The sequence below is a fragment of the Notolepis coatsorum genome (assembly GCF_963971535.1).
Source record: "Notolepis coatsorum genome assembly, chromosome: 10".
NCBI lineage: Eukaryota > Metazoa > Chordata > Actinopteri > Aulopiformes > Paralepididae > Notolepis > Notolepis coatsorum.
The window spans coordinates 46,160,938-46,228,694 of NC_140174.1; the positions used below are offsets into that span (position 1 = coordinate 46,160,938).

Consider the following 67,757-nt stretch of genomic DNA (forward strand, 5'->3'; position numbering starts at 1 on the left):
ACAATTAAAGTCACCTCCCATAATCAGTTGGTTAGAGTTCAGGTCGGGGAGTGAAGAGATAAGTTTATTGATGAAATGCGTGTCACCAAAATTGGGAACATATACGTTGACTAGGACTACCTTTGTGGAATAGAGAGTTCCTGAAACTATAATAAATCTGCCATTAGGGTCAGAGATCACAGCAGATGGAGTAAATGGTGTGTTTTTGTTGATCAGAATGGCTGTTCCTCTGGCTTTGCTCTGAAAACCAGAGTGGAACACTTGACCTACCCAAGCTCTGTGTATTCGACGGTGATCTACTCGCCGAAGGTGAGTTTCTTGCAGAAAAGCGATGCCAACCCCAAGCTGCTGTAAGTGAGTAAGGATCCTAGTACGTTTCAAGGGGTTATTTACACCCTTCACATTCCAACTAATTATGTTAGTATTGCCCCCTGACCCCCTATTAGGATTAAACACTGGCATAAGAAAGTGAAAAAATATTCATGACATTTGAGATTCCATATCTTTTTAGATCTTTTCTTCCTTCTTTTACGCAGATTGGGCCGAAGCAATCTATCCCGGTGTAGGTGAAAGGTGGAGTTGCTTCCATCCGATCTTGAGGTAGGTCGCCCATTCTCTTCGTGGGGTCGTCTATACATTCGGCACTTGACACATCTGTAGAGGTGCGACGAGACAGCGCTGCTGCATCCCATAATCCACCATCCATTAGCTCTGAGTGCGTTTGTGGTCATTCCACGCCCTTGGTGTTGGATCTTTTCGTGGTAGTGTTTGACAATTAGGGATGATATGTGGCTTTTCTGTGGAAGTATCGCCGGATGTTTTATGTGTGGGTGTAGCTCTGCTTGGCCTAAACGCCCTCCCACCCTGAGGATCCCGTTTTCGTCCAGGAAGGGGCTTAGCCTTTGTAGCTTACTTCCCTTTGTCGTGACAAGTTCCTGCTTTTGCTTGAGTTCTTTTATCTCAGCCAGGAAGACCTCTTCTTGAGCAAGCTTAATGATAGCAAGCTCAGCTTCTTTTCTTTCTTCGATACTCGTATTTTCGTTGGTGCGTTCTTTCAGACCTTTATGTTCTTTGGCCATTTGCTTTAACCTTGCCACTGCCTTTACAGCTCTTGTCCAGTCAGAGAACTTCTTCAGGTTGTCTAGTAAAGATCTCTCTTCCTTTGTCTCAGTGTTACACACGAGAGCCTTGCGAAGTTCTGGGTCATCTTCGTTGACCTCTCCCTTCTTGCATTCTCTGAGGAGTGGACCCTTTTGCCAAAGAAACTTTGGTCCGGTGAACCAGTTTGAGGACTTAAGTTGATCTGCAGTCAAACCTCAAGAAGCGTGATCCGCGGGGTTGTCCTCAGAAGCAACATAGAACCACTGTTCAGGTTTTGTACTTGACTTAATCCTTTCGGTGCGGTTGGCTACGAAGGTTTGAAATCTTCTAGCATCGTTGTTTATGTAGCCAAGAACAACTTGGGAATCCGTCCAGAAGGATTCTTGTAGATCTTGGATTTCGAGCTCATTCCGGAGCATGTCGCTGGTTCGAACGGCAACAACTGCTGCAGCGAGTTCGAGTCTTGGTATTGTCGTAACTTTCGTTGGAGTAACTCTTGCCTTTCCCATTACTAGACAGCAATGGACTTCATCAGACTCGTTGATTGTTCGAAGGTAGGAACATCCGCCGTATCCTGTGACGCTTGCATCTGCAAAGTGGTGAAGTTCGTAGCCTTTGACATCGCCGAAATCTGGAGATAGGTAGCATCTTTGTACGTGTGTCTCGGACAAGTTGGGGAGGTCTCTGAGCATGACTCCCACTGAGGTCTTAGGGCTTCTGGTAGTTCATCATCCCAGTCGACTTTGTCTCTGCACATCTGCTGGAGAACTTGCTTCCCGAGGAGGACGAAGGGTGCCACGAACCCCAAGGGGTCATATATGGAGGCTACGGTAGAGAGCACGCCTCGTCTTGTCAGTGGATGGGGCTTTCCTTGGACTCTGAACTGGAAGGTGTCGGATGTAACACACCATTCTACTCCAAGAGCTCTTTCCACATGTAGTTCTCCTAAGTCCATGTCTTGTTCCTTAACTACAGCACATTCTTCTTCTGGGATGCTTGCCATGATGTTTTTGTTGTTAGAGACAAACTTGTGCAGTCTCAACCTCCCAGTGCTGCAGAGTTCTCTTGACTCTTGGACAAGTCTTATAGCCTTGTCTTCATGTTCCACGCTTGCCAGACCATCGTCCGCATAGAAATCCCTTTGGATAAAGCGTCTGGTTTCCTTGTTGAACTGGCCTTTTCCATGCGCTGCCAGATGTTTTAGGCCGAAGTTGGCACAGCCTGGGGACGAGGCTGCCCCAAACAGGTGGACCTTCATTCTGTAGACTGATGGTGCTGTATCCATTTTGCCATTCTCCCACCATAAGAAGCGTAGATAATCTTGATCCTCTTTTCTTACTTGAAACTGGTGGAAAATTTTTCTGACTGCGACAGAGCCCTTTCGGAAGTGGCACAAGACACCAACCAGCGCATTTGTTAGGTCGGGACCAGTGAGCAAATGGTCGTTGAGGGAAGTCTCTCAGAAGCGAGTAGAACAGTCAAATACGACGCATATTTGTCCTGGTTTCTGCGGATGATACACCCCGTGATGAGGTATGTACCAGGCCGGGCTGTTGTCTATCTCTTCCTCATGGACTCTTTCTGCGTCACCACAGGAGATGATATTCTCCATAAAGGTACAGTAGTCCTTGTAATAGTTTCCATCTTTGTTCAGTCTTCTTTCGAGACCTTTCAGGCGGTGGATAGCGCTGATCTTGTTGTTAGGTAACTCTGGTCGTTCTTTTTTGAACGGCAAGGGCATCTCAAAGTGACCGTTTTCCTTATGTGTGATGTTCTCTTTCAGCTTTGATAAGAACTTCAGGTCATCTTGTGAGATGGGATTATCTTCTTTGAACCTTTCTGAGAAGTCGGACTCTAGGGCCTTTAGTATTTCTGTAGGAGTCACTTCTTTCACTTTGAGCCGATTTACATAATGTACTTCTGTTCGAAGGTTGATTGAAGACTCAACATCCGGTGTCACTTGTTTTACTTCTATATGATGACTCGTTCCGATGGCATCTCCGAAATCAACACAGGGACTTCCACATCCCACGATGCTCCATCCTAGGTCCGTCCGTTGTGCGTAGGGCTGGTTCGATTTGCCGGATACAACTTCCCTTGGTAGAAGCGCTTGGGAGCAGTTATACCCGATGAGCAGGCCTACTTCGCAGTCCAACAGAGGTGCTATGTCTTTCTGAAGGTGCTCCAGGTGGGACCAGGACTTTGCTTTTTCTCTCGTTGGAATGTGAGCTCTGTTGACTAGGATGAACTCTCTTGTATAGGCTGGTGGCAGGGATATCGTCTTGCCTGTATTGTAGCCACGTACTTGTAGATTACTCACTTTTAGAGAGTTTACTGTAGAGGTTGCAGTCATCGTGGCGAGTCGTAACTTGATCTGGTCTTTGTTGGCTTTCAACGTGTCAGCGACTTCCCTTAAAATGAAGGTTGAGTCGCTCTGGGAGTCCAGCAGCGCGTACACAAGGACTTCTTCTGCTGGGCAGGTTGTTGATGATAGCCAGACTGGGATGATTGCAGAGGTGATTGCGCCAACATTACCAACGATGGCTCTGTGAGTCGTAGCCGCTGTAATGGGTATTTCAGGAGGCGTCGATTTAGTTTCCTCTTTATCTTGGTACTCCCTTTCTCTGACGTGTGTAGGTTTCCTGTATTCCTTGGCTCTATCCGAGTGCAGTGATGTAGGGTGCCGCTTGTGGCACACATCGCATTCACTCTTTTTGTTACAATCCTTTGAGAGATGGCCAGGCTTAAGGCAACCGAAACACAGCCTGTTCTCTTTAATGAAAGAGGTTTTTTCTTGTTCTCCTTCTTTCATGAACCTTCTGCATTTGAGCAAGGTATGTCCATCCCTCTTGCAGAAGATACATGTCATGACCGTCTTCTCGTTGGAGCTTGTAGCCAGTACCTTTGCTCCGACGGTCCTATTTCTTCTGTCCTTTGGGTGCTCTGCTTCGCCTTGTTTGATTGAATGCATGGAGGTAATTGGGTGACAGGCGATCCTTACTTCGTAATTCAGGAACGCGATGAACTGGCTGAAAGTTGGGAAATGGCCATGCCGATCTTCCATTTCAACAGACTTTCTACTCCACCTGGCCATCAACCAGTCTGGAAGCTTGGAGATAATCTTCCTATTCTCAGTCGTTCAGGATCGTTCAGTCATTCAGGATTTCCAGGGCCTTTATGTGAATCATAGCCGCCTCACAACTGCGGAGAAAATCAACGAAGCTTCTGAGCTCGAGGCTGTCTTTGTGTCCGATCTTGGGCCACTCATTGAGCTTTTCTCTATAGGACTGTGCGATAGTGAATGGGTTTCCATATCTTTCGTTCAAAAGCTTCCACGCTGCAACATAAGCGTTCTCTGTGCCGAGTAGGAAATAGCCATTGATCGCTTTTCTTGCATCTCCATCTACATACTTGCGGAGATAGTAGATCTTTTCATTTTCCTTGATGTTCTTCTGATCTATCAGAGTTTGAAATGATAGTTTCCAGTCACTGTATAGTAATGGATCCCCTTTGAATACTACAGGTTCGGGAATGGGGATTCTGTTTGAACTCACTGCATCAGCTAGGATCCTGACGAGCTCTGAAGTACTTTCACCCAGGAGGGGGGCTACAGTTCTTGGTGCAGAGAGCACATACAGGGAAGGAGGAGTTGTAGGAGCAGGTATTTGGTTGATTGCTCTCCTCTCGCTATCCACTTCGATGCTTAGCTTCTCTTCTTCTTCTTCTTCTTCTGTAGTCGCCACTTCGTCGTACACTTGGATTCTTGCTTGGGCTGCATTTAGACTTTTCCTTTCCTCCAATTGCTGTACCCTTCTTCTCCTTTCCTCCAGGGCTGTATGCTGCGATACCAATTAAGCTTTGATTGTAGCTTCCTCTTCCTCCAGCCGCTGTATTTCTCTTTGTTCTTGGTCTTGCTCTTCTGTTAGCTTGAGAACAGCTTGGCCTGCAGCGACATCGGCAGCAGCTTCTTGACGTCTTACTGCGGACCCATTTGAACGTACAGAGGTCTTCTTTGAGTTAGAGAAGAGAGAGTGGTTGCTTCCTGTGAATAGAGAACTGTCTTCAGGATAGTCATCTTCTTCTTCAGGTGTATGTCCATGCAGTCGGCTTGAGGCTCTGTTGAAGATGAACGGGTTTCCTGATCTGGCGTGTCAACTCGTCGTAATTCTTCATATGCGCGCTGGACGTCAGCGGAAAAACCACGGATTTCAGTAATGACTGTTTCGAGTTCCTCAGTTACTGTCTCAGTTTGCAATAGTATCTCCTTGGCGCTTCTCACATTTATTTTCCATCTCTTATATACGAATTGGAATCTTCGCTGGAGTCCTATAATTTTCTCCTCTTGCATCTCTCTGCCCTTCTCTGTCAGAGTTATGATTCTTCCACTTTTTCTTGTATTCCTTTCAGCAGTGTCGCCGTCTTTACACCTTTCGGGCTGCTCTTGGGACTCTTCTGTGCCTCTAGGTTCCTCTTCAACCTGTTCGATGATCTGTTCCTTTGGAGCTATTGTGTCATCTTTTTGTTCTAGCTCAGTAATCTCTCCTTTACGTGACATGTTGAAGACTATGTGTAAATGTCGAGTTAATATGCAAGACTAATAAGTGCCTTGTTATTATTACTTGAAGTGTGATTACTTAATTGATTGCTTAGTTATAAATGTAGACTTAAATTAACCAAGCTACTTTACTTGTTTAACTAGGCTGGTTGACTTATTTTATACCAGGCCAATTTACTTGTTTAACTAGGCTGGTTGACTTATTTTATACCAGGCTAATTACTTGTTTAACTAGGCTGGTTGACTTATTTTATACCAGGCTAATTACTTGTTTAACTAGGCTGGTTGACTTATTTTATACCAGGCGAATTACTTGTTAAACTAGGCTGGTTGACTTATTTTATACCAGGCTAATTACTTGTTTAACTAGGCTGGTTGACTTATTTTATACCAGGTAACGTGTATTTTCAATAGATTCTATGTAGCTATAAGTCTCAAGTTGTATAGTGGATAGCTACCTTTACTCTGCTGTGATATTCACACGTTTCAAAAGTTCATTCAAAGGATTGGAGACGGAGCCAGCGCTACCGGTGCAAAACAGTCTGACTGTTTTTTATTGTAATATAACAGAGTTCACAGCTTCAATTATTTCTATCTATAAACCGCTCGTCAGAAGAGTCTCCTCGTTTGGTAGCGTCTCTGTTCTCGTTCAGTGTTGGAGTGTTTCAGGTCCGAGTCTCAAGCTGCTTTTCGCCTCCGTCTCCTCTGGTTTAGTTTTCGTCTCAGCGCTCCTCCTTCACCAATGTCCCATATCTGTGTTATATAGGACTCAAAACCCATCCCCCCGTAATCGAGTCTTTGGAATGTGATGTCACATTTCAAAGACTCCAGCATTCGCCTGATTGGCTAACGCCCTGTGCTGGCTGTCTCTGTATGTAAGGAGACAGCCTATTTTTGGCCTGGGTCGTTTTCTGAATAGAAATCAAACTTAGTTTGATTATAACCTTTTCTGGCAGCACAGTTCAACATTTTCACTTTCTATAACATGAAGCATTTTCATACATAGAATACAGTATGCTATCTATACATTTTCAGCTTTGTAACCACATTACTACTGTTAGGTTGATAGAATGATGTCTCAAGAGAAAACAATAGTGTTTTATTTAATAAGCAATGCATCAGGAGAAAGGCAATACTGTTGTTTAATATACCAACTAATTAAGTATGGTTGTTTAGTTCACTTTGCTTTAGAGTTTTATTACCAATTTGTTTTATATCATTAATGATACTTTTTGCCTTTATCAGTGTCCAATTTGTCTCATTCTTGGTACTATATTGCTTGCGTTTTCTTGCTGTTTTCCCTACATTATATTTTAATTAATAATTCTTTTTAGTTTGGAGTTTAGCTTTTTGCTCAGTTGTGTAAGGCATAATATGTTTTGACCAGCTGCCTTTTCTCTATCTCCTCCTAGGGCCTAGTTTAGCTGACAAGTTTCAACAGCCCCCTGACTTCAAACTGTATTCTAATTTTTATGATTGGAGCCGGTTCCTGTTTCTTTAACAACCTTATCTCCTTCCTGACAGAAGGTTGTTTGAAAAAGGGGGGCTTTCTCACAATGGTCAACTTGCTGTCTTACCCTAAAATACACACAACCTCCTGTTTGATCATCAGCATATAGTCTGGAGGGATCAGTTTTATGACCTTAGCAACCCACTTTGTTGGGTGTCACGAGAATGTCCGCTACTCATCCAAGGTCTATTATTGACGAGCCAGGGTATTTACTGCTTACAAGCTGTGACCTATCTTCTTTGAGATCCTGTTTCTTAAATTCATTACTTAGCACTAGATTATAAATTTTGATTTAATTAATTTACGACACAGGCTAATTACTTGTTTAACCAGGCTGGTTGACTTATTTTATACCAGGATAATTACTTGTTTAACTAGGCTGGTTGACTTATTTTATACGAGGCTAATTACTTGTTTAACTAGGCTGGTTGACTTATTTTATACCAGGCTAATTACTTGTTTAACTAGGCTGGTTGACTTATTTTATACCAGGCTAATTACTTTACTAATGTAGGCTGAATTCCCCTTTACTCTAAGTGTATCAAATAAGGTTGAACAATGAAATTGCACGTTTAACCTCAAGGCTCTTATTTTCAATACATGCATTAATGGGGATCTAAACTACAGAAGAATACGTGTTTCAAAATGTTACAAATCAAACACATGGAAAAGAGGCGACACCTTGTAGCTGTGACTCACTCCTATCACCCTTCTAATACGTTTACAAAATTACCCTTTGTGGAATCACTTCTTCTTGAGTGTCCAACCTTATGGCTTTTGCAAATATATAGCTCTGTGCAACTGTTTGCCTTGTTAGTACATCTACAATATTACCCTTTGTGGATCACTTCTTCTTGAGTGTCCAACCTTATGGCTTTTCTTGCAAATATAACTCTTGATGCAACGTTGCCTTTTTGGTGATGAAAGCGAGTTGAAACTTTACGCGGATGGCGTCATTCCTTGGTGCTGTTGTTGATAAACGTTGTCTTGAACACCGGCGCCATCTTGTGGTTTACACCGTCACCGTGGTCCATCCCACGCACTGCTTCATGACGAGCGATGAGACGAACACCGGCGGCACCATCTTGCTTCCAACTTGACTTAACGTGCAGTTAAGATTTTACTGTGACATCCTCGGGCACGACGCAAAACACAAGTTGATTTCTTGAACTGATTTTAATGAAGAAGCATCCAAAACTTCATCCAAACCTTCTTCCAAACCGTAAAATCTGTATGAGTACAAATACATACAAAAGATACCATTACTATCACAAGTCCATTACCAATGGTTGGAAAGTCACTATACATATACCACAATTGTTATCTCTGCATATGGCTCGCCGACAACAAACTATCATTACACATGGGCAAAACAGAGTCCATTCTCTTCGGTTCAAATAACAAACTCAGCAAGACTGACGACTTCTCGGTTACAGTGGGTGACAATATTGTCACAAGGAAAGATGAAATTACCTACCTGGGTTCCATCCTAGAGGCTAATCTTTCCTGTGACAAAATGGCATCCAATGTAATAAAAAAAGTCAACCAACGAACGCGATTCTTGTACCGGATCTCCTCTCTGGTAAACAAGAATACCCTGAAGACTCTAGCAGGAGCACTCATTCAAGGGTACTACGACTATGCTTGCACCTCATGGTACCAAAGCACCTCAAAGGCACTAAAAAACAAATTACAAACATCTCAAAACAAGCTAGTCAGACTACTACTTGACCTGACTCCTAGAACCCACCTCACCCCTGCCCACTTTGACAACCTAGGATGGCTTAGAGTAGACGACAGAGTACAGCAACTTGCAATGGGCCTGGTCTACAAGATACACTACGCGACCAAGGTACCCATGTACATGTCAAAATACTTCCCAAAGGTCAGTGAATACCACGATCACAACACCAGAGGGAGCTCCACAAATCATGTAAAACCCAGATTCGGCTCAAACAAGGGACTAAACACGTTTCGCAATTATGCCACATCAATGTGGAACGCCCTGCCTAAAGCTGTAAAGGAATGTGAATCACTACCCACCTTCAAAAACACTCTCAAAAAACACCTACGTGAGACTGCAATTCGAAACTGGCCCCTACAAATGTCCTAACCTAGTTGTACAGTAAATGACCAAGTAAGGCTTTGTCAACATTCCAATGTACAGTGTAAAATGTGTGTGTGTCCCCTACCCAACCCCCCCCCCCCCCCCCCCCCCCCCCCCCACCTCCAATGTACAGCCCTCACCCAACCCACCCAACCCCACCCCACCAACCTCCTCCAATGTACAGTTTCTACGCCAAATGTATATACACTCCTTTTCTGGACACTTTTGTATCACAAACAGTACTGTATTTGCAAATCTGATATGTCATAAATGTATAGATGTAGCAGTACTGTCTATCTGTATGTCATGTATGTCATATATGTTATGATGAATTGAAAATGGGGGACCCTGGTGGAAACAAGACGAAAGTCTTTCTCTGGTCTGCATCCCCTTAACAATTGTATGTATTGAGATGTACTGTACTGTACCCATTCTGCAATCTGTTAATAAACTTTTCAATCAATCAATCAATCAATCTATCAATCAATACCTTATTGGCTGCGTGCCAGTAGGCCTACATGAGAACATCGATGCTTTACTGTAGTGTGTCTTCTGTCAGTTTCTTAGAAGATTGTCTTGATACGTTGGCTTGATGGCTTGTTCTTTAGTTATTAGAATGGCAGGTAATTTTATTACCACTCAAGTTCATGGTTCCAACGCAAGAGAGAAGGCGGAAACACGTCACCGGATACCAGGGGTGTCAACTCTCGTGAGATGTGGTAATTGCACAAATAAAATAGAAAAAACAGTGCGCCACTAATATATATCTTATATAAAACAAATAAGAAATACATTGAAAAGCAATTGAGTGTATACTATTATACAAAATAAGCATATAAATTGTAAACATAAATAACTATATTAAACAACTGTTAACCATAGCTGCAGTTACATTAATGACTACACGGAGACAGTGCTGGACTTTGTTTGTACTTTGGTGGAAGAAACAATCCCCACTACCACAATTAGAGTTTACCCAAACCAAAAGCCCTGGGTAGACAAATCCGTCCGTGAGGCTCTGAAAGTGCGCACCTCAGCATACAACGCTGGGCTTGTGGCAGGCAACATGAATGACCACAAGGTGGCGAGATACAACGTCAGGAGAGTAGTAATAGAAGCAAAAAGGCGCTACAGGAATAAAATTGAACTCCAATATGAACAGGCTGACTCTAGAGCCATAGATATCTATAGAACACTAGATAGCTTAAGGCGGAGTCACCAGCGTCACTGAACCGCCGCCATCTTGCCAGGGGCAGCCTTGAGTGAGAGTGAGTGAGCTGCACAGACAAAAATACTCATAACTCGCTGAAATATTGACGGATTTACAAACGGGTTGGTTTGCTATAAACATCAAAGATGTAGTTATGATACTGCATACTTATAAAAAAAAAATTAACAATGTTTTTTTTTTACAAACCGCTTGAATCATAGCCACGTTAATAATGCTTGTAATAAACCAAACCGTTTGTAAATCTGTCAATATTTCAGCGAGTTGTGAGTATTTTTGTCTGTGCAGCTCACTCACTCTCACTCAAGGCTGCCCCTGGCAAGATGGCGGCGGTTCAGTGACGTCGCTCTCCATTGGCCAGCAGCGCGGGCAAGCTATCTAGTGTTCTATAGATATCTATGTCTAGAGCTATGTGGCAGGGCCTCAGAACGATGACAGATTACAAAGGCACCTCCCTCAAGCTGAACAGTGACATCTCCTTAGCAAATGATCTCAATACCTTCTATGCAAGGTTTGAGGCTGGGAATAACAACACCAGCCGACAAGCCACTGCAATGGAGGGGGGGGGCTGCTGATGGAGACTCAGTGTTCAGGGTAACAGAACATGAGGTGAGGAGGACCTTCAAGAAAGTGAATATCAGGAAGGCAGCAGGACCGGACGGTATCCCTGGCCGCGTCCTAAAAGTCTGTGCCGACCAACTGGCCCCGGTATTGACTGACATATTTAACCTGTCCTTGGAACAGGCTGTCATCCCCACCTGTCTGAAGAAGTCCACTATTATCCCTGTACCCAAAAAATCCAAGCCTGCTTGCCTCAACGACTACCGCCCTGTAGCTCTCACCTCCATAGCCATGAAGTGCTTTGAGAAGCTAGTAAAGGGCTACATCTGCTCCTCCCTCCCCATCAACCTGGACCCCCTGCAATTTGCATACCGCCCCAACAGGTCCACAGAGGACGCCATAGCCCATGTGCTGCACACAGCAGCATCACACCTGGACAAGAGGCAGGGTAACTATGTGAGAATGCTGTTCATCGACTACAGCTCAGCATTCAATACCATAGTCCCCTCCAAACTCATAGCCAAGCTCAGGGACCTGGGCTTGACCTATGACCTCTGCCAGTGGGTCTTGGACTTTCTGACGGGCAGACCCCAGGTGGTGAGAGCAGGCAACTGCACCTCCTCATCCATCACTCTCAACATAGGGGCCCCCCAGGGCTGTGTTCTGAGTCCCCTCCTCTACTCCCTGTACACACATGACTGTGTGGCACAGCGGAACAACAACACAATCATCAAATTTGCTGACGACACAGTAGTGTTGGGCCTGATCTCTGCAAACGACGAGAGGGCCTACCTGGAAGAGGTCAAGGTCCTAGCGGGATGGTGTCAAGAGAACAGCCTCTCCTTGAACGTCAGCAAAACAAAGGAGATGATTGTGGACTTTAGGAGGTCAGGGGTCAGGGACTACAGCCCCCTCAGCATCGACGGGGCATCGGTTGAGAGAGTGAACAGTTTTAAGTACCTCGGAGTCCACATATCCGAGGACTTGACATGGACCACACACATTCAAGTCAAGTCAAGTCAGTTTTATTTGTATAGCACATTTCCAGGCAGCGGCAGCTGACACCAAAGTGCTTCACAAGCAAGTTGATAAAAACAAATGAGTGTGAGGCAAGGTATAAGATTAAAAGAAAGAAAAAAAAAACATAGCAAAGCAATGAAAGCAACAAAACAAACAATATGGTGCAAGATATAGGATTAAAAACATAATAAAGCAATGAAAGTAATAAAAACTGGTAGGACACAGTAAACAAAGAGGATAGAAGGGCCAGGGGTCTAGTGGTGGTTAAGTAGGGGGGAAGGCCAAGGAGAACAGGTAGGTTTTCAAGAGTGATTTAAAAGCCTGTACGGTCTGGGCAGTCCGTACGCTGAGGGGGAGGCTGTTCCACAGTCTAGGCGCTGCGGTGGAGAAAGCTCTGTCTCCCCTAGTTTTGAGCCTGGTTCTGGGTACCACCAATAGCATCTGGTCAGCTGATCTGAGGGATCGGTGGGGGGTGTGGCGGTGCAGGAGCTCGGACAGATAGGAGGGAGCCGTGCCATTTAATGATTTAAAAACATTTAGTGCTAATTTAAAATCGATCCTGAAGCTAATAGGCAGCCAGTGGAGCGAGGCCAAAACTGGGCTGATGTGTTCGTATTTTCTTGTTTTGGTGAGGAGGCGCGCGGCTGCGTTCTGCACCAGTTGTAGGCGGCGGAGGAGGGACTTGTCAATGCCCGTGTACAGAGCATTGCAGTAGTCGATGCGGGTGGTGACAAAGGCATGTATCACCGTCTCTAGGTTACTTTGGGAGAGGTATGCCTTTGTCTTCGCCAGGAGTCTAAGGTGGTAAAAGCTATTTTTCACTACGGCGCTGACCTGTCTATCGAATTTAAAATTACTGTCAAAGATGACCCCGAGGTTCCTGACAGAGGTGGAGAGGTTTGGGCCCAGGGGACCAAGTGCGTCAATGAGAGGGGGCGGGGGGGCACTATTAAAAACAATGACCTCGGTTTTCCCTTCGTTCAATGTCAGGGAGTTTTCGGACATCCAGCACTTGATTTCTGCCAGGCAGTCAAGCAGTGGTTCTATTGATGTCTTCCCTTGGGTGGGCTTTAAGGGGAGGTAAACCTGCACGTCATCGGCGAAGCAGTGGAATGAGATATTGTGTTTTGCCAAGATCTGGCCTAGGGGGAGTATGTATAGGAGGAAAAGAGTGGGACCCAATATCGAGCCCTGGGGCACCCCGCAGGTGAGGGGGGCCACAGAGGAAGTGAGATCACCGAGTTGGACAGAGAAGGTCCTATTACTCAGGTAGGACCGGAACCAGTCTAAGACGGGGCCCCTAAGGCCTACGTAATGCTCGAGGCGAGCTATAAGGATGTGGTGGTCTACCGTGTCAAAGGCGGCTGAGAGGTCAAGGAGTAATAGTAGGGATGAGTTTCCTGCATCAGCAGCTGTAATCAGGTCATTTAAGACACGGAGGAGGGCCGTTTCAGTGCTGTGTCGTGGTTTAAAGCCAGATTGGAATTTGTCATGGATGTTGTTGTGTTCAAGGAATGATTGTAACTGTATGTAGACTATGCGCTCCAGGATTTTTGATAAAAATGGTAGTTGTGAGATGGGTCTAAAATTGGCGAAGACAGAGGGATCGAGGTTGGGCTTCTTTATCCGGGGCTGGACCACAGCGTGCTTAAAGGCAGCCGGGACGCATCCAGTGCTGAGGCAAGCGTTTAGTAGTGGTAGTAATGTGAGGAGGACAGGGTCAGGTACTTCCTTTAGAATGCGTGAGGGGAGTGCGTCTGAGGGGCAATTTGTCTGTGACTAAGTTGGAAATGTAAGCTGTTTTTGCAGTTTTGACAGCCGTTTGGTAGATGGACAGAGCGCTGTGTAGGATTTGGAGGGATACATGCAACCTGTCCTTCCTCCACTTCCTCTCGGCACGTCTACATACACATCTGAGAGTACGCGTGGATTCATTTAGCCAGGGTTTGGGGAGGGGTTTTATGCGTTTAGTTTTAAAAGGTGCTACAGTATTTAAAATATCGGTGCATGACTCATTGAACATGGAGCGATAGTCATCGATATTTGGGACACTGTTTGCATTTAGGACACAAATTGGGGAGCTGGAGAAGGCTTCAGAAAAGTGGGCAGTAGTATTAGAGGTAAACGTGCAGGATTGTTTTGTAGGTACATGAGGGGAAATAGCAGAGCAGGGGATTTTAATGGAGAAAACAATAGGTGAGTGGTCAGAGAAAGCAGCAGCACATATGTCAATTATATTGACAGATAGCCCAAATGACAGAACGAGATCAAGTGTGTGTCCTTTTTCATGCGTTGGTACTGTGACAGATTGGGTGAGGTTGAGAGAGTCAATGAGATTTAGGAAATCTTGCGACAGGGGATGTGATTCGCAACACACATGGATATTAAAATCGCCGCATAGGAGAATGTGATCGTATCTAACCATCAGTCCGGAGAGGAAGTCCATGAAGTCATTTAAAAAGTCCTTGTTGTATTTAGGCGGGCGGTATATGACGGCGCAGAACACGACGGATGACAAGTTTAGTTCAAAAGATTGAACTTCGAAACGAGTGTACTTCGCTGCCGGCTGTGACAGGCGGTAGTGGAACGTGGATTTGAACACCGAGGCTATTCCACCCCCTCTGCCCGAGGGGCGAGGAGTGTTGAAGAAAGTGCATTCGGGGGGGAGAAGTTCAGAGAGCGGCATTAGCTCGCCAACTTGGAGCCACGTCTCGGTAATGAACATGAAGTCCAGGCCACGGGAGGTGAAGAAGTAATTTATAATGAACGTTTTGTTGGCTATCGACCTAGCATTCAACAGGGCTAAGTGGAAGTTTAGCTCTGGGCTAGCCGGCGGTGGGGCGCGCTCCAGCCGCCGAAGGACATCAAAACACACACCACCGCTCGGCCTGCGGGCCCATGGAATACAGCGCTGATGCGGGGGGTCCCGCGTCAGCCCAAGGGGAGCAGGGCCAGGCGAGGGGGTGACGGCAGACAGTGACAGTGTTGTGAAGAAGGCACGGCAACGCCTCTACTTCCTCAGGCGCCTAAGGAAGTTCCAAGTCAGTCAGAAGATCCTTAAGAACTTCTACTCATGTACAATAGAGAGCATCCCGACTGGCAATATCACCTCCTGGTTTGGGAATAGCACCGCACAAGACCGTAGCAGACTACAGCGAGTGGCCCGTTCAGCCGAACGCACAATTGGAGGGGGGCTTCCCACTCTCCAGAACATTTACAATAAGCGTTGCATGGGTAAGGCTAAGATAATTATCAAAGACTCCAGCCACCCAAACAACTGCCTCTTTGAACTGCTGCGGTCAGGCAAGCGATACCGGAGTCTAATGGCAAGCACAGAAAGACTCAGAAGAAGCTTCTATCCCCAGGCCATCAGGATGCTCAACAAACAATAACACTATGTAACAACCATCAAATGCACTCACAGCACACACATCCACACGCACACACTCACTTTAAACAAACAACTCACTGCAGCACCCACTTTACACACTTTAGAACACCTAAACACACTTTATATTTATTGGTAAAGAATTTGCACTACAACCCATACCTCATTACACCTTACTGTAAATTGTACCTCAATTGTACCTCATCCCATTTCTGCTTTGCACTATATAGTATATTGTATATTAGTATATTGTATAGTATATTGTATGGTAACTCAGTTACTTCATTGAACATTGTACATATGTACATACTGAACACTTGTGCCTACGTACGTGACTTCTATTTTATACTTGCTATACTTATTTTATTTTATTTTATACTTATCTATTTTGTCTAGCACAGTCTCTGGAGCGTAACAGAAAGAAGCATTTTGTATAAAAGTATTCTGTACTTCTGTATGACAACTAATAAAGAAACTTGAAACTTGAACTTGGACAGACCCGGCAGAGAGGAAGGATGGGAGAAGATATGGGGAGGAGACATTCGGCAAAGGTCGCCGGGTCGCGTGTATATTTTTCCTAACGGAGTTGCACTTCCGCGTTCGGTTTGCGCAATCTGATTGGCCACTGACTCTACGCTCAAACAGCGTGTTACGCTAGTTCTGCTAACAGCCTGCAGCCAGCATTATCCAATTCATATCAATCGAAATAACGTATTGTTTTCATCTCTCTATATTAACGTGATTCCATCAACACAACAAAAAATTTCAAAACACGACAAGACAGTTTGCGTCACTTCCCACGGTTCTCGGCACTTATTCTACCGGTAGTGCGGTAGTTGTTGCCACGGTATTGGGTCTTTGGGTGAATACTTCATTGGCGCGGAAGAAGAACACTGATAGCGGTGTGTGGACCGTCCCGCGAGCCCCAGACCACCGCCCGCAAGCCCAGACCACCGTCCCGCGAGCCCCAGACCACCGCCCCGCAAGCCCCAGGCCACCGCCCTGCGAGCCCCAGACCTCCGCCCGCGAGCCCCAGACCACCACCCCGCGAGCCCCAGACCACCGCCCCGTGAGCCCCACGGGACGAGACCAGGTAAAATTTTAGGCGCACGGGAAACAAGGCTCGCAGGACGATGGTCTGGGGCTGGCGGGGTGGTGGTCTGGGGCTCACGGGCGGTGGTCTGGGGCTCGTGGGACGGTGGTCTGGGGACGGTGGTCTGGGGCTCGCGGGCGGTGGTCTGGGGGTCTGGGGACGGAAGTGCAACGCGGAAGTGCCGAACGCGGAAGTGCAACTCCGTTAGGGAAAATATACATGCCGCCAGGTCCGGGAGTCGTGTTGCACTGCAGTGCGCTATGTGGTACCTCACCCTGACGCCCCAACCTGCTCCATAACTTGATTGATTAAGAGAAACATTACACACTGGGCCTCATGCATGAAGCGATATAAGAACAGATTTTGTTCTTAACTAGCATTTCCTCTTATGGGATTCAGCAAAGTTTTCTTATTGCTGCTTTTTTCTCAGGCAAGAACAAATTATAAGAGTGGTCGAGAGCACTTTTAGCACCGTTTTAGTAGATAAAATAAAAAAATATATATAAAATGGTGAGAGAGGAAGGAGTTCATGGGTTGAAAGCAAACCATTGGTCAATTGCCCCCAAATACAGTACCCCCAAATACGACTTTATAAACCCATGCAGAACTTTTCAATAATAATAATAATTATTATTATAACTTATTGCGTGCGTTCTGCTTCTGAAATGGATTATATATTGCTGTTAGAACAGTTAGATGCTGGCTGCCCAGTCCGTACGCATATAACGCATATTTACAACCTCTCCTCTCCTCTCCTCTCCTCTCCTCTCCTCTCCTCTCTTCTCTTCTCTGTATAGATGAAGATGTAGCAGTACTGTCTATCTGTATGTCATGTAGTATGTCATATAGGTTATGATGAATTGAAAATGGGGGACCCTGATGTAAACAAGACTAATGTAGTGCCGGAGGAAAGAGGAATGAACGGAGGTAACGTAATGCTTGTTTATTATACAAAGCCACGTCAGTAAACAAGAACACAAGAGCACATGAATCAATTAATGAATAACAGCGAGTGCAACCGCAATAGATGTCCCCTCTGGCCGTGGCGCCAGATCATTCGTTCCCTCCCACTACACAACACATTCAGAGGAGAACACGTAACCAATAATGTAGTCACTACACCAGCCCCCCCCAGTGTTCACCTCAATATACAAAATCCTCACGGTGAGGAGGGCGTATGGCGTATGGCCCTACAACTGTAGGTAAAGTCAGGAGGTGCGGGAGGGGGTGTGACAGCGTCCGTCACATCCTCCTGCCGAGCAGGATGGGGGTCAGTGACCAGACGCTCACGAGCGGCGGGGGGTCTGAGGGGTCGCAGGGGGGAATGGCCCCGGCGTGGCAGGGGAGGTAGGACCGGGGGCCGGCCTCTGCGCGGCGGCAGGGCCAAGTCCAGGGGCAGTTCAAGGTCCAAGTGTGCCGGCTTGAGGCGATCCACGGACACACACTCAGGCCTACCCCCCACGTCGACCACAAAGTTCTTGGCCCTGGCCTCGATGACGCGGAAGGGTCCGTCGTAAGGAGGGCGTAGTGGAGTCCTGTGGCCATCGTGACGGATGAACACGAACCTCGCCGAGTGCAGCTCCGGGGGCATCCTCGACGTGGGGACCCCATGCTGCGTAGTCGGGACCGGGACGAAAGTCCTGGCGCTGTCCAGCAGCGAGGCGCGCTGAGCAGCGGCAGACCAGGGCTCTGTCGACCTGGGAATAAAGTCACAGGGGACCCGTAGCGGCTGTCCAAAAACCAGCTCGGCCGACGACGACTGGAGGTCCTCCTTTGGCGCTGTCCTGAGCCCCAGCATGACCCACGGGAGCTTGTCCAGCCAGTCGCCGTCCGTGAGGCTGGCTCGAAGGGCGGCCTTCATGGAGCGATGAAAACGCTCGCAGAGCCCATTTGCCTGCGGATGGTAGGCGGTCGTATGGTGGAGCTTGACCCCCAGACTCTCCGCCACCGCCGCCCACAGTTCCGAAGTGAACTGTGAGCCACGGTCAGAGGAGAGATCAGCCGGGGTGCCGTAGCGGGCGACCCACACCGTGATGAACGCCTGGGCCAGGTCGGGGGCCATCGTTGAGGAGAGCGGGACCGCCTCCGGCCAGCGAGTTGTCCTGTCCACCATGGTGAAAAGGTAGTTGTATCCGTGCGAGGGGGGCAGCGGTCCTACCAGGTCCACGTTGACATGGTTGAACCTCCGCTCGGGCACAGAGAACTGTTCCTGCTTCCTGCCAGGGTGAGACAAACCGTGTATGGCCTCGAAGGCAGGGCGTCTCCAGTTGGCGGGGACTACCGGCCGCGGCTGACCCATGGAGACGTCGCACAAGAGCGTAACCCCCGCGTCACCGAACACTACCTCCTCCAGGCGCAGTCCAGTGTCCGACAACTTGAGCGCTTGGACGGCAGGATCGGCGGCCTGGTCCGCAGCCATGCTGACGTAGTCCAAACCCAGCTGCACCGCACCGACCACCGCCCTGGAGAGACAATCTGCCACCTGGTTGGACTTCCCAGCAATGTGCTGGATGTCCGTGGTGAACTCGGACACGTAGGCGAGCTGGCGCTGCTGGCGGTCGGACCACGGCTCTGCCGCCTTGGACATGGCGTGCGTGAGCGGCTTATGGTCAACGTAGGCCGTAAACTCGCGTCCCTCCAGCAAGAAACGGAAGTGCCTGACAGCAAGCCACAGCCCGAGGAGCTCCCTGTCGAACGTGCTGTACCTCTGTTCCCTGGGCGACAGCTGGCGGCTGAAGAAGGCAAGCGGCTGCCAGGCGTCCCCAACCCACTGCTCGTACACCGCTCCCACAGCAAAGTCAGAGGCGTCCGTGGTGAGAGCGGTGGGCGCAGAGGGCGAGGGGTGGGCCAACATGGCCGCGCGGGCCAGGGCCTCCTTGGTGTCTTGAAAAGCCTTGACCCGCTCCACCGTCCAGTCCACCGGCTGCTTCACCGTCTTGCCCTTCTGGGCGTCATACAGAGGCCGCAGGATGTGAGCGATGTGGCGGAGGAAGCGATAATAAAAGGTCACCATCCCGATGAACCCCTTGAGCTCGCTGACTGTGCGGGGGCGCGGAAATGCGACCGCTTCCACCTTCGAGGGGAGGGGGGTCACCCCCTCCGCGGAGACCCGGTGCCCGAGGAAGTCGATGGCGCCCCGCCCGAACTCACACTTCGCCGGGTTGACGATCAGCCCATGCTGGCTGAGCCGTGAGAACAGGGTTCGGAGGTGGGACAGGTGCTCCTCCTCTGTGGCGCTCGCTACGAGGATGTCGTCCAAGTAGACGAAGAGGAATGGAAGGTCCCGGAGCACCGAGTGCATGAGGCGCTGGAAGGTCTGCGCCGCGTTCTTCAGGCCGAACGGCATTCTCAGGAACTCGAAAAGCCCAAAGGGTGTGACGACGGCCGTCTTGGGGACGTCATCGGGGTGCACCGGTACCTGATGGTACCCCCGTCAGGCCATGTGAGCGGATCGGAGCGTGAGCGGCGCGGGGAGCGGAGTGGGTTTTAAAATGGGTCGGCGCGACGTCCGGAGCGAGAGTTCTCCTCCGCTCCAATCCACTCCGGGCCGCTCACACAGTGGTTTAACACTGATGTAATAATATACATGTAGTACAATGCCAAAGCAACAGATGGCGATGTACAAACATGAAGGCCATTTTCAACCAATGAGAATTGAGAAGGGTGAACCTGTGATATCCTGTTCAGGCTTTGTCACTCACAGGATGTTAGAAAAGTATCGACGCCATTGTTGTTGTTGTTAGCTTACATGCTAACATTAATGGCAGCGACCATAGCATTGTGGCTTGGCTAACTATCATCGCTTAATAGAGCTAGTGAATGGATAAACAACGTTATTTAACATTGCAGAATGGGTACAATTACAATGCGGCTCAATACAAACAATTGTTAAGGGGCCCAGGGGGTGTAGACTGTTGTAGTTTGAGCTAATTTACACCATGCTCCAAACATTTAAAAAAAAAAAAAGCCGAGTGATCTGGCGCGGGGAGCGGGGAGCGCTCGATTCAAGGTGATCGGTGAGGGAGCGGAGAGCGACTTGGGGGCGGGGTCAACATGAGCGATTAGCGGAGCGGACCAAGCTTTAAAGAGCGAAGAGCGGATTTCTCGGCCGCGCCGATCCACTCACGTGGCCTGACCCCCGTACCAGGTCCACTTTTGAGAAGAAGCGACGCCCAGGGGCTGTTCGAGCGCCGAACGATGCCCACCTGCTCCATGTGCGCAAACTCCGCCCTGGCGACTGCCAGCTTCTCCGGGTTGAGGCGTCTGGCCCTGGCGTAGAGGGGAGGCCCACTGGTCTCAATGTGGTGCTCCACCCCGTGTTTCACCGTGGGCGTGGAAAAAGTGGGCTTGCCCAGGTCGGGGAACTCAGCGAGTAGCCGAAGGTACTGGTCACTTTCGGCGAGTGTATTGGACCACCCGCCGTAAACGGCCTCCCCCTGCGTACATGCAAAGGAAGCAAAAGTCTGTGAGTTGACCAGGCGCTTGTTCCCCACGTCCACTAGCAGGTTGTGGGTGCACAGAAAATCCGCGCCAAGGAGGGGGAATGTGACAGCCGCCACGACAAAATCCCACGAAAAACATTGTCCTCCGAAGCACACGTCCACCGCCCTTGTGCCGTAAGAGCGGATGGGTGTGCCGTCCGCACCCGCCAACTGCGGACCGCGCTCCTCCCTTGCCACATCCGACCTCTCTGCCGGAATGATGCTCCACTGGGCACCCGTGTCGCAAAGGAAACTGCGACCAGAGGCGGTGTCTCGGATGAAGAGCAGCCTGTTGGTGACGCCAGCGCTCAGGGCCACTACTGAGCGCCGGCCCCGCCATTTCCCGTAGGTCCGAAGGTGTAGGGCGAGCGGCACCGTCTGGCCTTGGCGCCAAACGTGGCATGGAAGAAGCAATGGCCCGCTGCGTTACCGTGCTGGCCAGAAGGTCTGGCGTCCTCCCTCGCTCTCCTGCGACGGTCCGGTGGCGGGGCGGTCGCGGGAGCGAGCAGGTCAGTGGACCGCTGAGGCATGGCCAAAACAAAACAGTCCGCCTCCCTGGCCAGGGCGCGGGGGGCCACGATGTCGGTGTTGGCCAGTGCCATCCTCACTAGTGCCGGCAGCGTGCGCATGAACAGCTCCGTAAAGAGGATCATGGGGTCTTCGGTCCCCAGCAAATTCAGCATCCTCTCCATGCGCGCAGAAGGTCTCTCGTCTCCCAATTCCGACATAGCAAATAGGCGGCGCACCCTCTCTGCAGCGGACAGTTCAAAGGTGTCTAGCAGTAGGGTCTTGAGGCGCTCATATTTGTTTGTCGCCGGGGGATCAGACAAAAAACCTACCACTCTAGCTGCGGTGGAGCTGCCCAACACTGCCACCGTGTGGTTGTACCGGTCGTCGTCATCATGTACGTTGCTCTTGTTGAAGTTTGCCTCCACGATAGCAAACCATGCAGCCGGAGTCGACTCCCAGAACTCAGGTAGCCTGAGCGTGGGCACGCGCGCACCATGCGCTTCCCTGACGGGGGATGGTGATGGCTGCCGATGGCCTGAACGTCTCCCTCGTCCGGACATTTTGAAAGAATGTTCGTTCGCTGATTATTGTACACAATTCGGTAACAAAAATCCGCGTCGGGGTCACCAGTGTAGTGCCGGAGGAAAGAGGAATGAACGGAGGTAACGTAATGCTTGTTTATTATACAAAGCCACGTCAGTAAACAAGAACACAAGAGCAGATGAATCAATGAATAAATAACAGCGAGTGCAACCGCAATAGATGTCCCCTCTGGCCGTGGCGCCAGATAATTTGTTCCCTCCCACTACACAACACATTCAGAGGAGAACACGCAGGGGTGCAGTCGTGCACACACGCGGTTACACGCCGTGTTATTAGATCACTGAGGCAGAACTAAGTACGCGCGATCACGCACGGATGTGTACTCGCGTGTACGCGCACACAAAAATGCGCTGTATCCATTCGTTGTGACTAAGTACCCGGCCGGCCGCCACCGTTTTACATAACAAAAAGCGCAGGTAGACTAGGTGTCTGGGTGTTGGCTATCTGAATGCATCTCCCCCTTCATTCTGTGTGACGGCAGTGGAGGTGAATACTAATGTGGCTCGGAATTCGTGATGGGGGTCTACCTGCTTATGATTGAATCAAGCGTCTGCCGTGCTGCGCGCCAGCTTTCCAATTGCTCTCGCGCGCGCACATTCACACAAATAGAGAGCAAGAGCGTGTATGATCAGGCACGCGGGAACTATAAAACGGCAGGGGGTGCTGGGGGGTCGCCAGATGAAAAAATAAATAAAAATAAAAATAATTTTTTTTTTTTTTTTTTTTTTTTTTTTTTGTCAGGCCACTGAACTTAGAAGCAGGCCAGGCCAGTGTTTCTATTTGCACCAGCGCAATAGGTAGATAACCTAGGTGGGGAACAACCAGGAGATCACTGCAACTCACACAAGTTGGAGAACTATCTCTCTCTCTCTCTCTCTCTTGCTCTCACACACACACAAAGGGAGCCGCATGTGATTGGTGGAGGCTGGATCCTTACGAAAAACTGCTAATCATTGACACATGCTAGCCTGTAATAATCCCCCCCAGAAAAATTTACTTTGCATTTGATATATTGCAAATATATGCCATCACACACACTGGCATTTAAAGGGTTAGAATTATAAAATGAATATATGGTGTTATGATCAGGGCTGAAGTTGAATAAAATATTGTATTTATCAATTACAAAAAACTGAAAATCCATAAAAATCTGTGTTGTTGCTAATCATACATATGCTAGCCTGTTTTTTAACAATAAGTTGTGATGCCATCACAAACACTGGCATTTAAAGGGTACAAATAAAAAAAATGCCTGCACCAGAATGCAGGAAATTAAGTCTTTGTAACAAAAAATAATTTTTTTTACCTCCTATAATAGTGGGGGTCGCGGCTCTCTGACACCGTTTTTTTTGGGTCGCGGCCTGAAAAATTTGGGAACCCCTGGTCTAGCCTGTACCCCCCAGACATGTTGCTGGCCCCGTCAAAACAGTATCCTATCAGCCTCTCCATGGGCAGGTCGAGGCGTAAAAGTATTTTATACACAAAAACAGCGTCTCGGCTGTTGTGTCTGGGCCGGGCATTGTAAAAACCCCAAAAGAAGTTCTGAGCTTCCAAGTTGTCATCGGCTAACTGTATATTACACGAGAATTGTTCTTTTCCAGTGAGTGACATCAGTGGTTCCGTCAGCGCTCAAGCCAAAGATTGGGCTTTTGGATGCTTTGCCTCTAATTTGTCGCTGAATATCATGGGCAAGCAGCTGTAAGATTTCGTTTTGGATGTTGTTGGACATCCAGTTGTCTCTCTTTTGGAGCCAATTCTTCAACTCGGGATCAGACTCGGTGCGCACTCTTTCCATCATGAGCTGCCATAACACCCCATCCCTATTTGCATCACCCCTCAGTGGAAGCCCCTGGCGCCCGAGGGGGGGTATAGGGGAACAGACTCCGTTAACTCTTCAATACCTGATGCTGAGGCTGAACCTGTCGTCTCTGTCTCTCTCTGACGTTTATCAGATTTAGTGGGACTGTCACTGGGACCGGCGGGACGTTTCGAAAATAAATCTGATATTTTTCTTTTCTGCGAGTGAGACATTCTGTGCTAGCAAAGTCTGACTACTAGCTCAAATCGACTGACTGCGCAAGCACTGTATCACAGTAGCTCAGTGGTTCGTGGCGCGTGGGAAGGGCGGGAGACAGGAGGTGAATACAATTAGTTGTTTCACCTGTCATTCAATCAGTCTGTGACAGTCTGTCATCACTCGAAAATCTACTCGGTTTTACACGTATGATTGTGTACATACAGTAGTGTAATGAATGAATGAAAACTTTATTTAACAGATTGGAGAATGGCTACAATACAGTACGGCTCAATACACACAATATTAAAATGGTGACGTGCTTTGAGCAGGATAAACTTATAATATACAGTGTTACAGTTATACAGTTACAGTATATACAAATATATAAATACTGCCATAACATTTTTTTTTTTTTTTTTTTTTTTTTTTGCAATAATTGAGAGGGGGTGCTGCAGCACCCCCTGCACCCCCCCTTCCCGCGTCCCTGTGATAGAAAGATTGCACTTGCGTATATGCGCTTGTGTGTGTGTGTGCGTGTGTGTGTGCGTGCGTGTGTGTGTGTATAACTGCGCGCGCGAGTGGGTGTGAGCGCACCACAAGGTTCATCACCAAACCTCCCTTGCTGTGCACTAGGAGTCATGCACACACAAACTTCAAGTAAACACAAGTTGTCTGATTATTTTAAGTTTGCTTTTGTGTTTGTGTGTAAAACAATTTATTTAATTGAATTAACTTAAACTAAAAGTAAATACAAACTAAATTAACAATGTAACTTACATTGTTAATTTAGTTTGTATTTACTTTTCTAGTTTAAGTTGATTCAATTAAAGAAATTGTAACTACTATTACATTTAAAACATTGTTTGTTTTTCAACCATATCTGTTGACAATATAATTTCTTTATATATTGAAGGCTACATCCTGCTACCTTTTTCAGCTTCTCTATTTAAAAAAAAAAAAAATCTGTTCTGTGCGCATGCACGTACCCGCGCACGTGGCGTGGCGTGTTACCAGTTCCCATATTACGACTGCACTACTGAGAACACGTAACCAATAATGTAGTCACTACACTAAAGTATTTCTCTGGTCTGCATCCCCTTAACAATTGTGTGTATTGAGCTGTACTGTATTGTACCAATTCTGCAATCTGTTAATAAAATGTTCAATCAAGCAATCAACTGCTCCACACCTAATGTTCTGAGCGCACTCGGAGTTTTATCCACGGACATTTACAGGATACAAGATTCAAGATACAAGAGTTTTATTTGTCACGGCATACAGGTATACAGTGAAATGAATCTGAAAGGAGAGAGCATATGGATCTGCGGCATATATATCAAGCACCAGGGGTCCAGACAGGGGCTTGCTGGAACGGAGGTCCTGGGCACAAGAGAAGAAATGTTAGAACAGGGAATAATCACATGAGAGTGTCTAGCAGGTCTTCGGACTGAGGCGTCGTACCTAGGTAATGATAATAACACCACGACGACTTCTGGTCAGCATCCTCCGGTAGAAGTAGGGTCTTGGTCATCAGGGAATGGGATACAGCTGTGAAGAGTGAGGTGCCTGGCATCGTGTGAATCAGGAGATGAGGTGCAGCTGAGTTGAGTGACAGGGGGTGAAGGAGTGCTGGCCATATATGGGCGTGAGGCTTCCGTGGTGGATGGAAGGGAGGATGAAGAGGAGTGAGGAAGGTGTGTGGTGAATGTGAAGGGGGAATGAGGAGGAGTGAAGAATGCTCTTACTGTGATTATGACAGATACTGCTGAAAGTTCAGAACGTTGAAAATGTTTCACTCCATAGATTCATCTAGAATATAATCTTTTTTTAACGCTTTAAATAATTTAAATTAATCTCCAAAATTAAAGCATTAACTTTGACAGCCCTATTATTATTACTTTAGGATGCAAAACACACAAATTATCACCAGCAAAACATTACACAAAATGCATTACACAGAACTAAAAGCAATTCAATTCAGTGACAAGAAACAATAACAAAACAATGTTTTGTACACAATTTTCTTTGTGTCGCACAAACTGAATTTTACCCACACAGGCTCAAATATGGTACCATGTATAGGCATATTAGGCTAAAGATAAACTTTACAATGCACCCCTCAAACAAATGCTGTACCCTCTTAGGAGCTCCATTCTATGAACATGAAAACTAGGAACAGAGAGACAGTGATGATGTAGAAAATGAAGAAGGCTGTGTTGATTCTTCGGGCCACTCTGGTCCAGTAGCCAGGCTTCCCTCCTTCCTCCCTGCTGCTAAGGAACAAAGCCAGGGTCCTCTCCACCTCCTTCAGCTCCTTCATTTCCTTCAGGATTAACAGCAACACATGGGACTCACCTGTCTGTGTGTTCTTATTAACCTAGAGGGAAGACATTTGGTACTGTCACATTTATTAAGTATATATAAGATATATGTTAAGATTGATACTTATTGTATTCTGTTATGTAACACAGGCTGTTACATCCCAATGTATATATTCCCCAGTGTGTGTCTCCATGTGTGTGTGTTCTCCATTTTGTTTGTTTCCTCCCTCCAGCCATTGTTCCCTTCACCATTGGTCAATTCTTCCATTATTGCAATACAGCACCGATTGGTGGATGGCTTCAGACTCCAACACTCAATCCACACCACCCAATCATGGATCACCCCACACCTGTTAAAACATGGCTTCTCACTTCAGTCTTTCTCTCTCTCTGGCATGAGGCTAGGCATGTTGTCATTTTGGTAAACCTGTAACTTTGACAGTATTGCATCTCGTTTATTGGCCTTTGGTGCTTAGTAGTAATTTCCTTGTGTGTGTATGGCCACAGAGAGAGCATTGTTAGTTATCGTTTGTTTTTGTATATATTCTGCTTTTGTTTCTGTATAATTAATGTGTTTTTCTCTCTTTCTCAGGAAGCACAGATGGGGTGAGCTGCCATTTCCTTTGGACATTGTTTTCTCCTGTTTTGGTTAGGTAAGAGTAGTTTAGGTAATGTAATCTCTTTTACCATAGATTAGATTGTGTTTATTTGGAGTATAGTGGTGTTTGTTTGTTGTTTTGGCCTGGGCTCACCCCTGAGCTACATGTGCTTCCTTTGCCTCTATTCAATAAATATCATTGTTGTTTACAAACCTGGTCCATCTTTTCTGTCAACCAACTGTTATGTTACAGCCCTTTACCCTTAGACTCACAGGGGTCGTAACATAAATGGGGGCTCTGCCTGGATTTTGTAACCCGTGTTCAATTGTTGGTTGATGGATTTGGTGAACTGTGTTTGTTTACACTTGTATAGTTATTAATTAATTTGTGTAAAAATGGCATTTGTGTAAAAAAAAATAATGGCAGTTAGTACTTTTGATCTGGGGAAATTCTTGAGCAATCCTACTTGGGAAGCGCTAGATAGCTGCCGCAAGGCAGACTTAGTGGAGATTGCCACACATTTTCAACTCTCGGTTCAACAAAAGCATCTTAAGCAGGATATCGGGTGTCTTGTGGTAGATAAGCTGTTGGAGCAGGGGACGCTTGTTTTACCTGCGGTCTCTGATGAACATGCAAGTCCTCCTGGTGAACCTACAGAAGCACCGCCTTCTGAGGAGCAAGCCCATGGTGCTGAAAAGGCAGGTGTGAACGTCACATTGCCACATTTTCACTTGACCTCTCCTGTGTCAACTGGGTCTCGAGAAGGGGCCCAGGTCAAGGTTAGAATAGCCCGTCTCCAGATGGAGGCTCAGGAGAAGGCACAAGCACGTGAGGCGGAGTATCGGCTTCGTAAAATGGAGCTTGAGGCGGAAAATGAAAGGGCTATTAACATCCGTAGGTTGGAGCTTGAGGTGGAAAAAGAGCTCAGACTGCGGGAGTTGGAGCTGGGAGACCAAAGGAGTGGATCCAACTCTGCTACACCGACTCCTCCACAAGGCCCGGGTATGTCCTCCTCCACAGCTTATTCATCACACACTTTTGATATAAGTAAACACATTGCTTTGGTGCCTCCGTTCCGAGAGACCGAAGTTGATACTTATTTTAATGTGTTTGAGCGTATTGCTGCTTCATTGCGCTGGCCAAGAGAGGTCTGGCCTTTGTTGCTTCAATGCAAATTGACTGGTAAAGCCCAAGAGGTTTGTTCAACACTTTCCCTAGAAGATAGTCTATTGTATGATACTGTGAAGGCTGCCATCCTTCGTGCATATGAGCTTGTGCCCGAAGCTTATAGGCAGAGGTTTCGCAGTCACAAGAGAGCTGTCAACCAGACCTTTGTAGAGTTTGCTAGAGAGAAGGGAACTCTCTTTGATAAATGGTGTTCAGCAAGCAAGGCCTCAGATCTTAACTCTCTCAGAGAACTCATTCTATTAGAAGAGTTTAAGAATCGTTTGCCAGAGCGTATTGTAATTTACCTGAGTGAGCAGAAAGTGTCCACTCTGCAGCAAGCTGCTGTATTAGCTGATGAGTTTGCGCTAACCCATAAAACTGTTTGTAGATAGGCGTGACTCGTTTCTCCCCCATGATTTCTCTCAGAGACCTTCTGTCCCCAACCATTCAGAATTCACACACCCCCGACCAAAAATGTCACCTCCACGCTCAAAAGAGGAGCGGACATGTTACTACTGTCATAAATCTGGTCATGTTATTTCTGACTGTTTAACATTGAAACGTAAGCAGCAACCGTCCTCTCAGAACTTTAGGCAACCCAAAGGGGTTGGTCTGATTAAAATGGCACCTGATTCCGATCAACAGATGCACAATGATCAGGATGTTCTCGATCCTTGTTTCAGGCCATTTACTTCCAAGGGTTTAGTTTCCTTGACAGGGGATCCAAAAGATCAGTGTACAGTTCAGATCTTACGAGATACTGGAGCCTCACAATCCTTTATCCTCTCTGATGTACTACCTCTGTCTGAGAAATCTTCCTGTGGTTCTAGTGTCCTAGTTCAAGGTATTGAGATGGGTTTCGTGCCAGCCCTGTTACACTGTATTCATGTACAATCTGATTTGGTCACTGGTTTCTTTAAAATAGGGGTGAGACCTTCCTTGCCAGTTAAAGGCATTTCCTTTATCATGGGAAATGATTTAGCTGGAGGACAGGTGAACGCTGTGCTGGAAGTGTTGGATCACCCAGACACAGATTCTCTGCCTGATGACTTGTCACAGAACTTCCCTGAAGTTTTTTCTGCAAGTGTTGTCACTCGGGCTCAATTGAAAAGGAGAGGTGATGAAATTAATTTGTCTGACTCTGTTTTTGCTTCAGCCTTTGTCAGGGAGGAGTTGCTGGCTCCAACTTCTGATACCGCTGACAAACCACCGACTCATAGTAAGGTACCCCCACAGACAACTGTAACTAGTTCCGACGCTTTGAAGTTACCCGTTACTCGTGAAATGCTAATTACTGCCCAGAAGGCTGACCCTTCTCTTGCAAAATGTTTCTCTTCTCTTGAAACAGAACAGAGGAGAGAGTTGCATTCTTATTTTGTGGATGAAGGAGTTTTGATGCGTACATGGAGGTCCCATGGTACTAGACTGGCAGAGCATGCACAATCGGAGATAGGGCTACCAGATCAGGTACCAGACTGGAGCACTGTTTATCAGATTGTTGTCCCTGCAGTTTATCGTCAGCATGTACTGTTCTTGGCCCATGACCACCCTTGGTCTGGACACTTGGGAGTCACTAAAACATACAACAGAATACTTCAACATTTCTTTTGGCCCGGTTTGAAGTCCGATGTAGCACAGTACTGTCGTACCTGTAGTACTTGTCAGATCACCGGAAAGCCAAACCAGGTAATTCCACCTGCTCCCCTCTGTCCTATACCAGCGGTCGGTGAACCATTTGAACATGTCATAGTTGACTGTGTTGGTCCGTTGTGTGGGATATTTGTGGATATCCTGATGAAGAATGTCTCAGTCAACCGAGGCTTGGATAATAACAAGGTTTATTAACCAAACAGATAGAATACATAGAGAGAATGGCTGAGGCTCTCGCCCCAGGAGATCAGCTGAAATTACCCAGGTAAGAAGCCTTGATTGTGGTCGGGAAGAGCCCTTTATAGTTCAACAAAGGGGGTGTGTGGTCCCATTTGATAGGTCAGATGGGGGGGAGGGGGTACAGGTTTGGGGACACAGGGGAGGGGGGTGTCTTATTCCACAGAGAGGGGGGGGGGGGGGCACAGGTAAAGGGAACACAGGGGAGGGGGATATATTTACATGAGGACATATTATACCACAATACTCACTTTTCTTTCTTATAATGTGGGTGAGATTAATGTATAATATACCAGGATTGTTTGGAACAGGTAAAAGTGGGGATAATAGTTTAAAAATAGAATTATTTACATACATGATTAATAGAATTATTTACATACATGATTCATGACATGATCGACTGGACTGCGGTCTGTGTTATTTTGATATCAGAGATGTGGGAATAGATATCACCCTTTTCTTTTATTAATCGCTCAAAATACCTATATCAATGAGTGGTCCTCATCTCTGATATCAAACAACAATTAACATAATCATTAGAAGCTATCGCTGTGCAAATATCTTGGCATACCATCAGTCGTTCATGTCGTGACTCTGGGGAGCTAATGTGATCGTTGTGCATACAGGCATTGTAATAAACCAATTAAATACATGCACTGTCTGTGTGGTCAGAGTGCACAGGGTGAAAAAACAAAATTGTGTTCATAATTATTAGGAATCGGATTTACACATAAGGCTAATGTGTACAAAAACATTTTAACAACCGTTAACCTGGTGGTTAATAAAACTAACATGATTGCTTATGGGAAACTGTTCACAAATATATATATATATTTTTTGCACATTTTGTGATGATTCTTGATGAAATTACTTAGGATCCAGTTGTATTTAATCTGAGTTTGAGTGTCACTTTCATCTGTGATTGCCTCAGCTTTGTTGGTCTTTACTTAGAATCAGGCAATTTTCTCCATTTCTTCTCTATAAATGAGGAGATAAAACGTCTTATGCATCGCTTCTGTATGTAATTCTAGTGCATATACTATCAATGGTTCACCATACAGGTGCAAAACAACGTTACATGTCCTCTTCTATGAGAGAATGAAACAACTGATTCTTTCTTGTCTGACAATACAATTTTGTAACCTAAGTAATTCTAATGTGATGCAATGTGATCATGTGGTCACTTCTTCCTTCAGCAATACATTTTAGCTCATTATTACTAACCATTGTTAATGCTTTCTCATTGATTTCTTTTCATCACATCCCTAGTTCATCGTTTTGCAGATACATACAATTGTGTGAAAAGTTTCCTGCTTGTGAAGGTATTAATCTGAATGATGTTGCGTCGTTGTTGACAAGGTGTTCTCTGTCGGTCGTGTGGCAGGGCCAAACAGTAACACATAAAAATTAAATAAATACATACAATAGACATTACCTTAGTGGCTAATGTGTCAAAATAAAATTGAAAACCGTTAACCTAGTGGTTAATATAAAAGGTGATTATGATAATCGTTATGCATTGTTCTGTGGTCAAAACAAACTTGGTGTCTTGGAACAATCCAACTGGTTCTGCCCTGTTTAACAATACCATTTTGCAATGTGACTCTGTGATCATTTCTCATTGTCATTATAAAATTACAGTTCTTGTTTGTGAATCTGACAGTTGCTGTGAAGTGTTGATCATCTGTTCTCGGTCGGGGATGTGTCCTTCTGTGTGACCTGCTGTGTGTTGAACGTATCGTACATTCAGTTGATGTTTCTGTGAGCCTGTCGTGTGGCAGTAAGACAGTCTCATTTGCTATGTGTCTCTTCTTGACGATGCAGTCGGGAATATTCACTGGTCGCCGTCCATTCCCTGTCAAGGGTCACTTGTCTGCGCTGCTCTCCATCACCACCACACATCCGCCACTGTGCTCACGCTTGGCTCCCATCAGGCCCAGAGACATGGTGGTCAGGGTGTTTTTGAATGTGTTGTGCTGGTTTCGCTGTCCTCTCCTCGTCATTGCGGTACCACTTGATGGAGGGCGAGGGCCCGCCGGTGTAGTGGCTAGTCAGTAGGACGCTCTCTCTCACACGGATGACAATCTTGTCATGGGAATCCACCTTGATGGTCGCGGCTTTGGTTCCCATCTGCAGGTGATGGGTTTGGTCATCCAGGGACATTCCCCGGGTGATGACGTCAGCTGGGTTGTGTTTGGTATCCACATACCTCCAGCTTGCTTCTTCTGTTAATTCTTGAATCTCGGTGACTCTGACTCCCACGAAGACTTTGTATCTGCATGAATCAGACTTAATCCATGTGAGTACTGTCGTGGAATCTGACCACAAGATTGTTCTATGCACCGGAATGGTGAGTTCACGTTGGATTAACGTGGCTAGATGCGCTCCTGCGAGGGCTGCGCAGAGCTCTAGACGTGGGATAGATTGTTGCTTACGTGGGGCTATTCTTGAGCGGGCCAGTATGAAAGCAGTGTGTATCTCTCCTCCCATCTCTTGGGCACGCAAATAGGCAACCGATCCGTAGGCTACTTCGGAGGCGTCGCTGAAGACGTGTAGCTCAATCTCGCATGTCTCTGGCCTCACTGTGGATGGGAAGTAGCTGCGGCGTATATTGACACCTGGGAGTGAGCGGAGTTCCGTCTCCCACTCTCTCCATGTTGAGGCAAGGTGTGCGGGTATTGGGTCGTCCCAGCCCTGGTCCTTGTCCCATAGTGCTCGTATAATCATCTTTGCCCTGGTGGTGTAAGGTAGAATACATCCCAACGGGTCATATTGTCTGGCGAGTGTTCTGTACACACTCCGTCTGGTGGTCGGTATCGCCGCCGACCTTCCTTGCTCTGGAGCCAAGGGTTTGTGTCTATAGTGGAGCGAGTCTGTTTTGAAGCGCCAGACTAATCCTAGTGTCATTTCTTGGGCTTCTCCTGGGATTGTCGCCATCCAGGTCTCGCTGCTGGCAGCCTTGTCTGCGGAGGAGAGGCTGCGCAATACGTTCGGGTCACGCGTCGTCTCACTCGTCCTGTCCTCTCACCAATTCACGATCTGAGGATGATGAAAATTGTCTTAGAAAACCTCCTCACATAAATGATTCAACGCCTTTCTGCTAAAGTGGAAAATCATTTTGGGATTAATTCAATTCATTGTAAATAAAATCACTTAATTGACAATAGGAAATGCAAGCCAATTGCATTAGCAGTGATTCCTTACGTCAAGAAGGTCACATTCACTACAATTTTATCAGATCTTGTGTCTAACTAGATCTTACAGCATTAGGCTTTAAATAAAATTTGTAAATGAATGGCCAAAGTCTTGAATCAGATAAAATAGCTCCTTGTCTTCATATTCTGATGGTCTTAAATTGAAGTTGATCTTACCTCAGGCCGCGTACGATGGTGTGCTTCTTCAAGATACTTACCTCGCCATGACTTCTCGGTTGTTCTTCACATCTCAGTGTGGCTCATCATAGCATAGCATGGGGAAAAAACATAAAATCTAGGTAGCCAGTTAATTTTGCATGAAAAACAATCATTCGTTTTGTCATCTAACCCTAATTAACCTTACTGTCATGCATTTGTCCTAATAAACTAACCTACACTGTAGCACTCAACACTTTGATGACCATTGTTACTCAGCTGATAGAGGTGTGCCTTGCCTGATGTCCTGTCGTACAGAACCTGTGAGTCGCTTTGGATAAAAGTGTCAGCTAAATGATCAATGTTGTTGATATCTTGTACATTTAGATAATTGTGCTGCAATTTTGGTGGTTGATAATTTTGCAGTCATGGAAAGTATTAGTTGTTAAAAGAATAGTCTAAGGAATAGTCATGCATGTTATTGGTTATAAACAGAGAATAGAAGGAGGGGATTGTAAGTAGTTGTTTTCATCATTAATCTTTCATCTCGGGCACTTCTCTAATTCATGTGCCTCTTGAAAAGAGATGATGAAAACGACTGGTTAGTTATTGTTAGTATGGGAGTTAGGTAGATTTTCATAACTGCAAATTCATCATCTGTAACTAATTCATGTTAATTAAGTGGTTCTCTGTTGCCATCCACCGCCAGGTGAGTCCACCAAGTCGGTGGTCATGAGTGCAGGCATTTGCATTGCTTTGTCTCCCAAGTGCCCACTCTGAAGAATTTACATGTGGGTTTTTGGATGTAGATTTGTTCCAAATGGTCAATCGATTGTCTCTCAGCTCTGCACTGTCTCTCGGTTGACATGCAAATTGTTGGATTTTCTGTCTTTTGTGATACAATTTGGGTGTAGTCATTCACTGTTTTGCATCTCGCCTCAGAGCCAGATCTGTAAATACAAACACATGTTAATTTTCCACTCTTTTCTAAGACCTGGGTGAATCCTCTTTGACTGTCTGTGTGCTCAACAAACATTATCTAGATCTCATCCATCCCGTTCTTGGATGTAATGATAGTGTTATCATTTATCAATCATATCGCATATGTACACAAGCATCATATGAATGTGGACCCACACATTTTGAATCATGTTTAAAATGTCTTACAATGGAAAGGGCTAGTTATCTTTCATTGGTTCTTTAGATAAACACATTAACTCAAGTGAATATAACCTTTTTTTTTTTTTGATCCACTTTTTCTCCCATTTTCTATATTTTTCTCCCATCCCAATTTCGTATCATCCAATTCAACCCTCCCCTGTCACGAACGCTGTTTCTTGCCTCCCACAAGCCGGCTGCAGTGAGGACTAAGTCATACATAGCACAAGTCCCCTCCGGTACTTGAGGTAACAGCAGTCGCATCTTTTCACCTGCGCAGCTCGATCTATCAGTGTCGAGGAGTAACGCGTGGGAGGCTCACGCTGCCCCCGACACTTCCTGATTCTACTGCGCAGGCGCACCAACCGACTTGTAGGAGTCGCTTGTTCACAACGTTCGATCCCCACCCTTCAGTTTTTCCCTCCCCGTAATACGGCCAATGTGTATTACTGCGGACGACCAGCCAAACTGAAAAACAATGTGGATCAAGTGAATATAACCTAAACATCTTACTTTTAAACATGATCTATGTTGTTTGTGCCCAAGTTTTTTAACATTGAAAGCTTATAAAGTCTAATCTAACGCTGTTTATGTGGACAATTCTTGTACTGCCATATATTGGGAACCGGAAGTGTTTGTTTAGCTCCCATGGTCAGTATGACCGGTACGCCCACAGATGTATTATAATTCTGAAACAGACATTGTAATTAGCTTTATGTGACTTATAATGTGTAAATTAAAGCACATAAACACTCAAGTGATCTGAGATAGTTGTAATTTACTGTAACTGAGATGATAGTTTCTACGTCAAATGACTCCCTTTTCTTGACTCCTTTTTTATCACAACCAGTACTGAATTTTCAAATCTGGTATGTCATAAATGTACAGATGTAGCAGTACTGACTATCTGTATGTCATGTATGTCATAATATGTCCTGATAAATTGAAAATGGGGGACCCTGATGTAAACAAGACTAAAGTCTCTCTCTGGTCTGCATCCCCTTAACAATTGTGTGTATTGAGCTGTACTGTATTGTACCCATTCTGCAATCTGTTAATAAAGTTTTCAATCAATCAATCAAAGCATCTATATTTATGATTTTCATACTCACCGGGGAAAGCTGCAATGTTCGGTTCGTTTCTCCGGTGGTCTGGGATGGTGCAACCTGCATCTCGCCACTGCAACTCAACATTTTCCAATGGCAGCGCGCACATACATATACAAATAAAACATATACTACACGTGGATTTCACGCACCCTTGGCCTTGGGTACATTACACTTTACGTTCGCTTATGGATAGTTTAATATAAAATAATAACTTCACGGCGCGCATAGCGTCACGTCATTGCTCCATGCGACGTTCGTGTGTTCTCATTCGCCTCGGAAATAACGCTTTGTAATTCATACAGTATTTTTCCCACGAGCTCTCAATAGCCTGGAATTCCTATACCAGCGTTTTGTTACCGAATGAACGCGCCTGTGCATATGTGAAACGTAAACAAACTGAAACGATAAAACTATACTTCCCCAAATGGCCGTTCCCGTGGGCCGGTGTTCTGCGGAATCCGGAAATTACTATCCTAGTTTGTTCCCGTGAACTGCACTTCAATGTTATTCTTTGTATAACGGTAACTCGTCTCTCAATGCTCGTCGCGCTATCCGCAGCCGGTTCTTGACTCAATAAAGCAACGCGACGGGTCCTATAATACTTGTGCACATACGAACGAGACTTAAACAGACAAACAAACAATAATACATATAAGTTAACGTGTGTGTATATCTGATTGTATTGGATCGCTGTACGTTTAGTCGCCCAACATCTGTTGCGACAAGGCATTCATACCCTTGATATATAACTACACATCGTTATTAAAATCATAACGACCGAACCTGACTTCGAAATTTACCAGCGATATATTAGATTATATATACCTTTTAATCATACTCTCGGCCTCTTAACCCGCGACTAACGTCCTGTTTAATGTACTTTCCGCGATTGATGTCCCGTTTAATGTACATTTACGTACTCCCGGGACATCGCGTAATCATGTACTAACTAGGACATCGCGTGATCATCTTCCCGCTATCTGTATTGATCAATTGGTTAATTTAATCCAAAATACATCGTTTTCAGGAAATGGAAGAGATTGTGAGCTTAGTTTGAGGTTGAAACAATGAATATTATGACGCTACTCTGGTAATTTCTAATTATGATTCCATCAGCTTCTCGGTCCTACTTCCCGCCTCTTTGCAAAGGAATCACAGAACGTTTTTAACAGAGTAGCGTTTTCCAAGGATATCACATCTAATAAGCCCACGTTTCTTGCCTTGTTGCCTATATTTTAGTCTGAATTAGACTTGGGGTAGCAATCCAACAACCTGTATTGTGTGCCTTAACTTTTGGTCGGCTCCGACTCGACCTGGAATAGCACTTCAACCTTTGTGCCTAAACTTTTTGGGACTAGCACATATAACCCATCCTTTCAGAACCTCCTGATAAGGACCCAGGTGCACGCGTGCCCTGGTAACGATTCTCAATACAGATCAGATATATTAATGCACATTATTCTACTCAGCCATGATCTCAATATTGGACAACATTCTGTAATATTCACCTGGCACAGAGAAAAGCGGGAAGGTTTCAATTCCTTTCCATACATTTTTGGTCGACCATCCTATTATACTCACTTTTCTCTGTATAGTTGAATGATACAGCACGCCGGGAGGACGCAAAAAGTCTGTCACAAGTTCGTAGACGCCAATTGTGGGATATTTGTGGATATCCTGATGAAGAATGTCTCAGTCAACCGAGGCTTGGATAATAACAAGGTTTATTAACCAAACAGATAGAATACATAGAGAGAATGGCTGAGGCTCTCGCCCCAGGAGATCAGCTGAAATTACCCAGGTAAGAAGCCTTGATTGTGGTCGGGAAGAGCCCTTTATAGTTCAACAAAGGGGGTGTGTGGTCCCATTTGATAGGTCAGATGGGGGGGAGGGGGTACAGGTTTGGGGACACAGGGGAGGGGGGTGTCTTATTCCACAGAGAGGGGGGGGGGGGGGCACAGGTAAAGGGAACACAGGGGAGGGGGATATATTTACATGAGGACATATTATACCACAGTTGCCAAGGACCAAAGCCGGCAATCAGTTTTTGTTGACAATAATGTGTACCGCCACCCGTTTCCCTGAGGCTATCCCTCTTCGCAGAATTACAGCGCCTGTAATAGTTAAGGCTTTGACGAAGTTCTTCTCCACGTTTGGACTGCCTAAGGTAGTACAAACGGACCAAGGCACCAACTTCCTGTCTAGGTTATTTGAGCAAGTGTTACAGTCCCTGGGTATCCGACATATAGTGTCCAGTGCCTACCACCCCGAAACTCAGGGGGCTCTAGAACGTTGGCATCAGACCTTAAAGTCCATGCTGCGTAAATATTGCTTAGACACAGAGAAAGATTGGGATGAGGGTGTCCCCCTTGTTCTATTTGCTGCGCGAGAGACCATACAGGAGTCTCTTGGTTTCAGTCCTGCTGAGCTCGTTTTTGGGCACACTGTTAGAGGGCCTCTGAAAGTTCTTAAAGAACGGTTCATGTCAAAGGGTGCCAGCACACCCACTAATGTGCTAGATTTTGTTAGCCAGTTTCGAGAGCGACTGCATCAGGCGTGCTCTCTCGCAAAAGAAGCGCTCTCTTCTTCCCAGAGAACTATGAAACGGCGCTATGACGAGAAAGCTGTTTCTCGATCTTTCCAGCCAGGTGATAAGGTTCTAGTCCTGTTACCTATCCTTGGTTCTGCTCTTTCCGCTCGTTTTTCCGGACCGTATGCAATAGACAAGAAGATAAGTGATACAGACTATGTGGTTCGCACCCCTGATCGTAAACGTCACTCTCGTGTTTGCCACATCAATATGCTTAAACCATATTTTTCCAGAGATAGTGTGCAGGTGAAGACCTCAGACCAGACAGCCGGACTGGCCGTCTCTGCTGTTGCCTCAACTCCAATAGTTCCGGACTCTCCTGACGTTAGTGGTGAGGATGTAGATGGCTTGGAGTTGCGCAATGCAGCCCATCAGGGTGCTAGATTGTCCAACACTGAGATGTTATTGAACCTGCCCACTCACTTAGCACACTTACCTGAGGAGCAGCGAGAGGACATCACAAATTTGATTCAGGCCTACATGGCTCTGTTTGGTGATGTTCCCTCCTGTACTTCTGTATTGGCCCATGATATTAAAGTTAACAATGCTGTGCCTATCAAGCAACATGCATACCGTGTTAACATCACCAAGAGGGCCATGATGCAACAGGAGGTTGACTATTTGTTAAAACATGGTTTAGCCAAGCCAAGTTGCAGTCCCTGGAGTTCACCTTGCTTGTTAGCTCCCAAATCGGATGGAACTCCTAGATTTTGTACTGATTTCCGAAAGGTAAATGCTGTCACCGTGCCTGATTCCTTCCCACTGCCCCGCATGGAAGATTGTATTGACAACCTTGGATCTGCCACCTATGTTAGCAAACTAGATTTGTTAAAGGGTTACTGGCAGGTCCCTTTGACCCCCCGTGCCTCGGAAATCTCTGCGTTTGTTACTCCTGACAATTTTTTGCAATATACTGTAATGCCTTTTGGAATGCGTAATGCCCCGGCCACTTTCCAGCGACTGGTGACCCTAGTCCTGGCTGGTGTTCCAAATTGTAATGCCTATCTCGATGACCTGGTTGTCTATTCGACCAACTGGCGTGACCACATGACAACCTTGCAAACTGTCTTTGACCGCTTGGCTGGAGCCTCCCTGACCCTTAACCTTGCCAAGTGTGAGTTCGGCAAGGCTACGGTTACCTATCTTGGTAAGCAGGTAGGACAAGGCCAAGTGCGTCCGGTGGATGCAAAAATATCTGCAATCACAACTTTTCCAGTGCCTACTACTAGGCGGGAATTGCGTAGATTCCTTGGGATGGCTGGGTATTACCGTGGTTTTTGCCGGAACTTTTCTTCTGTCGTCACTTCTCTCACTAGCCTGTGTAGCCCGTCCAAACCATTCATTTGGACAGCTGATTGTCAAAATGCATTTGATAGTGTTAAAGCTCTCTTATGCAGTTCCCCTGTTCTCTCTGCTCCAGATTTCTCCCTGCCGTTCCAGCTGGAGGTGGATGCCAGCGGGGTGGGAGCTGGAGGGGTGTTATTACAGGAAGATCATGATGGTGTCAGTCACCCGGTTTGTTATTTCTCCCGGAAATTTAACAAACATCAACTAAACTATTCCACTATTGAAAAGGAGACTTTGGCTATGTTGTATGCGTTGCAACATTTTGAGGTGTATGTCGGTTCGAGCGTATTACAGCGTACAACCACAATCAGCGCCTCATGCGTTGGGCGCTCATAGTGCAAAATTATAACCTCAGCATAAAGCATAAGAAGGGGTCTGAGAATGTGTTGGCGGATGCTCTATCTCGGAGTTAAATCTCTCGTGCTGTCGACTTGATCTATTTTTGCTGTCTACTCGGTCTATGTTGCTGTGGACTCGTTTTATGTTGCTGCTAGTTTTTTCATAGCTCTTTGTTTTGGAGTGCATGTTATCTCAGATGTTATCTCGTTGTTAAAAAAAAAACATGTTTAGTTGGTGTTAAGTGTCAGACATGTTTTTTGTCTTATGTATGGGGGTGTTACATCCCAATGTATATATTCCCCAGTGTGTGTCTCCATGTGTGTGTGTTCTCCATTTTGTTTGTTTCCTCCCTCCAGCCATTGTTCCCTTCACCATTGGTCAATTCTTCCATTATTGCAATACAGCACCGATTGGTGGATGGCTTCAGACTCCAACACTCAATCCACACCACCCAATCATGGATCACCCCACACCTGTTAAAACATGGCTTCTCACTTCAGTCTTTCTCTCTCTCTGGCATGAGGCTAGGCATGTTGTCATTTTGGTAAACCTGTAACTTTGACAGTATTGCATCTCGTTTATTGGCCTTTGGTGCTTAGTAGTAATTTCCTTGTGTGTGTATGGCCACAGAGAGAGCATTGTTAGTTATCGTTTGTTTTTGTATATATTCTGCTTTTGTTTCTGTATAATTAATGTGTTTTTCTCTCTTTCTCAGGAAGCACAGATGGGGTGAGCTGCCATTTCCTTTGGACATTGTTTTCTCCTGTTTTGGTTAGGTAAGAGTAGTTTAGGTAATGTAATCTCTTTTACCATAGATTAGATTGTGTTTATTTGGAGTATAGTGGTGTTTGTTTGTTGTTTTGGCCTGGGCTCACCCCTGAGCTACATGTGCTTCCTTTGCCTCTATTCAATAAATATCATTGTTGTTTACAAACCTGGTCCATCTTTTCTGTCAACCAACTGTTATGTTACAGCCCTTTACCCTTAGACTCACAGGGGTCGTAACACAGGCCTAACCTCTCCAGCGACAGGCATCAGTCCACACGGTGTGTCGCCACCAGACACGTCTCTGGTGATGAATGCACTGTGAGTCTGTCTTTTGTCTCCTGAAAGGAAATGTTTTATTTTATTTATTTTTTATTCTCTTTTTCTCCGCCTGATTTTTTTATTTTTATTTTTTTATCATTATCTTTCCCCCCCCTCCTTTTTTCCAATTTTTCTCCCATCCCAATGTTAGTCGTTATGCCAATTCCCAACCCCCTTCCTGGTTGTTGCGCACTCCCCCCTTCTGTTGGTCCGGGAGGCCGGAGACTTTCACATGCTTTCCTCCGACGCATGTGCAGCCAGCCGGCAGCCAGCCTGGCAGCGCAGATTCTCACCGGGAGAGTGTAACGTGTGGAAGGTCACACTACCTCCCTCCAGATCCTACCCTCGCTGTGCAGGCGCCCCGACCGAACTGTAGGGGTCGCTGTCCACAACGCCCAGGACCCACCCATCAGCTTTCCTACCCCTAACACTGCCAATTGTGTTAGTGTGAACGACCAGCCAAGCTGATAGCAACGCCGAGAGCTGGATTCGAACCCAGCGTTTCCAGCATTGATGGCGAGCGCCTTGCCCACTACACCACCTAGCCGCCCCCGCCTGATTTTCTATGCTTTTCCTCCCATCCCAATTTAGTCGTTATGCCAATTCCCCCCCTCCCCTACCTGGTCGTTGTGCGCATGTTCCCCCTACTGGTCGGTACAAGGGAACCCTGAAGTCTACCACATGCTTCCTCCGACCCAGCGTCTCTCTTTTCACCTGGCAGCGAGGACTCTCATTGGTGAAGTGTAACGCGTGGGAGGTCACGCTGCCTTCACCACTTCCTGCCTTTCGCTGAGCAGGCGCCCAGACCTGACCTGTAGGTGTCGCTGTCCACAACGCCAGATTACCACCCACGACTTCCCTCCCGCTAACTCAGCCAAATCTCCGCTACGCCACCCGACCGCCCTGGAAATGTTTTTTAATGGCTTAAAAGATAATCCCTTTTGAGTCAATTATTTTTATTGACTCAATTACAGTAACTAGAGTCAATGTAATTGATTATGTTCCACTGCTGATTGTGTATGTTTGAGAGCTGTCAATCACCCCTACACTTAGTCTGACTGAGATGGAGTCATGTGGTGAGCAACAGGATATGTCATAAGTGCTCACGCTTCCCATCTCTGAGTTGAGACGCAAATGGTGTATTCCCAAGCTGACATCATATTATTTAGTTCTGCCACAAGGAGCTTTAAGCTTCCACTCAAAGACATTTCACAGGTTCCTAATGGTGTTTGATATAATTTGTGTGAGTGTAATCATAATGCTGAAAAATATGTAGAAACTCTTAAAAAAAAAAATTGTTTCGTGACTCAAGTTTATTTTATGACATGGGCAATTGTATCACTATTGTCAGGTTGTGTTGTGTTTTCTTATTAATCCTCTGATTAGTCCTTTAAACATTAATGATATACATCCTTAAATATAAAACGTAAATACACTTGTACACTGTACACTACCCGAGACCATCAGATGTACTGTCTGGTATGATAAAAAAGTTAAATTATAATAATTAAATAAATTATAGATAAAATAATATATATATACCAATCACAATGTCATTAAATGTGAGAGAAATGTGATACTGGCCTACCAGCTATCAAAAACAACATTATTCAGTGTCCAGTCACCAGCAAAGGTTTTTTTTTGTGTACTTCCAGCATGTAGCTACAGTAGGCTACACTGTATTATAACTCTCCTGAGTAAAACATTATAATAATTATAATAATAATAACTAAAAACTGCAACATTGTCAATGTTCAACCCTTAAAAAATATATACAATAGTAGTCAGTAATCTTGTGTAGAACCTGACCCTTTAGCTCTATTTGTGGTACAGAATTGCACCAGTTTTCCTTTTTCTGTATGTGTTAGAGGGAGTCTCACCTCTATCCAAGTTGTAGGAGTGGTCCTTGTCCTGTATGTCCTCACGGTCCTCCCTCAGACTCCCTCTGTCTGCCTCTGTCTCCCGGGGGAGAGAGTCCTTCTCCATCAGGTACGTCACAAAGTCTCCAACAGACTCAGCGACATCAGACCAAAGATCACAATGCAGTAGGTCACTGTGAGGAGTGAAACCAAAAGTATTCATTAAATTATGTGGTTCTGTATGTCCTGCTACTGGCCATATGCATTACAAACCAAACTCTGATTTTCTGAGTAGAAAAAACATGTTATTTTTACCAATGAGTGAGTGAGTGAGTGAGTGAGTGAGTGAGTGAGTGAGGAAGTGAGAGTACAGGGTGCATGATTATGCATTTGTTGAGTAAAGGCAGAAACAATACTACAGTGTTATTATTACTACAGTCCGGGATTTTCTGTGTCCCGAGTCCCAACAATTTGTTCCGGTTCTAACCAATAGAAAAACATCAATACTGAACCACTATTCTGAATTCAACACTGATTTGTCTGTATGTGTGTCAATCAATGTTGTTGTCAGGCTGTTGCTAGGACGCTTTGGGCATGCACTTTCTAACATAATGTAGTATGCTAGCTGGCTGTCATGCTGAAGAGAAACTATTTTCTAAAGAGCTCCAGGAGGCTTACTCCTTCCTTTGCAAAGTACCCGGCAATGAAAATCCTGCATTCTGCACACATTGTGAGAGTAAATATTCGATGGCGCAAGGTGAAGATACAAAAGATCATATTAAGGCAGTCAAACATAAGCGGTGGCTACAAGCCATGGGAAGTAGCACCTTCGCCAGCTCAGGAGGGGACCTTTGCCTACCATCTGGTAAAACACAGCCAGAGCTTTCGATCCATGGACTGTACAACTGGTCCTGTTAGAAAATTCTATGATGAGTGTTTTACATGCACTCGCACTAAAGCTGAGGCAATTGTGAGCAGCGAAAAGCAAATTTATTTTGTTTTTATTTAACCTTTATTTAAACAGGTAAAATTACAAGTGCAACCTGTTCAGACAGCAGCCCATACAGTTACACATGTAAACAGCAACAGTACACTCACCAGTCAACACACAATAAATGACAACAACAACACAAAACATAAAGTGCCAAAGAGCGGACAGAGAAAAGATTCCGCCTTAAAAACAAGAGCAGATCATAGAAGCTCTCTCCAAGACACCCAACATCAATAAAAAACTCACTAGGGGGACTAAGCTGTCCAGCTTCAGACTCTGCTGTAGCGTGTTCCAGGTGGAGGGGGCAGAGTAGGAGAACGCCTTCTTACCATGCTCAGTACGGATTGAGGGGATAGAATAAGTGGTGATATTTTTAATACATGTGCACGTGCATGAATGTGTAGTACAAATCAATGGTCAGGGTTTTGGGTTTGAAATATGGTTACCCTACTTATTACTGATTATTTATCGTGATTATTTATGATGGACAGCCAGGTAAGAATGGCCATAGCCAGACAGGCACTAGCGTGAACTCATCTGTTGAGATATCAAACACGATGAAGAAAATGTTCTGAGACTATGTGAAAAGCCAGTAAGGTAGCTAGTATCTATCTGCTGAAAGCTAACTCACTGCCAACATTATTCTCCATGTTGAACTACTATTTCTGAAACAGATTTACTGAGACAGGTGTTGTGGCAATATTATCATGTCATTATACAACTGTGTTACAATGTGTATCCTATCTCTGTACAGACCAACTAGCATAACGGCCCAGACTACTAGGCCACAGGGTGTGTGTCTCTTTAAAGATCCCAAGGCTATGGGAGCTGTTAGATGAAGCTGTTTTTCTTCTATGCTAAAGGCCAGTCTGGTTTTGCTCTATACACGCTCATGAAAACAACCATGGTGTGGAGTCCACCTTATATTGTGTCTTGTGCATCTATATTACAACGCTTACATAAGCTGTGGGGTTCACATTATAGAAGGAGGGCAAAATGTAGGGGGGAAATGTTGACTTGGTTTTGATCTCATTGGCTAGTCTGACACTTGGAATTAGAGATACAGCCCACATGACTGTCACTGCCATGGTTTATTTTTAATTCAACTGATCATTTCCTCACAAGAGGTTAGCACAATGAAAGAACACTTTTCTGATTCACTATCTCCTCGCCTACAGACAGTTATACTAAATCATCTCAACAAATATCTTCGCTGATGGGTGTCCCTGGGACAAATCTGGGCCTATGGGTCCTTGACATGAAAGCCCCAGAAGTGAGGGAGAGGGCCAGAGGGTTTGTCAATCTCAGGTTGGATTTATTTTTTAGGCTGATGAGAGTGAGTTATGATTGGTTACTGACAGGTGAGTCATACGGTTCAAGCACATGCAAGGTAATGTGAAGTGAATGCCTGCTCTTAACAGTGAAATGTGCTTGAAAACTGGTTTCCCAGAGTAGGAGATTAAAGGGGAATGTCACCCATTTTATGCACCACTCTTCTGAAGCTAGAAACCAAAGGGAAGCCCTAAAACTTTTGTACAATTTTACTCAGTTTGAGTAAAATGTACTCAGTTTAAGTCAAATTTACTCTGCGAAATTTACAGTGTGGGTGTAAAATATGGTGCGGCTGCATAGACAGTGAAAAGGGCTCTGACTTTATGAGGTCATAATACAAATATAAAATACAAATATTTGTGTGAGCTCTTATACCCAAGATGGAGTAAATAAATAAATACAAATATTAATTTAAATAATAAAAACAGATCAAATAAAAGTATTTGTGTGAGCTCTTACACCAAAATTAAGTTTAAATTGTGATTCAGATTTGTGGGCAATACTAGATTATAAACATCATATATGCAGTCCTCTGCTCAATGCTGTATACCCCACAGACTTCCAGCATTGCTAATGCTCTACTTCCAATATGTCAGAAATTAAAACACTTCTGTATAAGTGCTTTGTGAGTGGACAGAAATGACCCCATCATTTGTAACAAATCAGATTTCTAAAATGGGTGTGGCAGTCTTGTCTGCCATGTGGGTTTTGGTGATATGAATTGTAAATATCAGCTTTATACATTATGTTTATGACCATAGTTTCAACCCAGAAGTAGGTTGGAACAAATTTGCAAGCGGCACCACATAGTAAGCCACAATGGCTTACTACCATAGTGTATTTATACCTGTATCACTGTACATAATAATACTGTACAGATTAGCATACTCAGTAGTACTCATTTATATACATTCCATTTTACTCACTTGTACATTGTATATTGTTAAAGCACTTTACTGTTACCATTGTAGTCTGGTTAGATGCCAACTTATTTTCATTGTACTGTACTAAAAGTGTTACGATGGGGTAGGTTAGAACACAGTTTGCAGAAAGGGAACGGAATGGAGGAGGCAGAGACGAGGATTGAAGCTTGGAGAAGGGAGTTTACTGTAGAATCCAGTGCAATACAAAGAACATACAGAAACTACTTAACAAACTACTCAAACAAAACAACAAACACTAACACTTACTACAGGATGACAGCGAAATACGGCGTGGACAGGAAACGGGGAGGGAGACAGGAGGAATGTCGCCACAAGGAAGTGAGGACAGACAGAACCTAAATACCCAAACCAATTAACAATCAAGAACACCTGGCCAACACAGAATCACAACACAACCTAGACAATAAAGAAATGACAACTAAACACAACTAGACACTACGGCAATGACACACAACAAACCCAAAACAGTGAACCATATCACACCAGGGAAGGGAAAGTCAGGGACAGCACACACCAGGACACCACATTGATCACACTATTAATTAAGGTTAAAACAGTAGTCAGGATGTCCAGTGTACTGGACCGCACCGTCTGCGGATGGCCACCAGAGGGTAGAAGACCAATGTTAGGCAGAGAGCCAATGTTAGGTAGAGAGCCAATGTTAGGTGGAGGGCACTGCCCAATGTTAGGTGGAGGGCACTGCCCAATGTTACCATCCTGCCCAGTCCAGCCAGGACCGGGCCTAGGAACGTGACAATAAGATGACAAACAATACATTTGAATACGAATCTAATCTAATAGAGGCCTTCCACAGGATGTTTGTGTAGTTGTCTTTCTTCCAACATGGCTGCCTATAAAACAATTGGTAACCACTTTTGAAAGAAAATGCCTAATTTCTGTAGGCAAAACACTGGACATGCGTATTATTACTATTATACTGTGACTTGTTTGCAAAATCCAGTAATACAAGACCAATTTATGACATTTTATAATATTTCTCATGTATCAACACAAAGCAACCGTTGTTTTGTACATTATAGCGACCGTCGTGTCTGCCAACATGGACAACAAATGAGCATTCTAAACATTCTCCTCTATTTGGTCCACTTCATGCACCGCTTTTCGGGCATGTTTAGAACTCCCAGATAGTGAGTTGTGCCAAAGAGAATTGACCAAAAAAGAACATCTGGATCTGGAGCCTATTCATCGAACATCTCTGAATGAAAGCCTACCCCTGATCTAGAATGACTAACAAGGTTACCATGACATTCTCCTTCATTATCGTCTACAGGACACAACTGAGCCTAGATCACCACTCCTACTTTAAGAGACACTTGATAGGGGCCCTGGTCACAATCATCAGTTGTCTGAAAAAGATGGAATAAACACAGCTGGTTACAGTAAGACACTTTACACATTACAAAAAGCTTAGTGAGATGAAAAGACAGCAGCTGAGTCAGGAAGGAAGAGGGCAATCCGGGCGGGGTAAATGGTAAATGGACTGCATTTATATAGCTCTTTTATCCAAAGTGCTTTACAACTTCTACCTCACATTCACTCTCCGACAGCAGAGGCAACCATGCAAGGTGCCAACCTGCTCATCGGGAGCAGTTAGGGGGTTAAGTGCCTAGCTCAAGGACACTTCTGGAGGAGCCGGAGCCCGGAATAAAACCGGGAACCTTCTGATTACTAGACGGCTGGTCAAATAAGTCATTGCCAATAGATCACCTACAGCTTAGAACCTTCTTACCTTCTATAACAAAAAGAACAGATCACTGTGTACATCGTCATCAAAAGGCAAAATAGGTCATCAGGACAAGCCCAGAAGGCCAGAAGATTGAGAATAAAGGGAGATGGGGGTGTGGTGCTCGGATTGGGCTGGTGGAGTGCTGGGGGACAAAACTGATGGAAATGCGGCCAAACTGTTATCCCAATACCCCAATGTTTGACGCAATGACGATTTACCCTCCTTGGTATTGTAGCGACCCTGGGATTTGGGTGGTTGGTCAGTCGAGCTGCCACTCTGCACTCCCCCATCCTGGGGCTGGCGGCGACGCTATTGGTCCCGCGGGTTGACAGAGTCGAGAGTGCGCGGGCTGACCTGGGGACGTGAACACTTTAGGCAACCAACATGCGCTTCCGCGTTTCTCTGATTGGCCGAGCGCGCGGATGCGCCGCGACGCGCTCCTCAGAGGAAAGGAATACTAAGCTCTGCAGTCACGTAAGGGGCTAGTAGTCACTGTGTGTTGTTGTAGCCACCGGGTAAATCGCGATTTTTTATTAGTTTGTCATGACAAACCAATTACATAATCCAACATATGTGTAAAGGCACAACATATTCCATTCCATATTTTTTTAATGATTCGTTACGGCGCAATCAATACTTCCATGCGTTCGGGACCTCCATGTTTTTGGGGGTATTCATCAGAAAAATCGGATCCGGGATTCGGCTCCCATCAGTCAGGCAAGAACTGCGGGTTTTCAGCCTCTCTCCTCTCTCCTGGAGCTTAATGGGGAGCCGTGCTCAGCCAATCAGAGAAACGCGGAAGACGCTCGGCCAATCAGAGAAACGCGGAAGCGCATGTTGGTTGCCTAAAGTGTTCACGCGACCTGGGGAGGCTATAAGAGGGTGGAGCACCTGGAGTGCGGCCTCTTGGGGCATGGGAATGTGTAGACATGAGTCACTTATACTGCAACCTGTATGAGAACCGTTGTAATAAAGCCGTGAACTGCGAACTATATCAACCTGCCTCGAGAGTCGTGAATAACGTGGTGCTTAAAACAAAGCAACGTTACAGTATGGTATTATTATGTCTCCAGGGGAGGACACAGTTCCCACCAGGTGCTATCTAATCATTTCTCCATATATAGCGTGTACAAGCTTCACATGAGAGAATCTCATTCTGTTTCCATTAGAAAACCAAAGCTATAGTATGTATGTAATTGTACATCTCCTGAACGCTTTAATCAAATATTGGCAGGACAAGTAACCAAAAGCAGGCTTACTTAATTTATTAGATTAGAAATCTTATTTAAAAAATGTAATTTAGAACCTGGTAATAAAATACATAGCTTGGATCTTGAAATTTCTAGAGCAATTACTTTGCAGTTTGCAAGTAACATTTTACATGATGTTTCTAAAATTCAAACTTTTGAAAAACTACACTATTACCAACATATTATATAACAAGGTCAGTCAGTAATAAACATATTCAACAACTAAATACACTATAAGCAATAATTAATTCATGAATTAAAGCCAAGATATAATCAAGGTTACTGATAGACTTTACAATACTCCAGGAAATGACTTAACTGTCATGTATCGTCTAAGAAGGGCTCCATTCTGTATACATACGCCATAGAAACAGAGAGACAGTGATCATGTAGCCAATAAAGAAGGCTGTGTTGATTCTTTGGGACACTCTGGTCCAGTAGCCAGGCTTCCCTCCTTCCTCCCTGCTGCTAAGGAACAAAGCCAGGGTCCTCTCCACCTCCTTCAGCTCCTCCAGGATCAACAGCAACACATGGGACTCACCTGTCTGTGTGTTCTTATTAACCTGGAGGGAAGACATTTGGTACTGTCACGTTTATTAAGTAGATAATTCCCCTGTTAAGGTTTAAGTAGATAATCCCCCTGTTAAGGTTTAAAGGAACACGCCAACATTATGGGAAATGTGCTTACCCTCTTCTCCAGAGTCAGACATTAGATACCAATTTCCTCTCTGTCAGGCACGTGCACACAATAGAGCCCAAGCTTTTTGAGCTTAATAAAAAAATATATTTTTTTATTTATTTTTTTACGCATATAGACTGCCCTTACAACTGAAAAATGTCAGGATATAATAAAAATATTAGGTAAAGAGAGAGAGATGCCCCATATTCCATTGCAGTTTGCACGGCCTCCTCAGCGTGCCTCTCCACGGACCTATATATTTTATGCATAGCGTGGGTGGTGGTGATGATGATGATAGAAACCGCTGTGGCGCATACAGTTGAATGCTGGTATTGCACTCCTTGAGGGACACGAAGAAGTCAAGTCAAGGGATTTGGGAATCTCAAATACAAATCGGGATTGGAATAAAAAAGGCATTTATATTAAACAATATAGAATATACAGCACTTCTTGGGGTCTGTAGGGTAAGCACCCTCCCCCCTGAACATTTATGGAGATGTATGGGCCTTTTAAGTCAGTGATAAAGGTGTCTTTCAAGGATAAGTGAGCTTCTGCACTGATTATTATAGTTCAATATTCAATATTTGATCACCAAAACCCCCCAAAAAGCATAAAAAGCCCCCCCCCCCCCCGAAAAGGGCCCTTAAAAATCGGGTTTGCGCGCTACGCACGCTCGGTTAAATGACACACAGGTATAGTGCCCTTTTCAGCCTTTGAGCACCTGCCCCTCTAAAGTCCTGTGCACGTCCCTGCTCTCTGTTCATTCAGAAGAAAGCTATCCGACTGTAAGCTAGCCTAGCTTGGCACAAATTAATGGAAGCCGATACGGATCAGCTAGCCTTAAAACTCTGAGAGAGGTGTTTTTGGCCAGCTAGGCTAGCTGATCTGAATCCGCTTCTATTGATTTGTGCTAAGCTAGATTTGATTGATTTGATTGATTTTTTTATTAGGATTTCCATTCGCTTATGCAGAACATTAGCTACTCTTCCAATAAGATGGATATATTTCTACTGAACGCACAGAGAGAAAATTGGTATCTATAATTTCCCATAATGCCGCATGTTACTTTAATCTGACATTTTTTGCATTACATGTGACAAGAATGTACATTATGAAACTAGAAAATACAATGAAAAAATGTCAGTGATCAGTAACACAGATCTCACCTGTTCAGCTATGGGCAGCAGTTCACATGGTGTGTCGCCACCAGACACGTCACAGATGCATCTGCAGTGAGTCCATCTTTTCTTTTCTGAAATGAAATGGTTAAACATGTGGATGATTGTACAATTATTATGATTCACCATCATGTATAATCACCCTGAGTAGAGTATCCAGAAAAGCACTAAAGCCAGCAATTCATGAAGGGAAAAGTGATGTAAGTAAGTAAATACAATAATACAATTGTTAATAGCACCTTTTCAAACAGAATGTTCCTAACGCTAAAATGTTCCTAATTTTGATTGAGATGTTGAAAACACAACATTCATGACACATCAGTACATGTAGATATAACGTATTGATATAAAGTGCTAAGCTGCATGATTATTTAGGGTCCCATCTTTAAACTTTTGTACAGCACTTTTTTCATAATCTGCCTTCTTCCTGGATAACCTGACTTGTTACATTATGCCTCACCTCTATCCAAGTTGTGGCAGGCATTGTGCTGTTTGTCTTCGCAGTCCTCCCTCAGACTGTGGTCTCCGTCTGCCTCTGTTCTCGGGGGGAGAGAGTCCTTCTCCATCAGGTACGTCGCAAAAATCGTCTCCAACAGACTCAGCGACATCAGAGCAAAAATCACAATGCAGTAGGTCGCTGTGAGGAGGAAGCAAAATACATAATACAAAATGTATATCAAGATACACTGCTACTATTCATTAGGCTTGCCACTGTCTGTGATACCCGTGTTACTCTGTGTACTCAGGCATATGTGTGTAAAAGGTGTATGTTTTTTATTTTAATTAAATTGTATATAGAAATAAAACCCATTTAGTTCCTTTTCACATCTCAGTGTCCACATTCAGAAAATAAAAAACATAACATTTGTAAAATACTAAGCGTGTTATCAATACTTAGTCAGACAACATTATAAACTGAAACTGTCTGCATGGAAAGCAGGACTATTTTATAGGCCTGTGCAGCAGAGTCACTGTACAGAGTAGCTTAAGTTTCACTTTCACTTTGAGAATAGATTTAACTTTGCATGAAGGCTCTAGAGAGGCGACATGTCAGTTACACAACGATGGTGGAGGATTTGGCAATATTTTGGATTTAAACTCCACAGCAGCTCGACTGGAGAGGAGCTCAGAGGACCAGACCAGACCAGCAAAAGTATGTTTGTGTGATGCAAGGCTGAAGCTACATTGATCCATCATCCTTCAATGAAAATTGGGGGTGAATTGATGGAAGACATCGCTGTCCGTTGGTTTATTTTTAAATTAGAACATAACGTCAACTTTGTCTGTCCAAACAAATGGATACTAGTCATTGACTCATGAGCACCTACGGGTGGCTGCAATTAGAAACTGGCCCTGGTAAATGTCTTGATGAATTGAAAATGGGGGACCCTGATGTAAACAAGACGAAAGTTTTTCTCTGGTCTGCATCCTCTTAACAATTGTTTGTATTGAGCCGTACTGTATTGTACCCATTCTGCAAACTGTTAATAAAGTTTTCAATCAATCAATCAATCGGCAACCCTACTATTCATATGAATTACAAACTGATGAAGCTAACCTCTCTCAACCAGTGTGTGTTGTACCTATGAGTGGAGTCTTGTTGGACATGGAGGGCAGTATGTCATTGAGGATGAGCAGCAGCACTGAGATGGCCAGCAGCACAGTGACCTTGAAGCCCAGCTTCTCACCCCGGTGGTCTGAGATGAAGAAGGAGGCCAGGTCCAGACACAGGAAGAACAGGACGGGCAACAGGAAGTTAATCACATGGAGGAGGGGCCTCCTCTTCATGGTGACCTATAGGAGGAGATGGTCAAGATCATGCTGAATGCTTTTTCTTTTTTTACATTTCAACCATAAAACAAAAACACACATTTGTAATAACAAAAAAAAAATATATATATATATATATATAAATAAAATAAAATACAAATAAAATACAATAATCTGCTAATTTATGCTGACACCTTTTTCTCTTCTTTTTTAATTCGTTTTTTATTTCATAAAATACAATAATCAGCTCATTTATGCTGACACCTAAAGTTAACAAAGTTAAACAAATATTCATTGTTTTTGAGAGAATCAAAAACTGCACTAATCTCCCAGAGTCTCCCCTTTGTGATGCGTACAGTGTATATGATTTGTTCCCACTCTTCTTCGTCCACCGTGATGGTGCTGTTGGTGACTGACAGGTCGATGAAGTCCCACTCCCCCTGGGTCTGCATCACCTTACGAGAGAACTGCGTGGCCCGAGACGAGTTGGAGAACGCAACGAGCTGTAATTCATTTACTGAGGTACGGAGAGAGGGAGATATGGAGATGACTCAGGTGAGGATGCGGATGAGGAGTTTGCATAATACTCCTGTACCCATTCTGCAATCTGTTAATAAAATTTTCATTCAATCAATCAATCTGCACAGATTGCAGAATGGGTACAATACAGTACGGCTCAATACACACAATTGTTAAGGGGATGCAGACCAGAGAAAGACTTTCGTCTTGTTTACATCAGGGTCCCCCATTTTCAATTCATAATGAATTTTAAGTAAGGGTGCAACTTGCTCCGTGCAATCCATTCTTTGTGGATCTAGCCCTTAGTCTAACACTGAACGTGCTCCTTCTGTCAGCCAAGTCTGTGAACTGTATGGGTGGGAGGCGTTGTCCCTGATGGCATGGAGCTTAGCAAGGCTCTAGAACACAGATCTAGAACACAATTGTGTGGCTAGTAAGGCCGGGTGCTACAAATAGACTTAGAAGAACACACCAACATTATGGGAAATGTGCCTACCGTCAGAGTCAGACAAGAAGATAAATACCAATTCCTCTCTGTGCGTTCAGTAGAAAACTATCCGGCTGCAAGCTAGCCTAGCAGAGCACAAATTAATGGAAGTGGATACTGACCACCAGCCTAGGGAGAGATGTCTTTGGCCAACAGCTAGGCTAGCTGGTCTGTATCCAATTCCTTTCATTTGTGCTAAGCTATGCTATGGAATTGGTATCTATCTTCTTGTCTGGCTCTGGAGAAGCGTTTATTTCCCATAATGTTGGCTTGTTCCTTTGAGTAAAATTGTATGACTGGCAACGCTGGACCTCAGGCCTCCCAGGCAGCGGTGTAATAAATGGACACACGATTTAATGACATTGTTTGAATTGTGGCAAACATTTCTTATATAAGGTACTCCAAGCAAACTATTTGACTGAGGTCGGGTTTAGAAACGGATGTGGTTGTAAACAGTGAACAGTTTAAACAGATTTACAGCACAGTTGAGTAGAGTGGACAGACTGACACACACACACATACACACACACACACACACACACACACACACACACACACACACACACACACACACACACACACACACACACACACACACACACACACACACACACACACACACACACACACACACACACACACACACACATTTAAACTCACTCCCTCACCATTGTGTATGATAGAGCCAACAGTAATGTTGCACCTCTGTGTGTCGAAGGGGAACTTATGGACGTCCATCCTACAGGTGCTGACCACCCTGATATCATCCTCTAGAGAAACAGCCCCCTCGTGGGACACACGGTAGTAAGGGCTCGGAGGAGCCTCATCCTTCACCGTCCTGAGAGATTACATATTTTCACAAGGACATTTACTGAGTATGTGTATACTGGCTACTACATCTAGTGGATAACGAATTCTACCATATGACTTTATTATTGATCAACAAAAGTCTTTAGAATGTTGGAACGATTGAGGACAGGTTTATTACAGTACCTGCCAAAGTCTCTTTTTTTGATGGACCTATACCTGCCACATGCCAAAAGATTTACCAGCATTTGGCTGGCGACTGGTGGTCAAAATACGACAAACAAACGCTATATAGCGTTGCGGCACTCAAAGGGCGGCATGAACTAACGACAAAACGCGTTGCTGGCACTCAAAGTGTTAAGAAAATTTATAAATAAAGAATTATTTATTTTTTTTTTTTTTTACTATACTTCACTTTCACTCAGGTGTATTATTGATGCTCTCATTGATACTATGTTTGTTTCTGAAGTGTGTGTGTGTGTGTGTGTGTGTGTGTGTGTGTGTGTGTGTGTGTGTGTGTGTGTGTGTGTGTGTGTGTGTGTGTGTGTGTGTGTGTGTGTGTGTGTGTGTGTGTGTGTGCGTGCGCGCGTCCGTGCGTGTGCGTGCGGTGCGTGCGTGCGTGCGTGTGTGTGTGTGTGTGTGTGTGTGTGTGCATGTATGTGTGTGCACATGTGTGCGTGCATGGACATGTGTCAATGCTCACATCTCATAGATATAAAGATCTGGTTTCCACAGCATTTCTTTGGGAACAGAAATCTGAGTGATCCCACAGAACTGGGAGGGATCCCAGGAAATGTGCTCGTTGTTCCACTCCTACAGGAAAATCCAGACGGGAAAAAACTGACCAATCAGAAATGAGTGAAAAAAATTACTGAACAACAGGGAGTATTGAAAAAATGAGGCCGAATGTATGGAAAATATAATGGAAGTGTTGTGTATTTTTACCAGCCACCACTAGGAGGATCAGAGAGTGTATTGAGTCAAAAGCAGTTGTTTTTACAGAAAGTTGAAATAATTGCGCAAATTGTAACATAGTAAAGATCCATTGAGAGGAACTCACAATTGACACCCATACGAAAGGAATGAAGGTCTGGGTTTTTTCGATCTATGAATTGAGCAACAGATACATCAGAAAGACTTATACAAACCATTTATATACAGTACTAAGTACAGATCAACAAATAAGCTGTAAGACGGTCAAAACACACAAATTTCACAGGCAAAGCACAAATCCGCAATAGCTATGTGCATGCATCCACACATGCATGCATTCACACACACACACACACACACACATGTTTGGCAAAATAATATGAATTTGAATACCGATGCTGTAAAGCTTTTCTTTACATTTGTAATGTTTTGTAAACATTGGCTGAAGAATTATCAGTGTTTTTGAGTATTGAGTATTGATGAGTAATAAAAGGCTTATTTTCCATCGACAACTACGACATGCATATTCAAATATTGGAAATTGGATTGATTGGAATTTTAAAGGGGAAATCTATTTTAAAACATAATTTACATTGTGATATTCCAGTGATCTTCAACAGTTAGGCCACAACTTTCTCCATAAGCTGGAAATCAGAGTATCAAGACTTGGGTCTCTGATGTCATCGTGACCCTTTTTTTGCGATGACATCATCACTACAGTCTCCGTTGCTCAGTTTAAGGGGAGACTTCACAAATCAAAACTGAGCTATACCATATTATAGAATTAACATGTGAATCATATTCTAGGGTGGATTTTCTCTTCAAAGTTTTTGTCTCATGTCTTTCACTCTCGATAACTTTAGAACACACAAAGATGTACAGTACATGTGCACATGTAGTGTTACTGTAGCTAATACAGGTATATCACTTACCACACCAAGAATGGCATAGAGTAACATGTCTAGTTTCACTACGGTGAGGTGTGTATGGTCCTTAACAGGTCGCGCCGATGTAAAAACTTCATTCGTTCTGGTCAGGTTCAGGTGATGTATAACGTCCTGGTAACTACACACCCTGTCAGTCGAAACTCCATCTAGGGGTAAAAATTTACAGATTTCTTACAGAAAGTCTAACAAAAACAATTTTCTAGCACTTGTGGACCTCAGCTCTGTGCCCTCAACCCGGAACCACCGTTCACTTCACTTCACTTTAGGCCCTGTGTTTCCTGTGTACTTGATGTACGACTTGTACTTGTACTGTACAACAATTATCCTACTTCTACTCCAGTACATAGAATCCTTGTTACCTTCAGAAAGGTTTTAGCATACCAGTCATCATCAGTTAATCGAAGATGGAAACTCTTGACTGGTAACGGTAAGAAAGACTTTCAATTGAAAATAGAAATGCCACTTCTTTAGTTTACTGTTGCTAGCAATGTGCATACTAAGCTGATACCAAGAACCGATCCTATCCATTACTTTTACGGAACAATGAATATACTAACTCACATTATTTGGAGTTATTGGATAGAAATAACGTACATTATTTTTCTCTATTAGAGACTTCTAACATTCTTCATGTGTCATACAGTAAATGCAGGAAATCCAGTTCCTTTGCATGTATTTCTGATATGTTACATGTGGCTCATAGCATTGGATTCTACTTTTACCTCATTCAGCGGTTTGTGTCAAAGTGTTGATATCTTGGATTACCTGCTTCTCACCGGCATACATATGAACTACAGGGAAATAAACTACCTCATACACACCTCACACAGAAGTCAAGTCAGGTCAAGTCAAGTCAAGTCAAGTCAAGTCAAGTCAAGTCAAGTCAAGTCAAGTCAAGTCAAGTCAGGTCAGGTCAAGTCAAGTCAAGTCAAGTCAAGTCAAGTTTATTTGATATAGCACATTTCATAGGACAGGTGTAGACTCAATGTGCTTCAAGAATAGGCAAAGATACCATATGCCAAAAAGAAATAACAAGATGAGAATGCATTACTTAGGATACCCTATGTATACATTTTGAATTTATTCTGGATATATAGTGAGGAGACTTTTACTTGATGATCTAAGCCAAGGGATCTAACCGAACGCATCATAACACGTGTGTGTGTGTGTGTGTGTGTGTGTGTGTGTGTGTGTGTGTGTGTGTGTGTGTGTGTGTGTGTGTGTGTGTGTGTGTGTGTGTGTGTGCGTGTCCGTGCGTGCGTGCGTGCGTGCGTGCGTGTGTGTGTGTGTGTGTGTGTGTGTGTGTATCTTACCTGTGAGGAAGAGCAGTAAGATGAAACCAGCACACATCATAGCTGAGTCCATTAGAGTGCATGGGGTCAGAGGCACCAGTGTGGTGAACAAGTGTCACTACCTCTGACTCCTCTGTGCTACCTGACTGTGTGGTCAGGGCTGCTCTGCTACGACGACTGGGATGTGGGCTCACAATGTAGTGCCGGCTAGAACGAATGACAACAACGCCACCATTTGATCTTGATGGTCATCCGTCTGACAGGCGCCTGATAAGAGCGGTTCCGCCCACATTGAACATCACGGGCTATTGTTATTGGGTTACAAGGGAGGAGTGATGAGGACAGTTGGAAGGGGGGGACAGGGGCAAGGGGACATTATATTGAGTTTATGCTTGATTATAGAGGATGGTGAGAGTGAGTATGATTGGTTTAAACTTTAGACTGAGTGACAGATGGGCCTTATCTGTGATGGGGGGCTGAGGCAGGCAGGAGGAAAGGATCTGTCTGTCTGCATTTAGGGTTAATGTCAACAGATCATGTCACCACCCCCTCAGAATCAGCAGTAAAAGATGTGATGCTCGGGGGTTGACCTCAGGTCAGTGTGTGTGTCTGTTTGTGTCTCTGTGACCGTCTATCCACTCCTCCTAGCTAAGATTTCATTCTGACAATTTACAGTTTCAAGTTATAGCTATTAACCATCCCTTTATCCAGTACAATAACAACAATAAGTGTTCTGAGAAACACAAATTTGATTACCGCAGAGGCTTACTGTAAAAACCATGTTAATTACATGATGCAGACTGCTCCCATTAAAACCCACTCAGTCGCATCTTCAGCTCTCAGTAGCATACACTAGAGGCTAATATGTGTGTGTGTGTGTGTGTGTGTGTGTGTAGGTGTGTGTGTGTGTGTGTGTGTGTGTGTGTGTGTGTGTGTGTGTGTGTGTGTGTGTGTGTGTGTGTGTGTGTGCGTGCGTGCGTGCGTGCGTGCGTGCGTGCATGCGTGCGTGCGTGCGTGTGTGTGTTTCAGTTTGGTTAGTGGACGCCAGTGCTCTAGATTGTCTTGGCTCTTAGAGTATCGCGTATCGATTAGTGATGATGATTGAAATGATTTATTAGGAAAAAAACCTTGAGATGTAGCATCTCGTTTTCAAGGGGCTCCTAAAATGTGAACCGATCAGGGCGCCCCAGTGGCGAACCACATAGCGCGCTCAGCCGCGACACGGGCGACCCGGGTTCGATTCCCGAACCCGTCGTTATTTCCCGAATGTCTTCCCCCCACTCTGTCTCCCATTCCTCCCCTGTCTTTCCCTACTGGACTGCCCAGTAGAAATAAAGCGATAAAAACAAAAAAGAAATCTTAAAAAAGAAAAAAATGTGAACCGATCAAATCAAATGTATTTGTACGGCCCGACAACACACGTTAATGTCCCCATGGGCCGGACAAGTCTTCTTTAAACAAGTCAAGAAGAAACATCACAATAAAGCAAGAACAAAACAAAAACAGTCCAAAAAATGTAAAATGAATAGATGAATGCAACACTCCCAGACGAATGGGAGTGGAAAAGGTAAGGAAAAACTCACTAAAAACCTAGCAATAGGAAAAAAGCACCACAGGCAATGTGGAGGGGAGAAACCTTAGAAGGGATGTTCAAGGGGGGATCTCCCTTCTTAGATGTCGTGATAGGAGTGTTGCTATAAAACAAGTAATGTTGCTATAAAACAATGTGATGTGATGTGAAGTTCATGAATGATGCGATTCTTTTGAGCGGCTCTTTGGTATGAACGAAGGGAACCGAGTCATACTTGGTGGGAGCCATAACACATTTCATACAGAGGGTGGAATTACAAAATCTGCAACGTTGTTATCATTCACTTCACTCTCTCTCTCAATTCAAGCTCAAAATACTGAGTTCCTTTTCATCAGAAATTGCAACCATTGCAACAGTGTTTTTTTGTCTTTAAATGTAATAACGAATTGGGGACGTTTTTGGGGACAGGATATGGTCGAGGACAGATGACTTAATTAAGGGAATGTCCCCGACGTCTTAATATAGACCTATTGTAACGATTGGGGGTGATGATGAAGGTGAGAACACAGTATGCAGAGACGAAGGGTGATGCTTAGCTGTCAGTGATGGGGGTGGAGGACGACTTGGTGGCCTGGATCTTCAACTACCTCACTGGCAGACCACAGTCTGTCAAACTGCAGGGGTGCCACTCCGACGTGCTGATCTGCAACACTGGAGCCCCCCAGGGAACTGTATTGGCACCCTTTTTATTCACCCTGTACACCTCAGACTTCCGCTTCAGCTCCGGGAACTGCCATCTCCAAAAGTTTTCTGACGACTCCTCCATCGTTACAGGGGGATACATCACCAACGACAACGAGGAGGAGTACAGAGCTGTGGTGGAGAGCTTCACAGAGTGGAGCAAGGAAAACCACCTACAGCTCAACATCAGCAAGACGAAGGAGATGGTGGTGGACCATCGGCGGAGCAAGAGGAAGCCCCCAACTCCCATCATCATCCAGGGGGTGGAGGTGGAAAGGGTGGAGAATTACAAATTCCCGGGTGTTCTCATGAACAACAAACTGGACTGGACGGACAACACCGAGGCCCTCTACAGGAAGGGACAAAGCAGACTGTTCTTCCTGAGAGGGCTCAGGTCTTTTAATGTCTGCAGCAAACTGCTGCAGATGTTCTACCAGTCTGTGGTGGCGGGTGCCCTCTTTTTCACTGTGGTATGCTGGGGGGGCAACACCAACACAGACAAAATAAACAAACTGGTAAAAAAAAAAGCAAGCTCTGTGGTGGGAGCGGACCTGGACAGTCTGGAGGTGGTGGCAGAGGGGAGGACGAGGAGGAAGCTGCATGCTATCCTTGAGAACTCCTGCCACCCCCTCTATGATGAGCTGACTGCAATGCGGTCCACGTTTAGCTGCACAGACTCATCCCCCCCCGACATACCACAAAGCGATTTGGGCAGTTCTTTATGCCGGTGGCAATCAGGCTCCACAACCAAGCAGGGCCAGGACGGGCTAACTGCTGTGAACTGGAGGAGCTGGGTTGTGGACTGTAACAAATTAATTTAATTATTTAACAACACATTCATGATTGGACTTGTTTCTTTTTCACCACTTTTTTTAGCTCTTTTTAGTCCTATTTTAGCCATTTTTATCCCTGTATACTTGTCCATCTTGTTTTTATATTTATGTATGTTATGTATAAACTGTTTTTTAATTGCTGTTTTTAAATTGCTGTTACGCTGCTTATGCTGTAAAGGACATCTTAATCTCCCCTCGGGGATAAATAAAGGTTTTCAATTGACAGGACATAGGCACCACACAGGCACGATACGGGAACAACGCGGGGACAATGACGCCACAACAATCCAAACAAACCACAAGCAATAAATACTGACACTAATTAACACTGATTAATAATGGAAAACAGCTGGGGGAAGAAGGCACTAGAACTAATACAATAATCAACAATACTGGAACAAGGACTAGGCTAATACAAAACACAGAATCAAAATGCCAACACAGATAACACCTAAACAGACAACACTTGTAACAAAGACACTAATTGCCACAACAGAATGTTATTAATATGATCAAGCAGGGTCAATGTTGACTGCAGCTTCTGCAGGTGACCGCTAGATGGCGGTATGACACTGGGGCATTGATTCTCCCAGACCTGAGCTGGTCTGGAAGTGTAACAGTACCCCCCCCCCCCCCCCGAAAGGGGGGCTTCCAGACCCCCGAGAACATCGTCCAGACACGGGCGAAGCAGGAGGCCGGGACCCCGGAAAAAACCCAGGGCGAGGACCCGGAGAACTGGGTCCGGGAGTCTGAGGAAAGAACCCAGTAGGGGCATAGCAGCCAGGGGTGTTGAAAACGGGTGCAGAGGCCCGGAGAGGGGGGGTGGGGATGGGGACAGAGGCCCGGAGAGGGGGGGTGGGGACGGGAACAGAGGCCCGGAGAGGGAGGCTGGACCCGGGGACAGAGGCCCGACGAGGGGGGGTAGGGATGGGGACAGAGGACCGGAGAGGGAGGCTGGACCCGGGAACAGAGGCCCAACGAGGGGGGGTGGGGATGGGGACAGATGCCCGGAGAGGGGAGGCGGGGAGAGAAGCAGGGGGTTGGTCAGGAAACCTGGAGCCAAGGGGCGAGGGTAAGGACCCCGGAGCAGGATCCCGGACGAGGGACCCTCCCGTCGCCGGACTAGGAACTGGATCGGGGGAGCCGGCACGGAGGTGCGATGGCGACGACCCCCAGAATAGGATCCAGCGCAGACCACGGCGAAGACCACGGCGAGGACCACGGCGAGGACCAGGGCGCCGATCACGCGTAGGGCTGGACCAGACGGGGAGCCAGGACCAGTCGAGGAGCCAGGACCAGACGGGGAGCCAGGACCAGTCGAGGAGCCAGGACCAGACGGGGCGCCAAGACCAGTCGAGGATAAGCCAGGATCAGACGAGAAGCCAGGACCAGTTGAAGAGCGGGGACCCGGCTTAGCAGCCGGACCAGGTGTAGAGGCTGGGCAGAGGGTGGAGACTGGACCAGTCTCTGCGGCGAGACGTGGCGTAGGGGCTGGAGAAGGAACCGTAACAGCCGGATCTGCCCTAGCAGGAACTAGGCTGGCAGTGAAGGTTTGGTTAGCTGCCTGTGCAGTGCTAGGTGCCGGTACCGTGCTACCCGCAAGGGCTATGCTAGCCGGGGCTACGGAAATAGCTACCGGAGCTACACTAGTGGCAGGAGCCAAACTAGCTGTTGGGCCAACGCTAGCTGTCTGGGTTGTGCTAGCTGCAGGAATTGAATTTCTGCTAGCTGCAGGAGCTATGCTAGCCGGAGCTAAGGGAGTAGCTACCGAAGCTTCACTAGTAGCAGGAGCCACACTAGCAGTAGGGCCTACGCTAGCTCTCTGTGTTGTGCCACTCCTCTTAGACTTGCTAGCCTTGTGTGACTTGCTAGCCGCAAGTGCTACGCTGGCTAGGCTAGCTGCGCTAGCTATTGAGACCTGGTTAGCTTCAGGAGCTAGGCTAACCGTGGCGGTAATGCTAGTTGAGATGATCTGGCTAACTGCAGGAGCTAGGCTAACGGTAGGGGTTAGGTTAGCCGTGGAAGCCTGGTTTGCTGCAGGGGCTAAGCTAGCAGACGGGGTTGTGCTAAGTGTGGATGCCTGGCTAGCTACAGGAGCTAAGCTAGCAGACGGGGTTGTGCTAGTTGTGGATGCCTGGCTAGCTGCAGGCGCTAAACTAGCAGACGAGGCTCGCCTAGCTGTCTCCATGAGAGCACAAACCTGGTCCGTCTTAACCCTCATCTGAGGTGCCTGTGTAGGGCTCTGCTTCGCTACGTCGTCGATCAACTTCAACCAGAAGACCCATTTAGCAGAAGAGTAGCTGGTCAGATCCCCGTCTATCATACTATGAATGATGGTCAAAGTGTCTACCACCTTGTCTGCTGTGCTCTTGATTGGTGGCGTCATTCTGTAGCGATTGGGGGTGATGATGAAGGTGAGAACACAGTATGCAGACAAGGAAGAAGGAACGGAGGCAGAGACGAAGGGTGATGCTTAGAGAAGGGAATTTACTAACTCACAACCAAACTACAAAACAAAAGGGAGGCACAGCCGGGCTGGCTCTGGGACAAACACGGACTGATCACGAAAAACAAAGAGCACTAAAACATTGCTAATATAACATACTGAGGAACAAACTCACTTGACAGGACAACAAACTCACTTGACAGGACATAGGCACACAGGCACGATACGGGAACAACGCGGGGACAATGACGCCACAACAATCCAAACAAACCACAAGCAATAAATACTGACACTAATTAACACTGATTAATAATGGAAAACAGCTGGGGGAAGAAGGCACTAGAACTAATACAATAATCAACAATACTGGAACAAGGACTAGGCTAATACAAAACACAGAAACAAAATGCCAACACAGAGAACACCTAAACAGACAACACTTGTAACAAAGACACTAATTGCCACAACAGAATGTTGTTAATATGACCAAGCAGGGTCAATGTTGACTGCAGCTTCTGCAGGTGACCGCTAGATGGCGGCATGACACTGGGGCATTGATTCTCCCAGACATGAGCTGGTCTGGGAGTGTAACACCTATATTCACATTTACATTTACATTTACATTTAGTCATTTAGCTGACGCTTTTATCCAAAGTGACTTACAAGTTCTGTACAACAAGTCATCAGGAAGGGCACAACTCTATCAGCTGAGTAACAATGTTCATCAAAGTGTTGAGTGTTGAGTGTTGAGTGTAGGTTAGTTTATTAGGACAAGTGCATGACAGTAAGGTTAGTTAGGGTTAGATTTAATTTTTTTATTCAGATAATGGTTGAAGAAGTGCGTCTTTAGTCGACGGCGAAAGATTGGACGGGTTTCGGCTGTCCTAACTGGGGTGGGTAGTTCATTCCACCATTGTGGGGCAAGGACTGAGAATAGGCGACTTCTCTTTGATGACCCTCCCGGAGCTTGGATAGGAGTAGGTCTGAGGCGGCCAGAAGATGCAGAGCGTAGGGATTTTGAGGGTGTGTAGTTAGAGACCATTGACCGGAGGTACATTTACATTACATTTACATTTAGTCATTTAGCTGACGCTTTTATCCAAAGCGACTTACAAGTTCTGTACGACAAGCCATCAGGAAGGGCACAACTCTATCAGCTGAGCAACAATGTTCATCAAAGTGTTGAGTGCTACAGTGAAGGTTAGTTTATTAGGACAAGTGCATGACAGTACGGTTAGTTAGGGTTAGATTTTTTTTTTTTTTTTTTTTTTTTTAATTCAGATAATGGTTGAAGAAGTGCGTCTTTAGTCGACGGCGAAAGATTGGACGTGATTCGGCTGTCCTAACTGGGGTGGGTAGTTCATTCCACCATTGTGGGGCAAGGACTGAGAATAGGCGACTTCTCTTTGATGACCCTCCCGGAGCTTGGATAGGAGTAGGTCTGAGGCGGCCAGAAGATGCAGAGCGTAGGGGTCTTGAGGGTGTGTAGTTAGAGACCATTGACCGGAGGTAGGCGGGAGCGGTTCCCTTTGCCGCACGGTATGCTAGGTCGAGGGCCTTGAAGCGGATTCGTGCAGCAATGGGGAGCCAGTGCAGGTCCCTAAGAAGTGGGGTGACATGGGCCGACTTCGGTAGGTTTGAGATCAGGCGGGCCGCTGCGTTCTGAATGAGTTGAAGAGGCTTAGTGGCAGTGGCCGGGAGGCCAGCGAGCAGTGCATTGCAGTAGTCGAGGCGGGAGATGACTGTTGATTGGACGAGGAGTTGGGTGGCTTCTTTTGTCAGGAAGGGGCGTATCCTTCTGACGTTGCTCAGGAGGAATCGGCAGGTTCTGGTCGTCGCTGCGATGTGAGCAGAGAAGTTCAACTGGTCGTCGAGGACAACACCAAGGTTCTTGGCGGTCGGGGACGCAGTCACAGCTGCATTCTCGACTGTGATTGAAAGGTCGGTTAGGGGGGAGGATTTGGCCGGCAGGTGGAGCAATTCTGTTTTGCTTAGGTTCAGTTTGAGGTGGTTGGACGTCATCCAGGCTGAGATGTCGGACAGACAGGCCGAGATCCGCACAGAGACGTGGATATCTGAGGGAGGGAAGGAGAGGAAGAGTTGAGTATCGTCGGCATAACAATGGTAGGAGAAGCCATGAGACGTGATAATGTTACCCAGTGATTTAGTGTAGAGGGAGAAGAGAAGGGGTCCTAAAACCGAGCCCTGGGGGACACCCGTCCGCAGGGGGCGGGTGGCCGACAGGGTCCCTCTCCATGACACTTGGTAGGAGCGGTCATTGAGGTATGATGACAGCCATGTCAGCGCAGAGCCAGCCACTCCCATTCCTGCGAGGGCCGCAAGGAGGATCTGGTGGTTGACTGTGTCGAAGGCTGCAGATAGATCTAGGAGAATCAGGACAGAGGAGAGGCCTTTCGCTTTTGCTAAGTGAAGTGCCTCTGTGACCGCAATGAGGGCTGTCTCTGTGGAGTGACCAGTCCTGAAGCCTGACTGATTAGGGTCTAGGAGGTCATTCTGTAAGAGATAAGTAGTAAGTTGGTTGGATACAGCACGTTCAAGTGTTTTAGAAAGGAAGGAGAGAAGAGAGACAGGACGGTAGTTGCCTATGACAGTAGGGTTCAGGGTTGGTTTTTTTATGAGCGGCGTGACTCTGGCTTGTTTTAGGGAGGTGGGGACCACCCCCGAGTTGAGTGAGGAGTTGATGGTTGCAGTTAGGAATGGGAGGATGTCTGGTGCTATGGTCTGGAGGAGTGGGGAGGGTAGCTGGTCCAGCTGGCAAGTAGTCGGACGGTTTGACGTTACCAGTGTCAGGGTCTCTGCTTCTGTAATGGGAGAGAAAGATGACAGAGTGAAGGATGAGGTTCTCGATTCAGCATTTGGAATGGGTGGGGGTTGGGAGAAGGAGCTGCGGATGTTCTCCACTTTTTCCTCAAAGAAGATCGCAAAGTCTTCGGCAGAGAAAGATGAGGGAGGGGGGGGTGGGGGGGGAGTGAGGAGGGAGGACATGGTAGCATGCAGTTTGCGAAGATTCTTGGCAGAGGCCTCGATCCTATGGTGGAAGAAAGAAGCTTTGGCATTAGTGATGGTTTTGGAGAATGTTAACAAGAGGTTGTGATATGTGTCGATGTCAGCAGTGAGGCGTGACTTTCTATACTTCCTTTCAGCTGCTCTCAGGACCTGTCTTTGTTCTCTCACTGGATCTGTCAGCCATGGACTGGGTGGGGAACGGCGGGCAGGTTTCTCAACGAGGGGACAGAGCTTGTCGAAGGAGGTTGCCAGGGCTGAAAGGAGGGTGGAGGTTGCCATCTCTGTGGAGAGAGCAGAGAAGGTGTCACTCAAAGGTAGAGCGGATAGTATGTCAGAGGAGAGGGTGGAGGGGGATAGGGAGGGCAGGAGCGGTTCCCTTTGCCGCACGGTATGCCAGGTTGAGGGCCTTGAAGCGGATTCGTGCAGCAATGGGGAGCCAGTGCAGGTCCCTAAGAAGTGGGGTGACATGGGCCGACTTCGGTAGGTTTGAGATCAGGCGGGCCGCTGCGTTCTGAATGAGTTGAAGAGGCTTAGTGGCAGTGGCCGGGAGGCCAGCGAGCAGTGCGTTGCAGTAGTCAAGGCGGGAAATTACTGTTGATTGGACGAGGAGTTGGGTGGCTTCTTTTGTCAGGAAGGGGCGGATCCTTCTGACGTTGCTCAGGATGAATCAGCAGGTTCTGGTTGTTGCTGCGATGTGAGCAGAGAAGTTCAACTGGTCGTCGAGGACAACACCAAGGTTCTTGGCGGTCGGGGACGCGGTCACAGCTGCATTCTCGACTGTGATGGAAAGGTCGGTCAGGGGGGAGGATTTGGCCGGCAGGTGGAGCAATTCTGTTTTGCTTAGGTTCAGTTTGAGGTGGTTGGTCGTCATCCAGGCGGAGATGTCGGACAGACAGGCCGAGATCCGCTCAGAGACGTGGATATCTGAGGGAGGAAAGGAGAGGAAGAGTTGAGTATTGTCGGCATAACAATGATAGGAGAAGCCATGAGACATGATGTTACCCAGTGATTTAGTGTAGAGGGAGAAGAGAAGGGGTCCTAGAACCGAGCCCTGGGGGACACCCGTCCGCAGGGGGGCGGGTGGCCGACAGGGTCCCTCTCCATGACACTTGGTAGGAGCGGTCATTGAGGTATGATGACAGCTATGTCAGCGCAGAGCCAGCCACTCCCATTCCTGCGAGGGCTGCAAGGAGGATCTGATGGTTGACTGTGTCGAAGGCTGCAGATAGATCTAGGAGAATCAGGACAGAGGAGAGGCCTTTCGCTTTTGCTAAGTGAAGTGCCTCTGTGACCGCAATGAGGGCCGTTTCTGTGGAG

General features: G+C 45.7%; 1 protein-coding gene across 1 annotated transcript; it reads right to left on the reverse strand.

Moving 5' to 3' along the window:
- Positions 1-26,314: 26,314 nt before the first annotated feature.
- Positions 26,315-57,920, reverse strand: LOC311235563 (5-hydroxytryptamine receptor 3C; the record flags this gene model as incomplete). The annotated part of the gene is made up of 11 exons (XM_084323031.1): positions 26,315-26,497; positions 49,631-49,813; positions 51,096-51,181; positions 51,568-51,744; positions 52,691-52,901; positions 53,234-53,394; positions 54,552-54,721; positions 55,394-55,503; positions 55,751-55,795; positions 56,556-56,716; positions 57,884-57,920. 11 exons carry the CDS (start codon positions 57,918-57,920, stop codon positions 26,315-26,317), a joined length of 1,524 nt encoding a protein of 507 aa, XP_084179157.1.
- Between the last annotated feature and the right edge of the window lie 9,837 nt (positions 57,921-67,757).